The sequence below is a fragment of the Ipomoea triloba genome, chromosome 10 (genome assembly GCF_003576645.1).
Source record: "Ipomoea triloba cultivar NCNSP0323 chromosome 10, ASM357664v1".
In the NCBI taxonomy this organism is placed as follows: domain Eukaryota; kingdom Viridiplantae; phylum Streptophyta; class Magnoliopsida; order Solanales; family Convolvulaceae; genus Ipomoea; species Ipomoea triloba.
In genome coordinates this window covers 26,578,377-26,646,400 of record NC_044925.1, presented here as the reverse complement: position 1 = coordinate 26,646,400, position 68,024 = coordinate 26,578,377, and the positions used below count along the sequence as shown (strand labels likewise).

The following is a 68,024-nucleotide window of genomic DNA, read 5'->3' as shown; positions in this document are numbered from 1 at the left end:
GGAGAAAGTGGGATAGTAGTAGAGATATCATAGGATAATGGTCATAACTTAATATTTATAACACACATCCCCATTAGTGGTTCTTGGTGTGATTCTTGAGAAAACATGGCTGATGCGGAGGAGAGAGAGTGCAGCAACGCGCTTGGAGCAAACTGTGCACCCTAGTGGGCGCATGTTCCCCACGCGCCCGCTAAGGCGCTTCAGCTCGCCACCACTATGATATTTTACCGTTGCTTTCCCTTTAAAAAAAATTAATTGTCATATCTTTTTTTTTTTTCTTTTTCTCTTCCATTTTTCGCTCTCTCCTCTCTCTTCTCTCTTCTACTTGACATTTTCAAATATTGGACAAAAACAAAACTATTGGAGATGCTCTTAGTTATTATTCTAAAAAATTAATCGTTACCACGTCAATTTAACTTGCACTATATACAATAAAAATGTATGTTTAAATTTACCAAACTTTTATCTCATAATACCCAGTATAACACAATTTTATTTATTTATTATATGTAGGGTTAAAATTTTTGTTATTTGTTGTACTACTCGAGATAGCTCAACTACTGGATGCGTTTTGGGCTAGATCATTGTGGTCTACCGCAATGGTAAACGGCCATGTACGCACTAGAAGAAAATTTCAACGGTCTTTTATAGTTTAATTTTTGCCGGGAAATTTCTCCATCATTTCCGACCTAGTCAACCCAAAACTTCACAAACCAACTTTTTGATTCACGCCACGTTGAATAATGGCAGAAACAACACTAAAACAGCATTGTTAGTTGACTCGTAACTATTATTAGCCCATTTACTCGTAATTGACGTGCTGTAATATAATGGCGACTTCACACTCTTTTCAAAGCTCTCTGCTTTTCACAGATTAGTGGGTATTGTTAGTTGTACGACCAAGATTCCTGGGATTGGTTTGGTTTCCTCGTATGGGTGTTGAAGAACATAGAATGTTGGGGCTTATGCTGTGCGTTTCTGGGCTGATCGTTTCTTGGGTAGGCGTTGAATCCCAGTGTATCCCCGGGTGTGACGCATTAGCTTCGTACTACGTTTGGAACGGAGCAAATCTAACATTCATGTCGAAAGTTTTCTTGACCACCATAAAAAACATCCAGACCTACAATCCTCAGATAACCGACCCAAATTCCATACAGTTCCGCAGCAGAATCAATGTCCCCTTCTCCTGCGGCTGCGTCAATGGGGGATTCATGGGCCACCGGTTCGATTACCGGGTCAGGCCCGGCAACACTTACAATAGAATCGCTAAGCTTATTTACTCGAATCTCACTTCGGCTGATATGTTGGCGAGGGTTAATAGATACAGTCCCGGGAATATCTCTGTTGGGAGTGTAGTAAATGTGACTGTGAATTGTTCGTGTGGGGATGGTCGTGTGTCTGAGGATTATGGGTTGTTCATAACTTATCCTCTTCGCCCTGGTCAGAGTCTGCCCAGAATAGCATATGAGTTTGGCCTGCCTGCAAAGTTGTTGCAGGATTATAACCCTGGTGTGAACTTTAGCCAGGGAAGTGGTCTGGTTTTTATTCCTGGGAAAGGTAATTGTTTTGATAACTAGTTTACCTTTTGAGCATATAATATATAAATTATAAGGCAAAAATTTGTGTGAGACAGTCTTACGGATTTCAATCCGTGAGACAGGTTGGATCTTTGATTAATAATGTCAAAGATCCGACCAGCCACACGGATTGAGACCCGTGAACGGCCTCACACAAGTGTTATCCAAAATATAGATGGCATAGTCCATTTTTTTGTTTGGTTACTGTTGCGTTATGTCTCATATGTACTGAAGAGTGTTATTATTATTATTTTTTTTTTGAAAAACTGAAGAGCGTTATTTCATCTAACATCTATCATCTATCGTCTATCTGGGTTAGGCTTTTCCTCTTTTGTTGATGAACACGGAGTGGGTCGGGTGTGCGAGGCCGTAGTATGGTATATGGGTAATTTAGCACATGTACTTTGTTTAGGGTTGCATATAAATATGATGCTTGTAACCTATCGTAATTAATAAAAGACTTGTAACCTATCATAATCATAATTAGTAAAATAACAACTTCGCTCTTGTGGACCTAAGCACATGACTGAACCACTGTGATTTATCCGCCTTTGTGGGCAAACTATGATCAGGATTAGGAAACAAGAAATTTGATGTATGGACTGATATGATCAATGTTTGACAAGTGTTTTTTGGGAACTGTCTATGCAGATCAGAATGGAACTTATCCACCTTTAAGGAGAAGGTGAGATACTCTATATAATGACAAGCAATAGATTTGGTTTCAGTTTATCCAGCCTATAGTTAATGTTCTGATATGTTGCTTTCACATTGTTTCTTTTGCAGCTCAAGTGGTTAGCTCTACTTTGCCCTGATAATACTCATTCTGAGTGGTTTCTGCTGTTACCATAATCTTAGAATGTGGTGAAATCTTGAACAGGAGGGATATCGGCTGGAGCCATTGCTGGGATAACAATTGGGTCGGTTTTTGGGGTCGTTGCCCTTGCAGCTTGCTCGTATTTCATACTCTACCGAACCAAGAAAATCGAGGAAGAATCATTTCTCCAAACAACATCAGACGAGCATAACACTAATGAACATGTTCAAGGTAAATGTCACATCTTAGATTGTGGGTGTTCTCATTTTCTCATAAGCATTAGCCACATTTTACTCTCAGGTTTTGTGGATTGATCTTGAAAATTTGTCAGCCTTAATGTTATTATCCTTATGCACTTTTGTTCTGGTAACGACTATGATGTTCTGCTATCTATCCTGTGGCTCAGATCCCGCAAATTTGATTAGAAACACTGCGGTTTCTGGTCGTATTGATGCCACTTCACCAAGGCCGACGGGGATCACTGTGGACAAATCGGTGGAATTCTCGTATGAAGAGCTTGCCAAGGCTACAGATAATTTCAGCATGGCCACTAAGATTGGCCAAGGCGGTTTTGGATGTGTTTTCTATGGGGAGCTAAGAGGCGAGGTATAAAGGCAAAACGCAGACAGATTACCAGTATGCATTTTCAGCTTTTGCTCGCTCGTTTTGACATTATATTTCTCCACGAAATGCAGAACGCTGCGATTAAGAAGATGGATATGCAAGCATCGAAAGAATTCCTGGCCGAGTTGAAGGTCTTAACGCACGTTCATCACTTGAACTTGGTAATTCATGCTTCCTGCTACTTGAACTTGTAGTTTCTTTTATGAATGTAAATTTTCGAGAACCAATCAGGTGATCTGAACCTTAAAACGCCCCGTTTGAAACCACTATGAGTTTGTAATGTTTGGCATGATTGTATCGTTGCAGGTACGCTTAATAGGGTATTGTGTCGAGGGATCGTTGTTTTTAGTTTATGAATACATTGAAAATGGCAACCTAAGTCAGCATCTTCGCGGTTTAGGTGAGATCCATCTCTCTGCAGCATTCATAACATTATATATATATATATATATATACTTTCCTGAGTTCCTGTCCTAGTCAAAGTATCATATTTCATCAATTTTTTTTTTCATGAATGGTTGGTTCTATGGTCTGTTTTTCCAGGTAGAGATCCATTGGCATGGCCTACCAGGGTGCAGATCGCTCTCGATGCAGCTAGAGGGCTGGAGTACATCCACGAGCATACAGTTCCTGTTTACATCCATCGCGATATAAAGTCAGCAAATATCTTGATAGACAAGAATTTCCGAGCTAAGGTTGTCAAAAATTTGTGATGTTGGATTAATTGATGACAACATTAACGCGTTTTTAAGTAAGTGTTCAACTTCGCAGGTTGCAGATTTTGGGCTAACGAAGTTAACTGAAGTTGGAAGCACTTCTCTGCACACTCGCCTCGTGGGTACTTTTGGTTACATGTCTCCCGAGTAAGCATTGCCTAGAACACACAAAAACCGGCAAAGAAAGCTTTTGAAATCACTGAGGTTTTCCATAATGTTTTATCTGCAGATATGCACAGTATGGCGATGTTTCGCCTAAGATTGATGTGTATGCTTTTGGAGTTGTGCTGTATGAGCTAATATCGGCTAAAGAAGCCATCGTCAAAACGAACGAAGTGGTTTCTGAAGCGAGGGGGCTAGTCGCCTTGGTAGATCCCTCGCACCCCCTTCTTAGCCCGCCATTTTTAATCCTAAACTTGTGAAACATTAAAAGTTAATGACAAATTGACAATTCCAACATGTTATCAATCATGTGCAGTTTGAGGATGTTCTTGATCGCACAGACCCTGCAGAAGGGATACGAAAACTAGTCGATCCCAGGCTGGGCGACGACTGCCCCCTCGATTCGGTCTGTAAGGTAAAACAAAACATAGATGTCAGTGGATCAATATGGCAAGATTAGGTTCATTTTGGCTGTCTTTGTTTGCAGATGGCTCATCTTGCTAAGGCCTGCACACATGAGAATCCTCAGCTCAGGCCTAGTATGAGGTCAATTGTTGTTGCTCTTATGACACTGTCATCCTCCTCTGAGGATTGGGACATCGGCTCGTTTTACGAAAACCAAGGTTTAGTACATCTGTTGTCAGGAAGGTAGCTACCAAATCAAGGCCTCCAAAGAGATCAGAGAGGGCTTTGAAGCAAGCTAATTCACAAAGCCTTTCACCAGGTCACATATGCCATTTCCACTTGTATATACATCTACCTCTAGTCCTCTGCTAGGTCTAAAGGATATTTCTTTTCCTTTTTTGGCATCTTTACTTGTCAAATCGTTAATTTATTGAGAAAATTGTACTTCTGGTCCTAAATTACAGGGCAAGTGTAAGTTTAGTAGGTAAATTTGATCCTTAATTAGTCATAAAAGTGACTACTTTTGTCCTTCGGAGATTTATTAGGGACCAAAATTGTAACTTTTACAGGTGGCTATTTTGGTCGTCTGACTGACTAAAACGGCCGCTTTTGTTGCTAATTAAGGGTCAGATTTCTACTGACACTATAACTTATGGACTAGAAGTGCAATTTTCGGTTTTTATTTACTCTGGTTTTTAGATTGTATAGTTATGCTTGGCTAAGAAATTTGCAGCTCTATCTTCTATGATGATCTCTAAATCACTGACCTTCCTCTGTGCAGAAGTATTTGATGTCAAACCTGTTAAAAACCTTGATTTTTACTCCCAAAATATCTCAAAACCTTAAATCCATCTTTTCCCTAGAATCTGTTGTTTTGTGTTTGAGAATTTTTCAACCTTATCATCTTGCTTTCTCAAGTGACCCTACTGGTTTATTTGTTTCCCTCACAACAAACAGTGTGGTGAAAGGAATTTGAGCAAAAGCTACCAACTTGCTTAGGGGGGACCAGTCTATGTGTTTCTCCACTTATTATTATTATTTGTATATTTTCAATGAGAAGATAATAGAGGATTGGAATACATTCATACAGACTATGCCACATGCCCCCATATGTTGCCATTACACAAGTGATTTTTTTTTTATAATAACGAGGAAAACCCACAGTCGCTATTTAAAATTGTGTATTGGATAAATTTTGTGTACGTGTAATACTGTAATAGTTTACAAACTATACAGAAAAGGTAAACTGCACTAGAAAGATTATGTATACGTGTCGGACTCGATAAGGAGGTAAATCAAACTAAGAAGTCCCTATGCATAAGGCTCGATTAAGAGGGTGTTAAACAATAATTGAACTTGTAATTTTCTGATACAATAATCATGTTTCATTTATTCAATCACCTCTTTTGGAGTTTTTTGTTTGTTTGGATGGGTGGGGGGGTTAGGTAATAGAGAGAATTGAAAGCTTACCTTGGCATTTATGAAATAGGTCTAAACTAAATCCAAACTAGTGAAATATCCTATATCACACTGCATCTTGATTGATGGAACTTTAAAATGTTAATAAATACTAGTTGAAAATAAAATCAAGAACTCCAATAAGGATTTATGGTGGTTGGGTGATTTGTCACCAATACTGGTCATCAATAGTAGTATTATTTGATTTGACTGTTTTTGTAAATGTTTTACCTTCCCATTTATGAATACTAATGTACAAACAATTTAATAAGTAAATTATGAAATATTTAAAAGTTGTCTACTTTTTTTGTTTGCCGACGTAATTGGTGTTATACGTGCTAGATTGATGTAGTGTTGTTTTTCTTTTCCCTTTCATGGTATTAATAGAAAAATAATAATAATTGTCTACCTCTGTAGTGGAGTATAATTAGGTTATAATTTTTTTTCAAAAATATGGGAAGGATAAAGAGAGGAAGACAACCAAATTTTAGATATAGTCTTGCACAATATCAGCAAAAAAAAAAAGAAGAAGAAAAAGTCTAAGCCCTTTAGAGGTTTCAATTCTTAGAGGTTTGTAAACCTAGATCAAAATATATAATTATGATATATTACCGACTAATTTGCACAAAAACTAGCTTTTTCGTGTATGCCTTCGATAGAGTATGGGTAATCTAATCGCTATAGCATCAATCATTATTGCATGAACCATGGTCCACACAACTGTGTGGACCAAAAATAACCAAAAATAAAAAGTACATTATTTTTGTACTGAAGGTACATTATTTTAGGGTACATTATTTTTGTACTGTAAGTACATTATTTGATAGTACTATCAAATAATGTACCTACAGTACAAAAATAATGTATTTTCAGTACAAAAATAATGTACTTTTTATTTTTGGTCCACACAGCTGTGTGGACCATGGTCCATGCAATAATTTGCCCTATAGCATTAGCTCCTAACAAATATCTCAAACTTCATCCAATAAAGTGGTTGCAATAATTCCAAGCCCGAACACAATAGATTTTATTTGCAAAGGATGTTGTGGTCTAGTAATATGTCTAGACTCAAAAAATCTATATATAAAAAAATAAGTATATGATGTAATTTATGGTACAAAATAAACTTGATGAATATAAAATAACTTTGGGACAACATATGCTAATCATGTCATGATCAAATAAATAATTAATTAGATTCATCAATTGTTTACAATAAAACAATGGCTACTTACGTTGCCCCTAATGGGGCCTGGGTGCCTTTTCCATTCCCACCATGGCTCCAATTAAGTTCCTTTTGCAGTATGATTAGGCTGAAGGCATGCATGAATGATGATTGCATTGTGAGTCTCCATTTCTTCCTTTGGACAATGGGGACATTATTTTTTTTCTTGTTTTTGTCATTTTGCATTTTCATTTCACCATCACCATGGATATTCATGTCCCACATGGATTAAGTTAAATAATGTAACATGTATGGGCTGCACCCGTATTTTTTCATATATTTATAAACACTACATTTATTATATTTTAGTCAATACATGCATGCGTTTCGACATATCGTGGACCGTGACTTATATTGTAAGGTAGACTACAGGTAAATGTTCATTTTTATTAAATTGAAGTGTCATTTTTAGTATTTGTTGGCAGTGCACTAAAAATAAATGTTTATTAGACTAAAAAGAAACATGTGTCTAATAGTTTACATCTTGACTTGAGGGATGAATTTGAAGAATTATATTACAATTTTTCTGATCATAAATAATCTTACACGGCATAGCATGTTTTAATTTATTAGTCTATCAATACTCAATTAAACTATGCAACGTTAAACACAATATCTTAAGCGTTTTCCAAATTAATTTAATTAATTCAATCAAAACAATAATTTTAAAAAAAAATGTTATATTTACGCATGTGTTATTGGCATGCTTAAAAATGAGGAGAATTTAATGAGCATAAGGAATAATTATTTGATTGTTTCAAACTTCTGACCAAAGGCAGCTTGCATTATGGGAATAAGTGAGATTCAAGAAAGTATAATTGTAGCTTCAATGCATCCACATAAACTTTGTCAAAATAATACAATTAGATCATATTATTACATATTCAACATACTTAAAATCCACATTAAATATAGCTATAGCTAGGATGTCATGTGTTAATTAATGACTTCAATTTTAGAGTTTAATCAAGTGACAACCCATTTATCTGTTCATAACTACTTTCTCAATCTATTGAAGCACAAGTGTCAATATTACCTCCACTGAGGCTTGAACCCACCACCTTCCGTATAAAGGGAAGGGTTTGATGCCACTAGACCACAAGGTCCTTGGCAATGCTAATTTAATTATATATAAAAATTAAATTAATGACCTAACAACATCACGTTAACAATAGTCAAACTTCAAGCTGTTCATTTGCCGGCTGGCCATGGCGTCTGACAACATTGTCAAAACAGATCAACTGTATCCACACAATCGCAACAACTACAGCCTTGCTGCAATTAGTCTTATTTTACTTTTTTTTATTTTATTTTAAATTTAATTAGTAAAACTAATATTAACAATTTAAACCACGAAATAAACATAATTTCGACATTAGAACATTTTAACTAGATATTAAACTGTTTTAAAGACTCAAGCTAATTATCAGCACTCAAAATACATCCCCGTCAAGAAACACTCAACTTGTTTTTGTCCTCGGCCAAAAATCACAAGAGAAAAAATGAAAAGGTATCTTAAGGTCTCAAAATTTAATCATGACCCAATAGGTATTTGTCAGATAGTTCGTCACTTTATTATGTTTTTTAAAAATTAGATATGACCACGATTCAGTTTTAATGTACAATTCTAAATAATAATAAATCAGAATCGACAATTCTATTTTTTTAATGGTGATAAATTCTACTCCGTATTATATATTTTAAAGATACTCAAAATTAATCAATTAATTTTTTTAATATATTTTTTCCGGTTAAAAAATGGAACCTTTTAGATTTCAGTCCTGAATTATAAACTTGTCAGTTTTGATTATAAAGGGAAAATGACACATTTTTCCCCTATGTTATGTGCATATAGCACTTTTTTCCCCTGTGTTATTAAAGTGGCTATTTTTCTCCCTGAAATGTTAAATTGACATTTTTACCCTTAAAAATAATTCCCTGAAATGTTAAATTGACATTTTTACCCTTAAAAATAATTATTTGAAATGTTAAATTGACATTTTTACCCTTAAAAATAATTATTTCATTTGTTAAATTGACATTTTTACCCTTAAAAATAATTATTTCATTTATTTAATTGACATTTTTACCCTTAAAAATAATTATTTCATTTATTTTTCTTCTCCAACAAATTATTACTTATATGTATGGATGATCACGATTCGGTTCGAATCTAACCAAACACTGTAGCAATCATACTGAAATAGTATGGACGGTTCTGGTTACGATTCAGAACCGAAAAAAATAAAATTAAATAATTGTTGAACCGTGAACTAGAACTGAACCACAGTCATATATAGTGAAAATGATCAAACACTTATTTTGATAAATCGGTACGGTTCAATTCCAATTTCGATTTTGAACCGCCAATCAAAACTTATTTATTTATTTATTTATTTTTAATTTTATTTATTATTTAAAAATAGTCTAAATTCAACAAATTTTATTTTATTTTTTCGGTTCTGAATCGTAACCGTAACCGTCCATACTATTTAAGTTCAATTGCTACAGTGTTTGATTAGGTTCATATCGAACCATGATCTTCCATACATATTAGTAATACTTGGTTGGAGAATAAAAATAAATGAAATAATGATTTTAAGGGTAAAAATGTCAATTTAACATTACAGGGGAAAAGCTATCACTTTTAAAATAACTGAGGGAGGAAAACTGCCACTTTAATAACACAAAGGGGAAAAAGTGCTATATGCACATAACATAAGGGGAAAAAGTGCCATTTTCCCTATTATAAACGATAAACTTTTAGGTTATACTTATGAATGATAATTGAAATTAACGGTTCTTCTTTTAATATAATTGCTACAATGTCTGATTCAGTTTGAATTATGATATTCATCCCTATTAAAATTATATACTCTAAATAGAGCATGTATACTCTTATTAACCCCGTTAACAGTTCCAAATCTCATCCGACGGTCTGAGGTGTTTCCACGAGGAACAACCAAACCCAAACGTATTCAATGGGGTTGGGGTGAGAAAAGTAGCCGTTAAACCAAATCTAAGTCCACGTGGCTTTGCCGACACCGAAAATGAAGTGTTTGGAATATTAATTTCATAAGAAGATAAAAGAAAAACTAACCGCAAACATTGAATACTAATGTCAGTTCAACTCCTCCACTGAAAACGTTAGAACTTGACGATTCACGTTGTCCTGTCCCAAAATCCCATACTTCATTTCCAAGACTCGCTATCTTCTTCCTCACTGAAAAAGTTGCTTCCTTTTCCCAACAAAGAAAATCCCCATTTTTCCGATTGTTACGGAGTATGTAGCAGTGGATTAAAGCCTACAGCCTACGGGTAGTTATACTTTACGTTATATGTTAATACTGTACTAGATTTGGGCTTCGGAGATTGGTTTGGCTAAGGATTTGGTTTTTGTGTTCTGGGTTTGGGTAAAAGTGGGTGCGATGGGAAGGAAAGAGACAGATGTTCCTCTGGAATCTTCTTGACTTCCCTTCATCTCTGAAGCGATTCCAACAGTCACCCTCCGGAAATTGAGTGTATTCCTCTCTCTCTAGCTCTCTGCCAATCTTCTGGGCACCCAGAAGAAAAATAATTTACAAGTAAAAGAGAAAAAAAGGTATGATCTTTTGCTCCCTTTTTGTTTAATTTTGTGTTTCTACTTGTGTATATGTATGCAGTTGCTGTGGAAGGTGCAAATTGTGAAATTTGTGGGTTGAACTTCAATCTTTATGAATACTGTGACAAAGGTTGACAAAGATTCAGTTTTTCAGCAGAGAACTCCTTTTGTAGTATGTTTTTGTTAGTGAATTAATTGTCTTTTCTGTTTGGATTTAAGGCATTTGGCTCATGAAACAGATTAGTACTGTGTGAATGTGTATATTTGTTTCTGGGAATCCTTTACTTTTTATTTATTTATGATTATTTTTAAATTTTTCTGGGTGGTATGGTGCAAATTGGTTTAATTTCTTGTTAATATTAAAGCTGGTGAGGTTTTGGTTTAAGTTGGAGTACCTTTTATCTCAAATCTAGGCAAGTAATTGATTTAAACCATCAATTTGTTGATTGGATTGGTTTAGTATCAATTTGAAACAGGAAATTCCTATTAGTGCATTTTGAATTAAAGCCTACAAGGGCAGTGTTGAGCTAGTTGCAGCATTAATGTTAATATGATGGTGTATCTCAGAACATGGTTTGGTATATTATACTGTAAAATGATGCCATAACATGAAATTTCTATCTTTTATTATTCAGGTGCTAGATGGCGACGTTGGGTGATATAGGGCTTGCGGCAGCTATTAATATAATCAGTGCATTTGTCTTCCTAGTGGCGTTTGCAATTCTACGGCTTCAGCCATTCAATGACAGAGTGTATTTCCCGAAATGGTACCTTAAAGGGTTGAGAAGCAGCCCTTCACAATCTGGGGCATTTGTGAAGAGGATTGTTAATTTGGATTGGAGATCGTACGTGAGGTTTCTTAACTGGATGCCTGAAGCCCTGAAAATGCCGGAACCTGAGCTCATTGATCATGCTGGACTTGACTCCGCTGTGTATTTGAGGATCTACTTACTTGGGTATGCCTGTGTGACTTCTAATCGTATTTCTGAAATGTTCGAAGTTCTAATTGTGTTTTTCTGTGATGCTTCAAACTCGTTATTTATTGCCAATTTATGGGTTCTGATATGTGCAGGCTGAAAATCTTCGTTCCTATAACATTGCTATCATGGGCTGTTCTTGTTCCTGTTAACTGGACCAATAGCACCTTGAAAGACTCTAACTTAACCTATAGCGACATTGATAAGCTTTCCATTTCCAATATTCCACAAGGCTCTCCCAGGTTTGAATCTTTTCTTCAAACGTTCAAGAAGTGCTGTTGCTGCTTTGGGCATCATAGAAATTATCCAGCACTAAATACGTGTTTCCAGTTTCATTAACTTAATAGCTTCACAATCTGATTAGCACATACGTTTTTATGCAGGTTTTGGACTCATATTGTGATGGCTTATGCTTTTACATTTTGGACATGCTATGTTTTGCACAAAGAGTATGCAAAAGTTGCTGATATGCGTCTTCACTTTATGGCTTCAGAAAAGCGGCGACCTGATCAATTTACAGTAAGATGCAAATTCCTTGCCGAACTTTGATTTGGGAAGTTTTGACATGAAAGTATTGGAAAATCCCAAATATGTAGTAATAAGGATCTACAGCATTCTCCGAGAGCTCATACTTAGGATTCCCTTTTCCCCGAGTCCAGTTTTTGGGTTCTGGCATTGTTATTGTGACTTTCACATGCATTATGTGTACCCTTTGATATCCCGAACTCTTATATGCATAACTTGTTTACCTGTCGTTCTATTGTTTGCAGGTCCTCGTTAGGAATGTCCCTCCAGATCCTGATGAATCATACAGTGAAAGTGTGGAGCATTTTTTCCTCGTTAACCATCAAGATTATCTAACGAATCAGGTTTGATCCTGCTGCATTGCCTGCACCTCTTAATTTTCCTTTTGCCATTTTCAGTTAGCCTACCCTCTAATAACTATCGTAATGGACAAAGAACGAAAGCTCAAAGCCTTTTGATTGAAGTATCTTCCACAGTTTTCTTATATTACGAGACACGTGCAGGTTGTATGCAATGCAAACAAACTTGCGAAATTGTTGAAGCAGAAGGCGAGTAAGCAGAATTGGCTTGATTATTACCAGTTAAAGTATTCTAGGGGGGGCGATATGTCAAAACGCCCCATGATGAAGGTATATTTGGGTTACTTGACCTTATAAGTTTTATTGTCATTCTCCGATGCACTTCCGAATTGTTACTTTCAAATCTTGTTTGACTGACTCCATCCATTGGATTCCAAACTTGTAGACCGGTTGTCTCGGCCTCTGTGGAAATAGAGTGGATGCTATAGACCATCAAACAGCTGAGATTGAGAGATTATCGAAAGAAGTAAGTACTAATGCTTTTAGATCGATTTCCCAGATCTGTTTATATGCTTTCGCCCACGTTTGCATAATTCTAAAAAGTCTTTCTTTCCTCACTTGTAGATTGCTGAAGAGAAAGAAAGGGTAAAAAACGACCCCAAATCTCTCATGCCCGCAGCATTTGTCTCCTTCAAATCTCGATGGTCTGCCGCAGTTGCTGCACAAACACAACAGTCCAGAAACCCGACTTTGTGGTTGACAGAGTGGGCCCCAGAACCGCGTGATGTATACTGGGACAATCTGGCAATTCCATATGTTTCGTTGACGGTTAGGAGGCTCATAATGGCTGTTGCCTTCTTTTTTCTCACCTTCTTTTTCATGATTCCTGTTGCATCTGTCCAAGGTCTCGCTAACATTGAAGGTATCGAAAAAAGGGCAAAATTTTTGAAGCCTATTATCGAAATGTAAGTATGCCTCAAAGTGGCGACACTTCTAGATGAGATCATACTTCATTGTTAAATTTTTTCGCACTACTCAATAATTCGCATTACCACGCAGACCCTTCATCAAAGCGTTCATTCAAGGTTTCCTGCCTGGTCTTGCGTTGAAGATTTTTCTCATCGTGCTGCCTAGTATATTGATGCTGATGTCCAAATTTGAAGGCTTTCTGAGTCTATCGTCGTTGGAGCGAAGAGCTGCTTCCAGATATTATATTTTCAACTTCGTGAACGTCTTCTTTGCCAGCATAATTGCGGGAGCTGCCTTCGAACAGCTGAACACTTTCATCCATTCGTCAGCAGACAGGTATGTTATTCCGTTGTTAGGCCAGCTTTGTTCGGTCCAAGTATCGATTTTTCATTTCAAATATCAGCATCGTTATCGAGGAAAATTATTATAAATACTAACAATTTCTAGAGTGTGATAGAGGTGGAAGAACGATACTTTCAAATAATTGCTTAGCGTCTGTTATCCGTTTTGCAGTATCCCGAAAACTATTGGTTCTGCTATCCCGATGAAAGCCACTTTCTTCATAACCTATATAATGGTTGATGGATGGTCGGGAACTGCTGGGGAGATTTTGAGGCTGAAGCCACTGGTAATCTTCCATCTCAAGAACTTTTTCCTGGTGAAAACCGAGAAGGATAGGGAGGAGGCCATGGATGCTGGAAGCATCGGTTTCAACACTGGCGAGCCCCAAATCCAGTTGTACTTCTTGTTGGGCCTCGTCTATGCTGTGGTCACGCCAATTCTTATTCCTTTCATACTGGTGTTCTTTGGTCTGGCCTTCGTTGTATATCGACATCAGGTATTTCGTTTCCCGACATTATTGATAAAGCGTGCCAGCGTTTAATATGATGCGTTTACTTATACATGATATGGTTCCCAAGTTACTCGGTTTGTTGTTACAACCTTGGTGACAATTGAGACATAATGTTCAAAAAAGGAGTCATTTTTTTTAGATGACGAGAGAAACCTGCAATCACTACCCGAGGGTGTCTGTCTGTCTTTAAATGTTCTGTCCATTAACTGAACCATTTCCCGACTCGTCTGACAGATCATTAACGTGTACAACCAAGAGTATGAAAGCGCAGCAGCGTTCTGGCCAGCTGTCCACGGGCGCATAATATTTGCATTGGTCTTCTCTCAAATCTCGACATTGGGATTGCTGAGCACGAAGCATGCTGCTACATCAGCGCCATTCCTGATCGCGCTTCCTGTACTAACCATCTCGTTTCATTTGTTCTGCAAAGGCCGGTATGAACCAGCATTTACCAAATACCCACTACAGGTACTATTCTAAGCTCGGGTTAGCCTAGTAGCCTCTTATCTTGTTGTGCGGAAGCTTAGATAGTCAAGTCTAACATTCTTCCACCAGACTATTATGCAAGTATAAAGAAATAAAATTGGGCTGACAGATATCCTTTTCGGATTTCAGGAGGCAAAGATGAAAGATACTTTAGAAAGAGCAAGAGAGCCCACCTTGAACCTGAAAGCCTACTTACAAGATGCTTATGTGCACCCCGTTTTCAAAGAAGGCGACGATGATGAGGACGACGAGATGAGTGAAAAGATGGAGATGGACAGCATATTGGTCCCCACGAAACGCCAGTCGCGGAGGAACACACCAGCTCCCAGTAAAGTCAGCGGCGGCTCCTCACCAGACGTAATTTTGGAAAAAGAACCCTGATGATGAATTCTGTGTCGAGATCGCCGGTTCCATCAAATTGCTGTGCAAAAGTAAATCTACTGTAATGGCTTTCTAGTTCTTTAGGTGTTTGATGAAAATACAGTGTAAATTATCATCTGCCATGGCAGCTGAAAGTCAGCTTTGTATAGGACAGGACTCCAATACCACATTCCATGAAGTCCTCCCTGCATTGGGAATCTGTAGCCTAAGGCATTAAGGCAAAATCTTGAGTTTCAGTGTGTTAGATATGTGTGGTGTTTTTACTTTCCAGGAGGAAGATTCAATTTGAAGTTGTAGAAACTGGAGTCTGCAAATCCTTTCATCTCTTTCTTATTCTTTCAGTCTAAACATTTGGTTCCAAACATCCCATATGTAGATGTGTATACATTTACACTGCACCCATAACAATACCAATATACCACACCCCCAACATATTAAAATTTGATATTCTAAGATAGAAGTCAACCGCCAAAGGCCTTATGGTCGAACGATATGAAGTGACTCTATCACATGGGAGATTATGGGTTCAAACCTAGTTGATGGAAAAGATGTTGACAAGGATTGAATGTAACTTTTTAATTCAAGAATATTTTAGGTAAAAATTATTTTGCAACTTTAACTAATAAAGAATCACAATGAGGTAAATCAAGATAGACTATCCAAACCAAGAATATCACTGGATAATTCGCACAAAAAAAAACCTACTTTGTAATTTTAGTTGATAAAAGACTCTAAAGTAAACCAGCATTGCTCATAGCTAATCCACTCGATCTAAAAAGACCAAAATATTAACAATAGTTGAATTTGTTAGATTTGATTCGAGAGAATTATAGGCAAAGTGACTTCTAGTTGACAAAGAATTAAGAAATAAACCAACATCCGTTACACATAAATTAAAAAAACCAATACATAATTTTTACCATGAATCAAACTTAAAACTTCCTATTTATCAAACCAACTATTCATTTTTGTTGTACATGATATTGTTAGAACTTGTAGATAACTTATCCGCCCAAAGTTACCGCCAAGTCGCAGGCGTTATCTCCATCTTCATCATCGAACACTGTCCACCACCACTCAGCCACGCCTCACTTCACCCTTCCAAACCACAATGAACACCCAATTTGAGATTCATTCGCGCCTCCGCTTGCTTTCTCAGGCTCCAGGACCTCCGTTTTGCCGCCGTGACTTGCTTATCTCCACCCACTTCAGGCCTCTTCTCCGCCGTCGCTCATTCTCCTTCCTCCGCCTCAGACTCTCCAATTGTGTCAGCAAAACCAATGGTACTATAAGCTGCGTTAAAGTGGAGGATGATGAGCAGAAGGAAAATGAAGAGCAACAAGTGAGGCGAGCTTACCCCTTTCACGAAATCGAGCCCAAGTGGCAGAAATTTTGGGAGGAGAACAAGACATTCCGGACCCCCGATGAAATTGACACTTCCAAACCCAAGTATTATGTTCTCGACATGTTCCCATATCCAAGGTTCTTATTTTCTCTCACTATATGCCATTGTCAGTGAAATAATCAATTACTCTACTGTTCTCAGGAAGGGGATGCTGTGGGAGCAGAAAAGATAATGGCTTTACTATAACTCTTGATTTTTTATTTTTTATTTTTGGGTAAAGTTGCAATTTTGGTCCAGTTAGTTATTTCTACTTAGTCATGACTTATATGCATGATCATTTTGACCTCTAAGTTATGCCTAAAGTGGGCATTTTAGTATGGACCAAATCAGCCATTTTATTAAAATGATATATTGGTGGCAAAAATATAAACAAAGATTAAATTTGTACCACGAGTATAATATTGACTGCCAAAGACCTCGTAGTCGAGTGGTAACTGTTGCTCTCCTAAATAGGAGGTTACAGATTAAATCCAACGTGAGGGCATTAACTTTTTGTGCTTTAGTAGGTTGAGAAAGTATGTATGAACAAATACTACATTCTAACAGAATTGACCAAAAATTTGGGGGTGGTGGAGAGGGAAGCTGGTGCCTGGTGGCTACTGGCTACACAGAAATTGAAAAGGTGAAGCCTTTAAGGATTCACAACTAGCATTTGCCTCTAAATGCCATAGATGGTGATAAGCTGTTCATATGATTTTTGCTAGGTCCCTGAAAACACACAGCGTTTACATGGTTTGTTGTTTCTTGCATTATTTTAATGATTTAGCCTTTATCAGTTTCAAATTTAGGACTTTTCTCATGATGGTGGGTTGATCTCCCATATGTTTGTTTCTTGCAGTGGAGCAGGTTTGCATGTTGGCCACCCTCTTGGATACACTGCTACAGATATCCTTGCTAGATTTAAGCGTATGCAAGGTTACAATGTTTTGCACCCAATGGGATGGGATGCCTTTGGCTTACCTGCAGAGCAATATGCAATAGAGGTTGTTTTCATTCTTTTTTCATGGTTAAATTTGATGCCTGTGTTTTGTAATATATCTTTATATATATTTTTTTCTTGCCTTTGTTTGATAGACAGGCACACACCCAAGAATCACAACAATTAGAAATATAAACCGCTTCCGGTTACAGGTACCTGCCTCAGTGTCTCATATTGCCTGATATTTGACTTATTTGCTACAATGATATTGCTGAGACTAATGAGGTCTATTTCATGTTTCTTGCCTCTAATTTAACTTGGTGAGTTGAAAAAAAATAGAGAACTAATTGACTGACATCTAAAATGACCTTTCAGCTCAAATCATTAGGCTTCTCATATGATTGGGACCGTGAAATTAGTACAACTGAACCTGAATACTATAGATGGACGCAGTGGATATTTATTCAATTATTGAAACGCGGGCTAGCATATCAGGTATGGAGTACTCTTAGAATGGTAGTAATTTCTCCTAGAACTGGACTTAAGAGTCTTTTTTTTGTTGCTATATTTAGGCTGAAGTTCCTGTAAATTGGTGTCCTGCCCTCGGTACTGTCTTGGCAAATGAAGAGGTAATTGATGGAGTAAGTGAACGTGGAGGGCATCCTGTCATTAGAAAGGTATGCTTTTGTTGTACACAATTAAGTTGTTTAACCCTCTGAGTAGCTTTTGCTTTTTTATTCTCCCTTCATTTCCTTAATTTTTGTTTCTTGAATGCTTTCATGATTTTACAGTACATTGTTTATTGCAGAGCAGCCTATGCGGCAATGGATGTTGAAAATTACTGCATATGCCGATCGCCTTCTTGAAGATTTAGATGACCTTGATTGGCCTGAAAGTATTAAGGAAATGCAGAGAAACTGGATAGGGAGGTCTGAGGGAGCGGAGATGGAATTTTGTGTTTTAGATGGTGATGGTCAAGATAGAGATTTGAAAATTACTGTTTACACAACACGGCCTGATACTATTTTTGGGGCAAAGTACGCATTTTTGCTTTCTTTTTGACTACTTCATGCCTCCCTTAGTTCCTTTTTTTTTGGCAGCTTCACTAGTGGTAAGTGCTTTTTTTTTTTTGTTTTGTTTTTCCTCATGCAGCTATTTAGTCCTTGCACCTGAGCATACTCTAATGTCGTCAATTGTATCAGAATCCGAAAAACAAAATGTATGTTTGTCTGGCCTCTGAAGTTGTTAATCTCGCAGTTCTCGGGACTTGGGGTTTCTAAGCTGCTACCTATTTTAAGCACAGGTGGAGGCGTACACGGAGCTTGCCTCAAGAAAGAGTGACCTTGAGAGGACTGAGCTTCAAAAGGAAAAAACAGGAGTATTTACTGGTTGCTATGCAAGAAATCCAGCTAATGGGAAAGCTATTCCAATTTGGGTTGCTGACTACGTCTTGGGAAGGTTTGTTTGTCCTTGTTGAGCATATAACATATAAACATAAATGTGTAGTTCAATTATCAGCTTAAACTTTTAGTTGGAACAGAACACATTATTCAATTTGGTATCAGAGCCAATCCCATGCACATGGTCATGGGTTCAAATCTCCGTGTCACCCGATAAAAAGAGATTCTAGTCCAAAGTAATCGGCCTGTGCGTGTTGTTGAGCATAAAATATATAAACATGTGTAGTCCAACTATTCACTTAGGCTTTTAGTTGAAATGGAACACATTTTCAATTGTCCTTTCCTCGTTTCAAGGTTCTCCAATTTTTAAACTTTGGGAGAATATACTGTCTTATTGCTCTTTCTTATTGCTTATTGCTCTTTCTTAAACACTATTTGCAAGCATAAATTTTCCCGAATCTGACTGTTATAACCTGTATTGCAGCTATGGAACTGGAGCAATAATGGCTGTGCCTGCTCATGATACACGCGACCATGAGTTTGCACAGAAGTATAATATTCCAATTTCATTGGTTATCATGCCCGTTGATGATACTCTCAGAAATCTTGAGAAAGCTTATATAGGTGAAGGAACACTGATCAATTCATCGAGTTCATTGACAGGGCTTGACATTAATGGCTTGCCTAGCAAAACAGCAGCTTCTAGAGTCATTGAGTGGCTTGAAAAAAGTAGGTGTGGAAAGAAACAGGTGCTTCCTAGCTCTTACTTTTTACACGATATAAATCTCATACTTTTGGGGACTCTATTGGGTTTTAGTGTTTTACCATCAAAAGGAATTTTTACAATTTCTCTCATTTCAGGTAAATTACAAGCTCAGAGACTGGCTTTTTGCCCGACAACGTTATTGGGGAGAGCCTATTCCTGTTATGTTTTTGGATGAAACTGGAGAATGTGTTCCAGTTCCCGACACTGAACTTCCCCTTATCCTTCCTGAGCTGGATGATTTTACTCCCACAGGGACAGGAGAACCTCCGCTTTCTAAAGCGGCATCGTGGGTATGTTTAAACTTCTTGTCAGCTTCTTAATCCAGTTGATATGTACTGTTGTTGCTGATGATTGTTTTCCCAAATTATTGGTGAGGACGATGGATTTGAAAGCCATTGAGTCACGTAATTAAAAGCCTTTTGTTGAGCTATTTAAAGTTTTTCGCCTCATTTCATAGATCGGGGAAGTTCTGAGTTGGATAGAAATTTTGAGTTACACAATCTTATACCTCTTATTTATGTGTGTTAGTGTGTAGCAAAACGATTGTGCTTTGTGGAATGCGTGCATAGAATTGTGAGCTACTGAGCTTGGATGTCATGAAATTAAATTAAGCCGATTAATTTTTCAGGTTGAAACTAAAGATCATCTGTCTGGAAAGCCCGCCCTACGTGAAACAAACACTATGCCACAATGGGCTGGCTCTTGCTGGTAATGGGTTTTCTAGAAGCTATAAGCTACATTTACGCGATTTGCTGTATAGTATCTACGTGATATAGTTACCATCTGTATATTTCAAGGCTATATATTTTCTATTGATTTCAGGTACTATTTAAGATTTATAGACCCAAGAAATTCCAGTGCATTGGTTGACAAGGAGAAAGAAAGGTTAGTCAGCCTTTTTCTCTAGGCACGCTGCTTAGGTTCTTTTTTATTTACGCTTAATTTTGTTTTATTATTGCGATTTCTACATTATTCTTCAAATCTTCACAAGCTTCAACGTATTCTTTTGTGCAGGTATTGGAGCCCTGTTGACGTGTATGTTGGTGGTGCAGAACATGCTGTTCTTCATTTACTTTATGCCCGGTTCTGGCACAAGGTACGAGCTATGAAGCATCGAATATTCCTTTTGTGCATCTCGAGGCATTAGCTGGCGGGCAATATTGGTATTTAAATGTGTCGATCGTTGCAGGTTCTCTATGATATCGGTGTAGTGTCGACAAAAGAGCCGTTTAAATGTGTGATAAATCAGGGAATCATCCTTGGAGAAGTAAGTATAGCTTTCCTGTGGGAAGGGTTTCATTACGTTTCATTTTCAATCACTAATATGGAGGTGTTTATCTCAAAATGAAACATAATTATGCCACAGGTTCAATATATTGCATACAAAGATCAGAATGGCAACTTGATATCGGCAGACTTGATTGATGAATTGACGGAGTGTAATCAAGAAAGAATACCAGAAGAGAAGGTATGTTCACTTCCCGCTCTAAATTTGTTTAGCTTCGGTTTTTGTTAATCTCAACAAATTTCTTTAAGGCCCCTTATTGGCCTCCGCCCAACAATTCCCCCACCCAGCACCAACTAGTCTTAAATGTTATTGCTGGGACTCGAGAACCTGTGACCTGGCTCTGATACCACTTGTTAGATCTAGCGCTTACCACTACGCCAAAAACTATAGCTAGTAGCGGAGGTGCCATCACATTTTCGAGACGCTGGGTGCTGGACTTGGCCTTTTAAGCTCTTTATCGGCCTCCGCCCAATATTTTTACAGAGACCATTTTGAACAAAGTTGATTTCTGAGAAAACATGTAATTTTGGATGATACAGGTCATAAAATCTGGGAATTCATTTGTATTAAAAGATGATCCAAGTATACGTCTGATTGCCCGAGCTTACAAGATGAGTAAGAGTCGGGGAAATGTCATAAATCCAGATGATGTTGTTTTTGAGTACGGTGCAGATTCCCTTCGCTTATATGAAATGTTTATGGGTCCATTGAGGTATCTCTCACTTTCTTTGTGCCATCCTTATCTCCTTTTTGTTGCGAAAACTTATCGCATAGCTTTCATCGTTTGCAACAGAGACTCGAAACAATGGAGTACCAGTGGCATTGAAGGTGTTCATCGTTTTCTGGCAAGAGTTTGGAGATTGATAACCGGTCCACCTTTACCCAACGGTACGTTTCAGGATGGGACTGTAACTGTCAACGAGAAACCGTCAATAGAACAGCATCGTTGTCTCCATCGCACCATTGAAAAGGTAAATACATATTCTTCTTAGATAACTAAATTATAATCTCAATCTTTGTTGTGATCTTTCAATGCAATTATACAAGGAAAAGTTAGGACCTTTGGAATATTATTGGCCTTGCAATAACAAGCTGTCATGTCTTGTTCCAATCTAATCATTCCGAAATCTGTAAATTGCGTTTTTAATTATCCTCTAAAGAAGGTGGTAGGGCAAATAGCATCTGGCATGCACTTTACACCCGAGATCAGTGAAGTTGAAAATAATTTGGTATTATGATCTGTACACGAGATATCAGGTACAGATCACTCGAGGCTTTTACCTTAGGATAACTTTATGATGCGTATCTGGTAATAGTTGATCCGGTTTTTGTTCGTTCTGTGAATTGCAAGCATTGCATATTTGCATTCCCTATTGGCATTACATTGAGAACCTCGAGGATGACACAAAATCTCTTCCTAGGATGGTTCTGTGTCTCGGTGTAAAATAGGATGTTTTACCATATTGTTTCGTCTGGTGAATTGGTTTTTGCAGGTAACCGAAGAAATTGAAGGAACACGATTCAACACAGGCATTTCTGCAATGATGGAGTTCATTAACGCTGCATATAAGGTCTCGTTTCCCTCTTCCTATTTCACCATTAACGCCTTCTCCCGAGTTTTTTATAAAGTTTTTACTTCGCACTTTCAGTGGGACAAACTTCCAACCTCAATAATAGAACAGTTTGTTTTGCTGCTTTCACCATATGCACCTCACATGTCTGAGGAGCTCTGGTCTCGCTTGGGACATGCAAAATCGCTTGCATATCAGCCTTTTCCTAAGGTACGAGTTTATGTGTTCTGTCTCAACTAAAAGTTTAAGCTGATAGTAAGACTACTGGTTTATCTTTTATCCTCCCGGGCTTCCTTCTTTCTCAGGCTGATCCCGCTTACTTAAAAGACACCACCGTCGTTCTCCCCGTCCAAATCAACGGGAAGACGAGGGGAACCATAGAGGTGGAAGAAGGATGCACAGAAGAGGATGCTTTTAGGTTAGCTTCAGTTGATGCAAAACTGTCCAAGTTTCTTGAGGGGATTACTGTGAGTAAAAGAATATATGTCCCTGGGAAAATCTTGAACGTTGTTGTGGAAGCCCCCAAGAAGGTCAAGGTGGCTCAACAATAGTTGATTTTAAAAAAGATACATTTAAATCTCCAGGCCACTCAATAGATGTATGTGCCTACAATCCACCGAGGGAATTAGTCACTGTGTTCGACGGTAGAAATCCCGGATTAGATCCAAAAAAAAAAAACATTATCCTCTAATCCCCCACTTGTCACTGTCTAAATTGTAAAATGTACCTTAAACGATTTAAGTTTACCTTCCATTTTGACTAATCTTAATGCAACCCCTGAGATAATTAATGTTAATGTGCGTGTTTTGTTTGGTGGACAACATGTACCAGATTACCAGATCTGACAGAGACAATCGCGGCGCGACGTCGCCGTCCATTGTTGATCTGTCAGATGCGTGTTCCCATTCCTTTACAACTCGGCTTTGGTCCTGCCACGTGGGGGTTCCCGTCGCTTGTGCCGGCCGCCGGCGTACACCTCCCGCCAAACAATCTTAATATTATAAAACCCAAACACAAATAACTACACCTAACAATCCTAAAATTAGACGGCCATAAACTATCCTAAAATTAGAAAACCAAAACATAGAGATCTAGATAAGTTTTTTCAACAAAAAAATCGGTAAAATTCACCTTTATAACTTTAAAATGTAAAGAATTATAATAAGTAAAATAAGAGATTACAGAAAAAGTAAATCAATACAGATTTTGATTAATGAAATAATAATCTTTATAACCGACTAACTCAACTAGGTTGTCATTAGAGAAATAATACAATGAATTTTATTCAAAGTATACATTTAAATAGTAATTACATGCTTTATTATTAGGGATCTTAATCCAAAATACACATTCAAATAGTGATAACAAGTTAAAGGTTAAATTTTTCTAATAAATAAAGTTACAATCTTTATGGCGTAACCAAGGGGGAATATAGCACAAAATCACTTAGAAAACGACGTCGTATTGACCTCCCCACCGCTTCGCAATCGAAGGAAACAGAAAGAATGCACGGGTGTGAACAGGGGAGAGGGAGGGAGAGACTTACCTGAATGCTGCTGTGCTGTCTTACCTCATTCCCTTCCACCGCCGCCGCCTTAATGTATCTATCCTCTCTCTCTCTCTCTAAAACTATACATATACATGTATGTATCAGCTCATATACACGCGCTGATACGCATATGAATCGTACATAATTCACACACAAATTTGAATTCCAGGGAGGAGGAGAAGAAGCTTCGCGAAGTATGGCGAAGAAGCTAACGGCGGCGGCGGCGAGCCACACCTTGTGGTTAGGGTGGAAGCTGGTGATCGCTGCGTCTTTCGTTCTCTGTATCTTAGCTTTCCTTAGGCTCCAGCGCTACTCTCTCTCCGATTCCGAAACCATACTTTCAGTTTCCCGTAACTATAAACCTTCCAACGACAACTTTTCCGGGAATCCCAAGGTGGCTTTCCTGTTCCTAGCTCGGAGAAATTTGCCTCTGGATTTTCTTTGGAGAAGCTTCTTCCAGGTCAGCCGAATTAAGTTTTCTTAATGTTATAATGAAAGTTGGAAACTTTAGGAGTTTTATTTTTTTGGATTACGAGGAAACTCGCAGTCACTACTCAAGGTTGAGAAAATTGGTGTTTTTGATGTTTGCAGAGTGCTGATTCTGCCAATTTCTCTATATATATACACTCGGAGCCAGGGTTTGCATTTGATAAGTCTACTACAAGTTCCCCTTTCTTTTACAACCGGCAGCTGAAAAATAGCATTAAGGTAATTTCTTGAGCTTATTGGTTGTTAATTGTTAAAAGATGCCAATGATGGTGTAGTGCCACGAAGTGGCTAGATTGAGAAAGTAGTTATGAAGAGAACTACATTGTAACTGAGTCATAGTACTCAAAAAAATTGTTAAAAGATTCAATTTTGATGAGTTTGAACTTGGGAATCTGTGTTAAAGAATTTTAGCAGACTCAATATTAAGAATTTTGCCTCCACTATCCCGTCTGGCTGGGGCTAATGGCATTAATGGTGCAAATTGTGGTTTTATGTTTGGACTAATGTTGAGGGAATGTATAGGTAGCATGGGGACAGTCAAGCATGATCGAAGCAGAGAGGTTATTACTTAATGCAGCTCTTGAAGATCCAGCAAATCAAAGATTTGTTCTGTTATCGGAAAGGTTGGTGCTTTTGCTTTTGAGAAACGTTGAATAGAAAATACTTGACAAAATGAAAACATAATAGAAAAAATGTGCTTGCTATTTTTGAATTTCTATATATTTCTTTCAACTGATGAACGAGAAAATGAACCTCCGCACTTGTGCTTTGGGAGGGTGTATTCTTGGCTCCCTTCGACACGATGTGCACAAGGTTTCAGTGAATATATAGATACAGGTGGTGAACGGAGAGGACAATATGAACATGTCAAATGCCCTATGCAATATACTGTAGAAAAGATTTGCAACCTCGTTCATAAGAATAATGACCCAATCTGGATTTTTATAGGTATAAGTACTATATATATTTTTCCATCCCTCATAAGTTGAAAAGGTTGTTATTTTTCTAGAAGGCACAAATTAATTACTTTGAATCTATTATCTTTCTTTTTTAGTTTTACCTGTGATTATTTATATATATTATTATTGTTTCTTTTTTGTGGTTTTGTTGCCCGGTTTACTATCTGTGAATTCTTTGAAGGAAGACAATCTCCTGAAGGTATAATGCTTTATTTTTGCAGCTGTGTCCCTTTATACAACTTCAGCTATGTATACGCATATTTGATGGCTTCTCCAAGGAGTTTCGTGGACAGGTAAAATGGATAAAATTCACGGTTTGACCCGTGGAAGATTTATGTATTCTTGATTAAGGATTTTATTCAAGCCTTGTGTTTCTGTTTTAGTTTTTTGGATGAAAGTGAAAAAGAAAAAGAAAACCGCTACAACCCGAGGATGATGCCGTATATACCAAAGAGCAAATGGCGGAAAGGATCACAAGTAAAGTTTCTAGATCTTCTTTGAGTTATGCGCTTCAATGAGTGTATGATAATTTACTATTAACATCCTGATACCGAACCAATTTAATTTGCTCACTTTTATTCCAGTGGATCACTTTAATTCGAAAACATGCGGTCGTTGTTGCAGATGATGACGTTGTATTACCAGTTTTCAAGAAGTTTTGCAAGGTCCATGATGCATTAATCTGTTTTTGTGTCTCGGAAGTGATAATTTCTGGTTTCTATGGCAATTAATGCGCAATAATATTGTTCTATTACTGACATTTTAACTTTTTCATCTTTTAGAGGCGTCCACCGATCGAGGCCAGTCTGAGGAATCCGAATCTTGTAAGTTATTGTCCGTTTCCAGCTGATAGTGTATTATTCTAAGTTAGTTTCATCTGCTCCTTCCAAGTGTGGATTTTACGGGTCATATACTTTCCATTGCGTTTTTTTTATCTATAATGTTGTTTTCATCAAACAAACATGCATCACGGCTTCCTTTGAATTATTTCCTAACGGAGAGTAAGATTTTGCAGAACCTTCAAAAGCAGCATAACTGTATCCCCGATGAACACTATGTGCAGACATTACTTGAAGTAAGTAGTATGTCGATTCAATATCTCTTTAGACAGTTTTACGTTATAGAGACATTGCAATACTTACTTCATGAAGCTTACGTATTGTGTGGCAAATATTCTGATGCAAACCTTTGTTTTTATTTATTTTAATTGTATGCTTCCCGAGGAATATATTGAGTCTGTCATCGTGTCGTGTTTTTGTGTTCACGCAGAATTCGTTTGTTCTGATTCTTATATCATGTGTATAGATGCATGGACTCGGAGGTGAACTGGAACGCCGAACAGTAACTTACACCGTATGGAACCAATCTAAAACAAATATGGAAAAAGGCGGCTGGCACCCTATGAGATTTACTTATGCGGATGCAGGACCCGAAAAAATTAAAAGAATAAAGGTACATGTCTATAAACACACATAATGTCTTGCCATCCCCTCGTGATTTAAGCACAAAGAATAAATTTTTGCGTTAGAACCACATTCACCCGCTCCCAAATTTTTGAACAGGCTATCCGCAATGTATACTACAAAACCGAGGACAGAACGGAGTGGTGCAGTAATAACTCCACACTCGTCTCCTGCTTTCTCTTTGCGAGGAAGTTCTCCCGAGCAGCAGCGATGCGCCTTCTGAGTGAAGTAGGGGGAGCTCGGTTTGATGTCTCTGCTCTCATGGATCCACCAACGTGATTTTGTCCGTGCTCAACGTATCATCAACCAACTGTGCATTCTCATCTCCCAAAGCCCAACGAGGTGATTCCCATGACACATTCAATCCTGACATAGATAAAGCGATGACATTTTAGCTCGACTGATGCTAGGCTCACATTCGTACACTATGAACTGCATCTTCTCTTGTGGAATCAACTTGAGGCTGTTATTATAGCTATATAGATTATAGAATCTACTTTGAAATGTATCAACAGAGAGAATTTTAAGGAAAAAAAAAGAAGAAAACATCTAGAAATCATTGACAGACAAGGTTGTGTCTCCTCCACCAAGAGCAGTTTGGACACTTTCAATGCTGGCAGCTATGAGGTTGTCTTTCCAGCCTTTCTGTCGAGCCCGAAGCTCCCACATGGCGGTAACCCGTCTCTGCGCCTCCAGCGCCGCCTCGGCTTTCTCCCGGGCCTCCTCGCAGGTTTCCATCCCGGAAGTGCACTTGTCTGCCTCTTTCTGATACTGGGAAGTCAGCTTCTTTGCCTCCAAAAGCGCCTGATCTGCTTTCTGCTGTATTTCATGAACTTCAGTTTCCCTTAGCTCTAGCTCCTCCACCAAAACAGTTGTCACATTCCTCTCTGATCCATCTCTCAGCTCCGGATCATGCTCCATGCAATCTACCAAAAAATTGATAAAACAAGTTTGCGTTTATTTCAATTCTCTGTTTTCATTTTCTCAGTTAATAATAGACTCACTCTCAACTGTTAATAATAGACTCGACTCTCAACTCGCAAAAAAAAAAAAAGGCTTTTTATTTATACTTACCAATGAAAGGAGTGACATTTAGACCTGCAGTACCACATGGAAACTAAGTCAATAATCGTAGGTAAATATACAACTCAACCGATATGTATGCATGGTATTACAGTGTAATCAGATTAAGACTAACTAGGTTTTTTAGAGTAAACGAGCTAATTCATTAGATCACAAAATGAAACGATAGTCAAAAAGAATAAAACAAAATGAATTGATAGTCAAAAAGCATAAAAAGCACATCTTTTCGACTTTGTACAAACGAGTGATCGTAACCAAAGATTCAATGTAATGGTCCTTAAAATCAGACATAGAGATAACTTTTCTAGCTATGGTACTATAAACTTGATTTGCAGACTGTTTTACAAATTGGAAGCTGCACTCTTTGAAGAACTTAAAGCTTCTTTAAAACAATCAGTGGTTTGATCAATCGTAAGCAAATGCTGAACTCAAGGAACTTATAGTTTCTTTCAAACAATCATGGTCTGATTATACGTAGGCAAGATTAACTCTGATTGAACAATCTTACTACGACATTCATCACCTCTACATACAATTTGAACATTCATTTAAACGAATAGGTTGAGAGCTAATAGGGTGGAATGAAAAGAGAATTGAAGTACCGTTAGGGTGGGAAAGGAGGGGTTGAAGAGAGCAATCGCAGTGACAAGGAGGGCAAGAGGAAGAAGAAGAAGAAGAAGAGATGGCGGCGGCGATGAAGGTGTCGGAGAGGAACCAATAGAGCGGCGGTCCGATGACGTAACCGGCAATGCAGACGCCGATCATCACCATAACCACTCTGATCGTCTTGGGGCTACATGTTCCATTGCTCCTTCCAATTCCATGTTTGTGCTGTGAATTCATCTCTGATATGATCTGATCACCCAAAAATATGACACTTTAATTTCTCTCTTTGCTTATGAGGGAGGGTTTTCAGGATGCACTGAAAACTGTCACTCTAACCTCTTGCTGCTAATTCGGTATTCTCTTTACTTTTTCCTTTTTCTTTTTTAATCATTTAAAATATAAAAACCTCCCTTTTATTTGGACTTTTTTTGTATATAAATATTTTATTGTATATATGTGTAAAATCAATGATTAGCATGTTCAATTCCCATCAACCACCCTTAAATTATTAAATACATTAATAGGAAAAAACAAGTAAGGTAAGTGATGATACCATATTGAGGATAGAAATTATTAAAATACCTTACAGTAATAATTTCTTAATTACAAATTTGGCGGGAAAATGTGCTACATTTCTTCAGTATTTTTAATTTATTTGGTTCGATTCTTATTATACTTTTTGTTCTTTATTATGTCCTCAATAGAAATTCAGATATTCAAATTAGTCAAAATTTTTAGGAATAGAATAAGGTGGTCGACTCTGGCCAAGCAAGTTGTGTTGCATGGTCGGGGTTCGAAGCTTATTATGTCTCATCCGACCTGGTTGCCGGCAGGCAAATAGCTGTATAGATCACGGCTCAAAACGACGTTTTGACATTTAAGAAAAAATCGTTGGTCAATAATGGCGTCTGCTGCAGCCTTAATATTGTTCGATTCAATTCTCATTAGATGATGCTTGGATTCACACTGTTACATTCTTATATTATTTTGCTAGAATGATCTGAAAACAATCTCCATGGAGGGGTGCTAGGAGTTGGTTAAACCACATTAGCCACACCAACCAAAATGAAAAATGAAAACAATTCTCAACTGTTTTGATTACTTGAAATCTATAAATGCATTGTCAAAAATCTTGTAGTCTAGTGACAGGGATTTGAGATTCTTTGTATCCAGCTCGGTCATAGCGCCGATCGCTTCCGGTACTATGTTGGACAGTAGCTAGTTTGATTGCTTCTTATGGTATTCCCTTGGTCCAAATATAGTTGATCCAATTCTAACATTTGTACTGCCCATTTCAATCTGCAGCAACCAGCTAACCCCAGTTATTACGGTTCGGTTTCTTGTGCAAGAAGTAATTGGAATGTGTATATATCCACATCATAATCAGCTCACAATCTATATATACAATGGTAAATTAAATGAAGTAGCTATGGCTCATGGAAAGTTTTTTACTCTCTGCACTTCAAAGTCACCAGACATGCCCATTGACAGCTCACATTGTTCTTCTGATATTCCAAGAGCCTTGCACACCTAGCTTCTGCATTTCGCTAATGTCTGAAAGCAACAGACTAAGAGTTTTGGCTATTTATGTGGATAAGTGGAGGAGAAGTTAACGGCAATGGCGTGACAAAGAGCATGTTAAACCGCTACCTTAAAATTCTCGGGGGTGGAAGTGTAGTCAGGCATTCCGATTGTCATCAGGCCATGGAATTCGAGGTTGGGGCAGCTCGAGGTTACATGTTTGACGAGGTTCACACACCCAGCTGGTTCGACGCCAGATTTAGCTGCAGCAGGTGGAGAAGTGTTATTATTGAGATCCATTCTTGTATACGTAAACGTTTACATAAACGAAGGAAGAGAATGAAATGACCCTACAAAATCAAGGACATTCGCCATTTTTACCCACTTTCTTCTCCACTTGTATTCACTTGAACCAAAACCTTCAAAGGTTTTCTTCCAATGTTTCCAACCACACGGTCGAGCTGATTTGCTATCTGTCAAATACAGAGGCGCAAACTGAGTTTAAGCAAATGAACATTACAAAATGTTGGCAACAACAGGTGAACTTCTATAAATCCCGCTAGAGATAATTCATAGTGGCATCGTTTATTTACCTTCTCATCGTCAATGCTCTCCACCATGGAAAGATTTGGAACAGCAGCTGAAAAGATAAAACAAAATGGATAGTTGCAGAAGTCACACCGTATCAAAGACTTACCCCCTCCCCGTATTCCACAATCCAGTCGGTGGAACTTTCCGTTACATGCAGTCTTCCAACGACTTCTCACGCACTCTCTCACAGCACCAAGCACACACAAAACGAATGAAACGTAATCCAAAACCAATATATGCTATTCAGGAGTTTATGGATTGTTAATATGCAAGCAAGCTAGCAGCATACCCTTTGTACAGTCAAACTACCTTAGTGCTTTTTTGATATTATAATTCTCTTATCCCAAATAAAGAAATCAAATGCTGTTAGTGTTCCAATGATCAAAGTCTTAACTACAAAGCCAGAACCTTTGAATCTCTCCAGTGCTCATTACATATAAACCTGTCTAAATATTGATATGACCATGAACTAAAAAGCACACATCTTAACTTAAAAGTGAAAAAAAAAAAAAAAAAGTATTTTTACAGTTAGACTGTTGACTTGGTAACTATAAGGTTACAAGTTCGTTTACTTTCAGATCACAAGGCGGGTTTACCCGGTACACAACTCTAGGTAATGGCTTCTGGTTTCTCTTCTCACTCAACCAAAAAATAATAATAAGAAGCATTTTTACAGTCAGTATCTCAGCATACACCTTCTACAACTCATCCCCAATTAATATAGCTAAATAACTAAGAAAAGAAGTAAACATAGCACCTGAAAAGCAAAAGTAAATTTTATTTTTCTTGGAAAGAAAGAGTGTGGAGAGTTAAGGGATACAAAACATACTCAGGAGAGGCTTAACTTTATTTCTCTGTAAATTCCCAATGAAATGCCACTCTATATCATCTGGAAGCTGCAATATGCCCAAAATTTGAAATTCAAACAAACATACAAATGCAGTTCTATGGAATGCAACACTGAGGCAATTCAATTCTGATAATCTGGTAAAAAGACATAAGAATTTGGCGAAAATGATTATTTTCTCATTTAATCTGCGGCAGCAAACAAGAAATCTGCACATTTTATTTTCCGGAATTACTAATTTCTCATAGACCAACACTTCAATAAATTCAGAGAGAAGGAAACCTGAGGAGCTTTCTCGACGAGTTCCTGCACGTAATTTTCGCCGAAGCAGCGGTGGCCGGCGTCGTAAACTTGGCGGATAATAGGCACTGGCTTCGTCTTGCTCACGGCGACGATTCGAACCCGGTCTGACCGGCGGCCGCAGCGCTCGGCTGCCAGCTGCACACGCTGCAGCACCGATCTAAGCGCCGCCGCTGCCACGCCGTCCATCGCTGAAGCAGCCATCCCTGATTCCAACAGCAGAATCAAACTTCTCCGATTGCAAGAAAATCTTCGCTCCACCTGCTACTGCGAGTGCTCTTGTTCATCGTGATTTTAATTTTAATTTTAATTTTGTTAAAAAAATCATTCTTTTGCAAGATCTAATGGCACAAGTTACACACCAACATGGGAGGAGGTTGTTGGTTCGAGCTTGAGTGTGCTTTATTAATTTGTGTAAATTATACAATGAAATTATATAACTATTTAATGAAAATTATATTCCTTGCTATTTCTGCCTTAACAACGGATGGATGAGGTAAACCGTGGAAAAATTATTTATCAACATTAATTATATTATTTGTTGAAGAATCATTTATTGTGTTTGAATGAATTTAAAATTTAAGCCAACAGCTAAAAAGTTCCAAAACAAGGGCAGTAAAGGCCAAAACTCCCACAATAACACCATAACACCATTTCCATCTGCTGCCATGGCTGATCTGATCGTCTATTCCTTGGAATATATTTGCTATTATGAGAATGATGAGTGCATACCCCAAAACATTATGATATATCACCCAATATTTTCTGTTTCCATTTTCTTCATCTGGTTGCAACCACACACCCAACACCTACACTCATAACATATATGAATCTCATTAATTATACATTCATTTTCTCATATATGAATCTCATTAATTATACATTCATTTTGTAAGAAAGTAATTATGAACAGATACTGCATTGTAACAGAGTTAATAATTAAAAAAAAAATCATTTTTTGAAGGTCCGATCCCCTTGTCACCCAAAATAAAATTGTCACAAGGGCCAAACATGTCATTTATAGAAGAAGGAAAGTGTATATACACATTACTTGTAATGTGGAGAATGAGAGTACTATGGTGCCAAGAATTCCATGGGTGGTCATAGGGTGCTGTTTGGCTGTTGCAGCATTCCTCAAAGAGATCCCAAGCCCCCACCCTACAGTGCCCACAATGAACCCTGACACTTGAGATACTGTGTGCAGAGAGTAACATTCCTCACATCTCAACCGCAGTTTCTTGTAATACCTTGCGCTTATAGTCCCCGCCGGAACTAGAATTCCCCATCCGATGATGTTCACGACACCATGAACCTGCATGCAATAACTTATAGACTCAAGAAATGAAATAACAATAATGGAAATGGAGACTTGTAATACGGGCCGGGGGAGCGGCCTCTGAGGCCTGCTCTTTGGCGGGCCCCGCCTGCAAGTCCGCAGGCCAGCTCGTTCAAACCCGCTTAGGTCTGCCCTGTTGCCCCCGCACTTTGATGGATTTTTAAAATCAAAACTCACCCTTACTTATATAAGGGCGGGACACGCTAACTCAATAGGCAAAATTCATTTTGATGACTCCAAATGGAATGGTGTTGCCGGGGTTTTATGCTATACTTCATTCGTCTTGTTATATTTGTATGGTTCGATTAATAATACTTGACTGAAGTTTAATTTAATTTTTCATAATATTAAGTTTAATATTATTACATAAAATTTATATACTTAGATATTACATTACAAGTACTAGTAATTCGTCCCATTTTGTGTTTGGTTTGGTTAACGAGGCTTGACTGAAGTTATTTTTAGTTTAATTTTTTATAATATTAAGCTTAGAATACAAAATTTATATATTTAGAAACTACACTAAAAGTGCTATTAAATATAAAAAATTAAATTTAAAAATAAGTAAAAAAATATAAAGAGTTGGTTTGATCAATGTGATAGAGGGAGTATTAAATACAAAACAAATCAAATTTAAAATAATTAAAAATTACCTTAGAATATAAACAAAAGAAAAAAATAATTTGATAAGACGGGTAAAATAAGACAGAAAGGATACTACTCTTACAAATTTGAGATGAAGATGTGGATGCCGGGAATGTTTGGATTTGGTCCGAGCTTCATAGTGTGCAGGGTAGTACTGTTGAAGGTGATGATGAGGCTGGTTTCTGAGATGGTTGGAGGTAGAAGAAGAGTGGGCATTTGCAGAGAGGAGCAAACAGAACAAACCGACGATTATAGGATAAATTCCAGTCATAGAATGATGATGTCTGGTCGGATAGATATGATCGAAGCTAGCTTAGGAACTAACATAGTTGCAGATCAGATCGAAATGGAGTTATAGATTTTGAGTGTCAGATGGAATATGTGCTTTGCTTGTTGGGGAAATATGCCCACTGGTATGTCTTCTAATGGTTTTTATTATTATGGTACCAATTCATCATTAAGATTTTATTCCAAACTTCATCATCTTGCATCAGTTGCATGATTCATGGCTTGGCAGGCAAGCCATGTGGATTTAATATTCTCCTGTGCTTATAAACATTCTCTTTTTTAATGGAAGCCTTCATTCATTATTCGAATATGTACTCTAGATAAAACACATTTTGTAATCCTAATTAATAAATTACCACAAAGAGATAAACTATTTTAAGTTGTTGGTAAGGCCTTATTTGTGAACTTGCTACCTATTGAGGACAATCTAGTTCATTTCACATATAATTCAAGGACAAAAGTGTTATTTTTACCTTTAATTTTTTTAAACAAACATTTTTTTTATTTTAATTATTGTCACATATTCCTTTCCAAGCGAAGACATAAACATCTATATTTTTTTTTGGTGAAAATATTTTTTTATTAGTTTTTGTAAATTATATAACTATAATAATAATAATAATAAAATTATTGATCACCATAAACAAATTAAAAGGATGATGAAACTTTTAAAATAGTAAAATAAAATTATTATTATATTTATAAGAATATCACCATACCACCTTCTCATATGTAATAGTATATAAATCACACGAGATAAATTACACTAAGAAGACTGTATGCGACACGCATGATCAAGAAGATTATGATGACAAGAATTACATTCATATGAATTTAATTAATTTTAAAAGAGAAGGCTGATCATGAAAGCAATCAAGCAAGAATAATATTCCAAAAATGTGCTGTGATGAAGTGCAACTGTAACTGAAAAAAACCGGCCTTTTCTTGACACGCAACTACCTTTGAAATTAAACTCAGTCCCCAATATTCAATATATACTTTGCTTTACTTATATTCAAAAAGTCAAAACAATACTATCAATCAAAAATAAAAATCTAAACTATGATGATATATATATATATATATATATTTGAAAATATCTTCTCAAAATCACGTGGTCATTGGTCAAGTGACATTAATCTTATTTTTTCAGTTTGAAAGTAATACTCCACGTTCTTGATCTTTTAATAATTACTCTATATCACAAGATGCATGTATAAATTACTTTTAGAATGTTCTTTTTATTTTGTGATTATTTATATGTGTCGAATATAATAATGTGTTTAGACTTATATAACGAACCATGTATTGATGTACTTTAATGATATATAATAAATAGCACATTCAATTTATGAATTCAATGGATGAGGAAGTTTACTTGTGCAAAACAAATATATCAAGTACAGGAGGTTTTAAGAGGTAATTAATTAAATCTATGAGCAAAATATTTTGGTGACTAAGCATAATTATAAATCATACCTAACAAAATGTGTTCCTGTGCTTAACGATAAATGTGCAAAATAGGGTCATCAATGTGTAGCTCTATGAGTTGGTCTCCTGATGCCTTGGCCACAGTTCAATTGATTAACAAATTTAAAATAGATTGAGAGATTTTGCTTTAATAGAGCTCACACGGTATGAATTTAACTTTGTTGTGTAGATTAGTGTATAAGACACATCCCATGAGTTATCTTATCTACTAGTCTCTAAGGCATGAGCGAAAAAGAGAGGACTACGAGAGGTATATATATTTGGCATGGTTATGTGTATTAGTGTACAAGATACATCTTGCATTGCGATTTGTCTAGGATTTGACATTGTTATGAACACTAGTGTACAACATATATCTCAAGATCAGATTTACCTTTTCCACTAATTTTTAAGACAAGAATAATAACATGTGATCAAATAACAATCATACCGACTAGAAAACCCGCTTTTGAGAAAACAACTAACAATGAAGTTTCCAGGAAGTGAAACAAGATAATAAGTCCTATTTGAATGGAATGCATATGGACATTAATTGGCACAAATAATTCCACAATTTGTCAAAAATTCTAAATTCATATCCTCTTGCCTAATTATACTTGAGAATTTCAGTCCTGCAAAATTGTTCATTAATCCTCCACAAACTACCATTATTTCTTAAACTTAAGGTCACGCAACTATAGGGACAAAGACAACCACCAATGACTACATTTCTTCCTCCTAAGAAACTCCCCATATTTTTTCACTATAAATACCTCTCCTCCTTCCCACCATTCCATAAACTCTACTTATCATACCTGGCTCCTAGATAAATCAGTCTAGTTGTCAATAACTATTCTGTTTAAACCAACAAGACCAATAAATAGTTATTACGAAAAGTCTACTTTAGAACATTTTTATTCCCAAAGTAACTATTCGACCAATTTAGCAGGTTGTCCCTACTACCATATCTGATCTTTCCCATGGACTCTCCAAAGTTGATTGAAATTTCAACTTTCTTATTCGCTTTAACCATTCTACTACTCCTAGCTTCACCGTCGAATCAAGAATCATTACCGGACGCCTATAACCCTCCCCGGCGGGGGGCATACACGTGCGACAAGTACCCTAGGGTCTGCCGTGGCGGCCACCCTGACTGCTGCAAAAAACAGTGCGTAAACGTGATGAGCGACAGAGTGAACTGTGGGAAATGTGGCAAGAAATGCAAGTTCTCTGAAATATGCTGCCATGGGGATTGTGTGAACCCTAATGTTGATAGGAGGCATTGTGGCAACTGCAACAATAGGTGCAAAAAAGGAGACTCGTGCGTCTATGGGATTTGCAGCTATGCTTAATTAATTATAATATATATAAAATCTCCTACTAATTATCAAATATGTTTGTGTAATTAGTTTCATTTATATGTGCATGCATGCATGGGATTGAGTCGTACGTTTAATTTGTTGTTGTGTATGTAATCATGCATCTTTGAACTACAATATAATAAAAATGTTGGGTAAATTAATTAGTTTTAAGCTCTCTAATTATCTCACCATAACTACTTTTACTACATGTTCCAATTAAACACATGTACGTTGACGACCATGCCCTGCAACTTGCATGTACTGTTGTCAACGTTGAAGATAAATACAATATTGTAATGCAAGTCAAAGCATAGACAATAGATTTATATATCTACAAAAGTGCTTGTGTAACTGCTTTTTTGGTACAAAAAGTTCAACCATGACTAGCCTGCCCTGGCTTTGAATTCTCTGTTTCCCACTTGCGTCAAGACTAGATTTCCAATCTAGGATATTTTCATGAACTATCACCTGCTCCAAGACTGGTAGAGAAAATAAATCGTGAAATGTATCTCAAGTTGGTAACTCATTTGAACACAAGTAACTTTCTCACTGCTGGTGAAACTCGATCTCTGGTCTTTCTTCCTAAAGTTCACCCATACGATCAATTGAGCTGTTCATGCAGGCAATAAAAAAGTTTACATAACTCGTTGGATGGATAACAAATTATTGTTAATTTATTTGTTTGATTTAAGTTTGACATACTAAATTAAGTGCCTAATTTTAGGTTAATTATCTGAATTTTTTATCTAGATAGACCACTAATTATGACCACTCCACTAGCAACAACCAATATTCCTCCATGCAACCAACATTTCCCCTATAAATACCCATTATCCATTCCCCTCCCACCCATCATTCACCAAATCAAACCAAAATCTTCATTTCTGCATTTCCTGAAACAAAACACAATGAAGATCCTTAAAGCCCTTTTGTTCTTAGCCATTGTAATTTCTGTTTCCTCAGCTCAACCACCATCAACTAAAACCTCAGCCGCCGCCGGCGAACCGTTGTTCTCATTTGACGACGGCCGGAAAGCGGCGGAAACGCCGACGACATCGCTCCGGGGGGTCGGCCATTTTCTGGCGCAGAAAGGGAAGGAGACGAAGGCGGAGAAAACGCGAAATCAGACGTGCAACAAGAACCCTAGAATCTGCCGAGCGAAGGGCAGCCCGGGGCCGGATTGCTGCAAGAAGAAGTGCGTTAACGTGATGATTGACCGACAGAACTGCGGGGTTTGCGGGAAGAAATGCAGGTACGATGAAACCTGTTGCCGAGGAAAGTGTGTCAGCGTTTTGTTCGACAAGAACAACTGCGGCGGCTGCCGGAAAAAGTGCAAGAAAGGGACGACTTGCGTCTATGGAATGTGCAGTTATGCGTGATGAATTGAAGCAATTGCATATATGCCTCCAGAGATTTAATTAAGTTAGTTAATCTTGTTTATTATTTATAGATATTTGTTAATTAAAACAATTTTTTTTCAAAGAATAATTAGGCGGTGCATGCATAAATATAATGCATAATTAATTAGCCAGCAGTTGTTTGTACGGTTGTGTATTCTTTCCGTTCTTTATACATGTAATTTTGTTATATATTTGTATGAAATGGAAAATACTAGCTATTTAATTTGTTCATCAATCTATCAATTTGTATATTTATTGATGAATCAGAAGTTGGGCATAGCGTGCAACTTTTTTCATATATTTTTGTGTGATTAATTCCACTTGTATATCCATGCATGCATGAGAATCATTTAATTTTGTTGGGCACGGCCGGTGAAATGGTTATCTCTAGTACCCAGTGGCTGGAAGATTGTTGGACATAGGTTGGTAAAATCCCTAAAAGTCAAGTCCAGCACCCAGCTTGTCTGGAACAATGTAGTATGTGATGACAGTCTATTAGTAAGAAAACAAATTGCGTCTTCGTTACTAGTTATAGTTTTTGGCATGAGTGATAAGCGTTTGATCTTAACAAGTAATATCAGAGTCACGTGATAACAATTAAAATTGTTGGGCATGGTCGATAAAAGGGTCATGTCTACAATTAAAATTGTTGGTCAAGGTTGTTGCGCCTTTGCCCCTATAGCTTTTGGCGTGCATTGCGTGATAAGCGCTTAATCCTAACAAATTTATTGTGAGTTATGGCGTACATTTAAGGCAACTATAGCTAGCTGAAAAATATATAGGCAAATAAAAATATTGTCGAGTAAATTAATCAATTTTGTTTTTTTTTTATTTCTTAATTTCACTTTTTCTTCTTCTTTAGATGGGTGCATTTTGAGCCGTGATTGGAGAGACCCTCCACTTCAATTGCTTTCTAAAGGACATACATTTGAATGAGCGGGTAGTCCATCATTCTTATTGAAGAATTTTGGGAAAATGTCCAAATACATCATTGAACTATTTGGGGATAGAAATTAAGCCATTGAACTCGAATAAACTCCAAATTCATACTTGAATTTGAAAAAAAAAAACAATTAATATTTTTAGCAGGTTAACAACAAGTTTGTACTAATTAGAATATCAACATTTTTCATATATGGTCTTAACTTTTTTAATTTATAGACTATATACAGTAATAAAATTTATCCAATGCATATCTACGGATATAATAGTTGATGTGATTTGCCTGATAAGTTAGCTACTCCAAAATACAATGGGAAAGCCACTGTTTAATATAATCAATTGGCTAGTGAGGTCCGACCTCACTATAATTTTGGGCACGTAACTGTATGTGTATTATATACTTGATTTCTTTAGCCGCAAGGAAAATTAAAATTACTAAAATACCTCCATTAATAAAATATTTATATTTATTACAGTCAAAATGAGAAATCATATAAAAACTTTATTTAAAATTACATCTTTCATAAAAGAGACAATTGACTAGATTCCTCAATTCCTCAACAACAACCTTGAATCACCCATTCACTCATTGGCCCTAATTGACGGAATGAATTTTTATTATTTTTTGGGTAAATCCAATCTTAGTCGGATAATTAATTTGGTAATTATAAAATTCTAAAATCGACACTTTGTGGGAGTTACTTAGTGGTTTTCTTGATTTGAGCCGATTAGCTAACTAGTTTAATATAACCTATGTCTGATTAATTATTTCATTGTGGCCCTTTGCTAACTCCTTATAAAGTAAGTTTTATTCAAAGTGTATTTTCGAATAGCAACTATGAGTTTTTACATAAATCACATGCTTGATTTTTTAACATTATATTCATGTCATCTTGCATTTTTACACCTATCTAGCCAAATTTTTATTGAGTACGTAACATTAAAATTTAGGAGCACACAATAACTCTCGGATCCTATGGTGGGATTGATATTCTTCTTGTACACCATGAAAGTCGTAGTTATAACCGGTATTACTCTAAATTAAATTTTTATTTTTAAAATTCTACCGTTGCCCTTAACTAATAATAAAATAATATATAGCTAATCTATATTTAATTTTGAGAAAGAAAAAATGAAATCAAAGAGAAAACTGTTGACGACCAATCATCCATACATAGCATGTACTGTTGTCAACGTTGAAGATAGATACAATATTGTAATGCAAGAAGTCAAATCATAGACAATAGATTTATGCACAAAAGTGCTTCTCTAACTGATTTTTTGGTACAAAAAGTTCAAACATAACTGGCTTTGAATTCTCTACTTTCCCACGTAAGGAAAAAAAATCACAGCATTGCCACTCAAGGATAATTTCTATCTTATATATTATTTTTTCTAACTAGATCAATCACAAACCCTTGTTTTACACAATAAAGTGCCTAATTTTAGGTTAAATATCTGAATTTTATACCTTGGGCCGTTAATTATGACCACTCCACTATCAACTATCAATATTACTCCATGCAAATTAAAATTTCCCCTATAAATTCCCATTATCCATTCCCCTCCCATCCATCATTCATCAAATTAACCCAAAATCCTCATTTCTCCAAGGAAACCAAAACATTTAATTTCCTCACAGAAATTAAACAATGAAGATCCTTAAAGCTCTTTTGCTCTTAGCCATTCTAATGTCCATAGCCATTACTACTCTTTCCTCAACCCAACACAAAGACGAGGAAGAAGAAGAAGCTGCCGGCGACGGCGGCCTTCTAAATGCTGCAGAACCGCCGCAGTTCCTCCGGGGAACGGGCCGCTTTCTTGCGCAGAAAGGCAGCAAGGAGAAGAAGGTGGAGAAAGCCCGAAACCTGACGTGCAACAAGAACCCTAGAATTTGCCGTGCGAAGGGCAGCCCGGGCCCGGATTGCTGCAAGAAGAAGTGCGTTGACGTGATGAACGACCGACAGAACTGCGGGCTTTGCGGGAAGAAATGCAGGTACAATGAGATGTGTTGCAGAGGAAAGTGCGTCAGCACTTTGTTCGACAAGAACAACTGCGGCGGCTGCCGGAAAAAGTGCAAGAAAGGGACAACCTGCGTCTATGGAATGTGCAGTTATGCTTGATGGCTGATATGACGAGCAGCTCAGTTGGTTTTTGGATGGTAAATTGTGAAAAGAACACAAGATCGAGCGGGACAACAATTGCATGCCTGAAGAGAATTTAATTAAGATAACTAATCATGTTTATTTATAGATATTTGTTAATTAAAAAAATATTTTCTTCTAATTTCTTTCAAAAAATAAGGCTACTGTGCATGCATGAATGCATAATTAGCCAGCTTGTATGGTTCTGTATTCTTTTCGTTCTGTATATGCATTGTTATATATTTGTATTAAGTTATTTGTTCAAATTGAGAATTATAGATCAAATTTATAATAGCGTAATCTAAAGTTATAAATTAATATCACTTGACTATATAAGATCTTAAGAATTATAAATTGTTCATTGTAGTTTATAAATTATTAGTTCAAAGTTGTTTCCTTGGTTCAATTTGCATCATCTTATATAATTTGAAGTTAACTAAGGAGTTAATTCCATTTTTTGTTCTAGATTTATTTGTGGCAGTTCACTTTTACTCCTTTTTTAGATCATGTTTTTTTTTCGTCATAGTATTATTGTGTCACGACCATTTTTGGTATCTATCAACAAAATTAATGAAATATCATTAAATACATGGACATTTCGATCTTTTTTATACAAAGTGGATTGACTCGCTATATTTTTATTTTTATTTTTTTGAAAAAAAAAATCATAATTAAAGACCTAAATGTCCTTATATTTTACAGAATTTAAACGGTTTTGTTGATGGATGACAAAAAATGGCATGCCACAATACTATTAGGACAAAAAAAATGTTATAAAAAAATGAGTAAAAGTGAATTGTAAACCACCTACAAATCTAGGATAAAAATAGAATTCTCAATTGGTCACATGGGTGAAGTTTGGAAGAAGAGACCAAGGATCAAGTTACCCTCAGCAGGACTTCTTGTGCGCAAGTATAAAAAGTTTTCCCTAAATCAAAGTTTATATAAGCTCTATCTCACTCATACTCCACAATGCATACTCCACAATGCAAAGTATCTATCTACCTAGTTTGGAGTAGCTCGTGCAAACACGTTCATATGAATCCCCCCAAAATATTCCCAATCAACATGTCCACCACTTTCTTGCAAACTTATTTAAATTTCTGCAACATTTGCATCCCTCATCCTAACCTTTAGCCAGCCATGGCACCTTCAATTCCATCTCTATTGCTACTCTCATGGTTCCTAGCACTATATTCACCCCCAATAACATCACTAGCACACCAAACAAACCACAATGCAACCAAAACCTTAAACCCTTATCCTCCAAACAATCTCATGAACATCATCGATTCGTGTTGGAGATCCAACCCAAACTGGGCCCACAATCGCCACGCCTTGGCAGATTGCGCTATTGGCTTTGGGAGTGGAGCAGTTGGTGGGAAAAACGGCAAGATATATGTTGTCACGGACCCTTCTGACGACCCTATAAACCCCAAACCAGGGACGATACGTTATGGGGCAATCCAAACCGAGGCACTTTGGATCGTTTTCGAGAAGGACATGGTGATCACGCTAGAGAATGAGCTGATGGTGAATAGCTACAAGACCATAGATGGGAGAGGTGCTAAGGTTGAGATTGCAAATGGCCCGTGCGTGACAATTGAGGATGTTACGAATGTTATTATTCATGGGATTAGCATTCATGATTGTATGCCCGGGAAACGTGGGATGGTCCGAAGAAGTCCCGACCACGTTGGAGAACGAATTGGGTCGGATGGCGATGCGATTAGTGTTCTTGCATCCTCCCATGTTTGGGTTGACCATTGCTTTCTTGCTCGTTGCGCCGATGGCCTCGTTGATGTCATTCACGCCTCCACTGCAGTTACCATCTCCAACAATTATTTCACTCAACACGACAAAGTGAGTGTTTAATTCTCATTACAAATGTGTTAATCTATAGGTTACAAAATTTTGCATATAAAGTTTCGGCTTCTAATCTTTCTTAATAAATATTTTCTGATTGTGATTCATTACCAAAGCAATTGAAAGTCTAGCTAGGGTTTTATGTTGGAAATTGGGTTCCCCACCAATTTTATAGCACATTGGAGATTTGGAAAAGTACATGTTACTATTTCCAACCTGTTTAAAATAGTTGATAATACCGTCCACCAATGAAAAAACTTGGTTGATTATGTAGTTGGACGTTTTCCTTAATTTTTTAGCACTTGTAATAGTCATGGTTACCATAAGAAAAAAAAAACCTTTCCTACAAATGTTGGATGTTTATTGGTCTAGAAAGACGAGTAATAACCGGTCAGTTAAATTGGTTTTGCTTAGTAATCAATAAGAACTGCTCGTATGAGCTACTTATTGACCTTTAATTATTTGAGCTGGTGCATAGTGTAGGCTGTTTTCTTTTGGTGAAGATGAACTTTACCTAGAACGCCTATGTGCACCTTTGGTAGCGGCTACCAATTAGTTGAAATTGATTATTTTTTAACCCTAGGGTAATTAACGGTATCCAAAAAAAACAACTATATGTATGTTTATTTGGCGTGGTGCATTATTATTTCAGGTTATGTTGCTTGGACACAGAGACAGCTACACGGCAGACCGAGTTATGAAAGTCACTGTGGTGTTTAACCATTTCGGCCGAGATCTTGTTCAGAGAATGCCTAGGTATATATACTTTAATAATGTCTCCCATAACCTAGGAATCTTAACTGAAATTAACCATATATATATATATGGATTTCTGGGTTTTCACGATAGGGTTCGACACGGTTATGCTCACGTAGCCAACAACTACTACGACCAATGGCTACAGTACGCCATTGGAGGGAGCGCAGGTCCGACGATTCTAAGTGAGGGCAACTATTTCGTAGCTTCAGATGATGTTGCACCCCAAAACAAAGAGGTGACGAAGAGGGAGATTAATAATGGGGGTTGGAAGGCATGGAAATGGAGGTCTACTAAGGATGTTTTCTTGAATGGGGCTTATTTTGTCCCATCTGGATATGGGATTTGTTCTCCCTCGTACGCCACATCGCAGCTGTTTGTTGCTGCTCAGGGGTCTTTGGTTCCTTCCTTGACCTATCATGCTGGCCCCTTGCAATGTGTTGTTGGTGAAAAATGTTGATGTTTTTGGTTTTGATTAAGGTTTGTTGTTGTTGAAAATTTTCATATTGTGATGAAACATATCATTTAGATTGAAATCTTGCAACTCATAAAATCCTTCAATTTTGGAATCCCAATACTAAGCCCAATCCACCAACGACTAGTTTTAAAAAAGTTTTAGCCCAAATATAATACCATGCTCTTTGGGCCCACCAATACTTTATTACTATTATTATTTACGTACAACATTAATAATCATATCTCCCGAGATACTACTAATTTAATTTACACCCATTTAAGAGCAATTCTCCGTTGGGGCAAATTATGCTGTGGACCCAGGTCCACCTTGCAAGGCGGACATGGGTCCAAAATTATGTCGTTTTTTATTTTTTTATTTTTATTTTTTAGTAAATATATTGTTGAATATAGAGTTGTCCAAAAATGTGTGAATGTAGAGTATAGAAATCGTGAATGTACATTTATGATTGTGTGAATGTAGAGTTACCCAGAAATGTGTGAATGTGGAGGTTTCAAATTGTGAATATGGAGTATAGAAATCGTGAATGTAGAGTTATGCATGTGTGAATCTGTAATAGAGTTAAGAAGTTCTAGCAACTTGTAGCCCTGTAATGTGTGAATGTGGAGTTTTCAAGTTGTGAATGTGGAGTATAGGATCTGTGAATATAAAGTTTTGAATGTGTGAATGTGGAGTTTACAAATTGTGAATGTAGAGTATAGTTACTAAACATATAATCCTGAAATGTGTGAATGTAGAATTTACAAATTGTGAATGTAGAGTATAGTGTATGTGAATGTAGACCCAAGTCCACCTTGCAAGGTGGACCTGGGTCCACGGCACAACAACCCCTCCATTGGGCGTTATTGAAACCCTCAAGTCCTCAACGGCTCAACCCCATACTTAAGTAACTGAAAATTACTATGTAGACTTCTAAGTTCTATTCCTAAATTTTATTCTTACTTTTAAATTTTTGAGGTAAATATTTTTCTTGAGACTCACATGATGACATTGGCATAAGATTATCAAACTAATTATCAGACCAACTCCGCAATATTTCGCGTTACACTTGTTATTATATGTGGTGTCATGATACAAACGCACTTGTTATTATGTGGTATCATGATACAAGAAGTACTATAAGTGATTATGATGTCGGATGCCCTTTTTATTAATTTAAATTTCTTACACGATAAATTAGAGGTGATTGGTCTGCCATCGTAGTCGTCATTAATTGCTTGCATTGCCTCAATTTATTATTTAACAGTCCAGTTTTGTCTATTTTCTTGGTCCAGAAAGGATGCTTTTGACTTTTGAATCACTCCACAAAGAAATTGGTTTGAAAGGAAACCCAAATAAATGAAATCAATTAAAATAAAATTAATTGCAGCATTTATCAATTAGGTGAAAAGCCAAAATTCAAAAGCTAGGCGCTCCCAATTTAAAGGAATAAAATTGTCAACATAATTTGCCAAACGGGGTTAGACCGAGATCGATCTCGATCTAATATGTAATTCGTGTCAAACTCATCGCATATATCTTCCTAGTGTGATTCACTTCTTTTGTGTAGTCTGTTGGCTAATACACATGAACAGAGTTTATTCATTGTAATCCTTGGATAGTGGTTATGGAATTCTTTCTCAAAAAAAAAAAAAACAATTGATTTAATTGAGTAGCTAAATAGCGAAATTGAATAATGTTTGATTATACCTCATTTAGAATTTATTTTGTTAATTGAAAATAAATTTAAAATACAATTCAACACGGGAGTGAAAGTTAAGGTGTGGAAAAAAGAAAAAAGGAAAGATTCTTTAGTAGTCGCAGCCGAATATGAAGTTTGTATACTAACTTATGGAAAAGGGAAGGCAAAACATATTTTAAATAATACTTATATTGATTTTTAAAAAATTAAAAATAAATCTACATTTACACAAAATCATTATATAACTTAGGTATATAAATATATATTCACTAATCACTATTGTAGGCCTATAAATTTACTACTGTAAATACATGCATAAACTCAATAGTGTAAGTACATAAATTAATACATAAACTCACTAGGTACATAAATTCACTACTATAAATACATAAATCTACTAATTGTATATATGTACATAAATTCACCATTGTAAAATGTAAATACATAAATCCACTAATGTAGGTATATAAATTTACTACTACTATAAATACATAAACCAGGCCAACTAGTATAACTACATAAATTCACTTTTGTAAGTATATATGAATCCACTAATGTAGCCATGTAGGTACATAAATTCACCATTGTGAATACATAAATCCACTCATGTAGGCACATAAATGTACTAATGTAATTACATGCATAAATCCAGGGCCGGTCCAAACATTTTGGAGGCCGATGGGCGAAATTAAAAAAAAAATGGGCCCTATATAAAAAATAAAAATTAAAATTTAATAATACTAAAAAATAATAATCTCAAATAACATGAAATACATTTATTTTCTTTAGATTGTTTCAATTTTTCATTACATTATTCTGTTTTTTTTTTTTTGAAAAATTTATTTATATCTCCTCTTTGTGATTCTATTAGCAGCGTTAAAGAAAAAAAAACACCTGCAAATTGTGGTTGCCAGCCTAAGAGAAATTGTCATTTGTGGGAATTGAACCCACATTCTCCCAAAGTTTTTTTTCTCACAAAGAAAATTCACTTACCACTACCCCATTAGGTTGTTTTTTAATATAATTATAAAACTATAATATATATGTATACATATACATATATATGGATGGGCCCCTCCTAGCATGGGGCCCTGGGAGGTCGCCCAGCCCGCTCGTGCTCAGGACCGGCCCTGCATAAATCAACTAGTATAAGTACATAAATTTACCACTTTAAGTATATAAATCCACTAATAATTTAGGCACACAAATTCACTACCTAGTATATAAATTCACTATTATAAATACATGAACTCACTGTAGGTTATGTCATTTTTATATACATACTATTATTTTTATGTATTTAATTTTTTAGAAACAAGTGTCAAATAAGTCACTGAACTTATCGTTTTTGTGCAATTGGATCATTGAACTAAAAAGTATGCAACCTAACAATCAAACAAGTAAAATATGTGCAAATGAGATATTTTTATGATTTATTTTAATACAACTTAAGTTGTAAACATTTCAATCTTTTTTCCCAACTAATATGGCAAAAGAAATGACGATCCCTAATAGATACCATGAAAGTAGTGTGATCGAATTATATCAGAAAAATTAAAAAAAAATGACACAATTATACATATTTTACTGATTTAATTGCACATATTTTAAGATCAAATTACACAGAAATAATATGTTTAATAACTTATTTGACATTTTTTTTTCTTTTTCTCTAATATACTTAGAGTATTATTGTTATGTATTTGTATCCCTCATATAAGATAGAGCTGGTGCACGCTATCAACACGGGACGAGCACAAATTATAAGTCGGTTCAAATTAAAGTCCAAAGTCCAAAGGCACGAGAGGTGGTGCGGCCAAGTTTCAACTTTACAGCTTTCAAATCAAGACGCAACCAACGCTGCATGGACGCACGCACACGAGACCTACAGGGGAAAAGGCAGCTACTAGCGACGTACCATACTATACTTCCTTTCACAAAAAATATATATATACATATGGGTTTAACATATTAAGCTAATTAAGTATGTGAAAGCCTAACCTAACACGAAATCATGCGTCGCATGGACCAACTTTTTTTCTGGTATTAGGGGCGCACTATTAAAGCTATTCCAACCACAAAAGCTTTAGACATGTCACACCTGTCCTGCTTGGAAAGATAGATTAGGCAATGTGGTCCTTCCGATATCAGAATAATTCTAATCAAATTGTTCAGACGATTGACTTGATAATCACAAAATATTACATTTAACTTTTCATGAAAGTTGTCAGCGGACCTTCTTAACTAAGACAACTTATAGTGATTTACTTCGTTGTAGTTTTGTACAGGCTAGGGTTGCAATACGAGTTTCATCCAGAAGGTTTGAACAGAGGATAAGAACTTTCTCGTAAATTAAAGGACATGTGATTTTTTACTTAGCTTGTTTATTCAGTTATAAATGTGGTCTCTTGTACTGACTCCACTAAGGTTCGATCTCATGACCTCCCATCTAAAAAAGTCACTACATGTCATTTTAGTACAAAGTGCTTGACACACTCCATTTTAATACTACATAGTTCATAATAATAATAATTGAACTCGTAATATTTATGGTATATTTTCTCCTTTTTTTTCCATACTACATTAGCTCATAATTTGTTCAAAAAAAAAACATTAGCTCATAATAACAATAATTAAATGCATGGAGTGATCTATGGTCCAATCAAACCTAACCGCTTCACAAAATTTCTACGTCATGGGCAGTCACCCACGTGGGGATGGGCATTCATATGGGTCTTAGTCAACTGTTCTTTTGCCTTCAAACCTCGATTTTCATATGTCTCGATTCCGTTTATTGTTTTAGTATTACGTATTAGGTTTGTTGACAAACCACAATTCGCCACTCTATTGACATTTTTGTCCTTGTTGTTTCTTCCACGGTTCAAGCACATCTGCAGTCCGATAGATAGATGTTACGTTGTTATCAACAAAAACCTTTCACCTTAATCCCCTTGACCCAGAATATAATTACATTATACATACATTAGAGTGTTAAAATTAATTTTATTTTTTTAATATTATTTTTTGCCCTGAAAAGGACAGCTTATTGGGTAGAGTATGATTCTCGTATTAATAGTTTAATACGTTACAAATTCTATTTTTGTCAATACCATATCAGTTAAGCATGTCACATAGGTCTTCCTAGTACAGTTTATTTCTTCTATGTAATTTGAGGGTATAGCTATTAGATATGAGCATGGTAGTTTACTTCTCTTGTGTGATTTGTGATCTATTACACAATAATAAAATTTATCGAATACACGCTCTCAAGTAGTAGATGTGGGTATCTGTCATTATAAAAAAAAAAATTTCTTTAAAGAAAGCATTGAAATGGTAAAGAGGAAGGGCATAAAAGTAAATAATGCGGTGACATGTAGAGTTGCAAAGGAAGACCAATTGGGGTCCTTCCTTTGAGATGTGGGGTTGGGGGAGAGAAAGATTGTCACTTGTTTTTTGACAAAAGAACAACTAATATTAAATAATTGTCACAAGTAGGCTGTGATATTGACTGCATCCATTGTATTATTTACCCTACCTTGGAAAATGTTGACATGCATATTAATGATGAATTGAAATTTTAATACTAGCTCACACGATAAATAATGTGTACACACGTAGAGAACAGATCATGTGAGAACGACTATTAATATATGTAAAATAGACCAATAACAATTATCGTTTAAATCCCGTGATTTAACTGTTCAGATTTATAACGTGAAAATTTAATAATTTTTACTACAAAAGTGGTTAGCATAATTGAATAAAATAAAGTACACATTTCACATTTTATGTGTTTGCACCGGACCTTACTCATATTTGCATGTATTCATAGAACTTAATGGCTTAGATTAGGCATGGGCATCCCATGATTTGGTTTGATTGTTTGAAAATCAAACCAAAACTAATTAAGTTGAATACTTTCAATCGACATTTTATCAATTGAAATTGAACCAAATATATGTTTGGATATTTAATTAGCTTTATATTACATATAAAGATTAAATGTTAGCTTAATCAAATTTAAACATCGGTTATACTTTTTTAATGTTAGATTTACATAAAACCGTTTCAGTTCCAATTCGAGTTGTAATTTCCTATTGTATACAATAAAAATTTTTCAGGACGGACTAGTTAAGCACAAAGAGTTGGCCAGATTGATCTTTTCAGGTCTTTTCATAAAAGAGGAGGTTCGAACTCTTGACCTCTCTTAAAAAATGAGAGTGCACGATGATTCACGTCAATGAAGCTTGTTAATAAATTTTTCTTTTAACACGATTAAATTACACACGCAGCCGACAATAATTACTGGACCAAGAATCTAATGCCATTTTAAGAGGAAAAAGGAATTGAAATAATGAAAAGGTGAATTCAAGAATGTGGACCATTTTAGGGCATGGAATAATAATGGAACAATTTGGAATATTGGGTAGCGAAGCGGTAATTAGTAGGCGATGCGATTAGTTTAGGCAAAGCAAAAGGCGCAGCAGTCTTTAGAATCAAACCCTTTTTGAAGATCCCTAGAAAGACAGGCATGCAGCAGCCGACGTGAGAAAAGTTGAAGAAATTAAAGTATGCATGCATGTGTACATATACATTATCTCCTCATGTAATAACGTTGAATTCTAGTCCCAATAATTTTCCTACTATTCTGTCCATAAAGTTGAATTTTTTACTGGTTTGTCCTGAAAATTTTGTTGACAAGATAAAATATTATATTGGTTTCCATAAATTTTATAATAGCTTATTTTAAAACTTTATCCTATAATATTGTAATAGAATCAGTAGTATTACAAAATAAAAATGTAGCATTTCAAAATAAGCTAGCTAGTAGCTATTAATTTTTAGAGTCGATCTGTTTAGTAAAATAGTTAGCTTACCAGTTAATTTTAACTATTTGACCATTATCAGATGTCTGACTTGGTTGAATAATTAATATAAGTATTTGATTAATTAGTTTTTTTAATTTTAAAATACTGAAATTTAAAAAGCTGTTCAAAGTGACTGAGATGTCATATAAGGTACTCTAGGAAAGGGGTTGTTGCTAATTTCTATCCAGACAAATCAGATGAGGGCTACTTTTCTATATTTGTAATATATGAATAGAATCTGGAGCTTACAAGTTATATATTACAACCTTTTGTCTGGCTGCTTTGTTGGACTTCAAACAAGGCGGTGCCACACATAAAACAAGATCGAATAAGTTCGACTCCGTTTACCTAGTACTATACAAATCAAGCAAATTCTTAATTACTTGCTAAAATAACAAACTGTTTGTTTCACCATATTTTTATTTAGTTTGAGTTGTCGATTTGTGTGTATACACTTATTATATTTCATGATCATCGTCAACAAATTCATTGTTCACATACGTGGCTACTCAAATGATCATTAGTTATATTTGTTATTAATGTTTTTGTTTCTGCACATGGTTTGATGCTCTCACCGTTGAGAAACTAATTTGGATTAAGTCTGAATTATTTTTATCGTTTATTTGGGTAGCAATTATTTAAAACTGATGGGTTTAATTAAATTTTTTAGTACAAAGAAAAGAAAACAAGAAAACTTATTAAATCAATATGAGGTAAGCAACTCTCACGATATACGCATAAATAGCAAAGGCTTAATACTTTGGGATGGGAGGGTCTTCGATCCAAAATTTGGAGATCGAATATGATTGTGAAAGTTTGTCAGCCAGTTAGTATATGTGTTGCCCTCACAATGGATATGGTTAATCAAATAATATCTTTATTTTGAGATATATATTAAATGTGTATTTTTTTTTATAGGTCAATAAATATTATTTTTCAAGACACAAATAATACTTTTTAATAAAATATGTAATGCATGTTAATAGGTAAAAAAGTATTACGCATTTCAACCTTTGAGAATGTCACAAATTTTTTGATACATTCGGTTTCTCAACTAAGCCTAAGCCTTTTTGAACCCCTACCCAAGAGCGCTGTACAAGGTAAATTGCAAGTCGCCCAATCAGTTCTCAGTCTCCACGCACCCCTGTTTGTACACTATGCTCACAAGGAGTTTACGTCACCCAATTTTTTTTTTGGTATTGAGGGTGTTTGGTAAATAGTTGTTGGTTACGTTGTTTGGGTTAGTGAGTTTGACTAGTTGATAATTGTAGAAAAGTGTTTAGTAAATTAACTGTTAGCTGGTAGTTGATTGCATGCTAAATGACTTTTTCAAAACGATGACCGAAAAAATTGCTTTGAACAACTTTTTGAATTTTAGGATTTTAGAACAATAGGCTGTACAAAAAGCTAATTAATCAAACACTCATATTAAATATTTAAACAAATAAAATAGTTAATAGTGATCAAATAAACCAAAATTGATGATAATATATATATGGGTTTTATAAAACACATAAAGATATAGAAATAATAATATAGTCAAGATCTAAAAGGAGGGTCAATTTGAGAGTGCTCAAAGTCCGCATTCATGGCGATGGAGCAACGTAAGATGGATGTGGGGAAAGGGAAAGAAGAGCGAAGTTTCTCCATGCAGCTGACACGAAGCTGCTGCTGATGGTATCCGCTGTTTGCTTCTCATCCTCAAACCTTTTCAACTTTCTCATACTCCCACTTTCCAAATTCCAAGAGGATTGGGATTGCTCTCACCTTTTTTTAATTTTTTTTTTCTCTTTAGTCTTCTTTTTGTTAATTGCGATTAAATGAAGTTAATTAAACGTCAGTAGATGATGGGAGACGTAATTAGTACAAGTGAAATAACCTGTTACTAGCTAGGGAGGCCACCGGGGTCCAATTGTTTCATCAAACTTCTTCACTAGTATTAGGCCATTTTCATTTCTTTTATTTCTTTAATTTAATCAGCCTACCTTATCATTGACTTTACATTCAATAATTCTAAACTAATGACGGTGTCAGAAAGATTACAAATATTTAGACCAATTAGCAACCTCTATAGTCATCGCACAAAAAAAAAAAAAACACTAAAATAGTTATGAATATAATTTATTTAGAAAATAAATACATACAGTATAATACCATGATTAAATAATTTGTCAAACTTCTTGTATTTCACAAATTTTATTGAAACCCTATTGCTCATATATGGTGATTTACAATTTTGTATAAATAAGTATGCGATACACAACATTTAGTCGTTTAATGTTCTTGAATCTAGAATTTTGATTTTTATTTTTCCCGGTGTTTTCTTGATACTCACAACAAATTTAATTTTCCCCAACAATATTTGACTAATGTACAAAAACAATAAATAAACTTCATAATCAATTGTTTTTTTTTTTTCCTCAATCACCTCGATTAATTCTGATAAAACCAATTAAAAGGTCATCCACCATGGAAAATTAGTTGCTACATTTTCAAATAAATATCACGTACACGGAACTTCAAAAGCATATTAATTTTCTAAATTGTGTGTATCTCTATAAATACAGACATAGCAAACTAGGAAGAATTACACACATCTAATCAAATATCTAGAACTTGTGAATTGTCTTCTACTAGTCTTCAAAGCAAGAGATTTTTCTACTTCAACTTCCAAAAGTATAATTTACTTGAGATTAATGGAAGTTAATAATACAATAAAGATAACGTTATATTTATACAAAAATTATAAATATTTATTATAATTTTATTCACTTAATTTATCAACTGTACCAACTTTTTTTTTTTTTACTATTCTCTATTATTAAAGTATTTTTAATAATAAATAAACAGCACGCGCGAAACAATAGAAATTAGAAGTTAGATGAAGACTAACATTGCTTTCACACGCACGCCATAGGCTCTCATTTTATCATCATCAGCTACCACAAGTAATCAGGCGTGATAAGGTTGCTCCATAATTAAGTAATCAAAACTTGATCGAGGTCACATCATCCAACACAGCTCCTTAAATAAGTAATTAAGAACTCTATAGTTAACTTGTCATACTACTACATATATAGTATTGGCAAAAATTAAAGTTTTATTTTTTTAATTATTCATAATTAGTTGTTTTGATTTCTTGTTTTTTAAAAGAAAATTTTGTAGTTTAAATCTCTAAGTTATAAAATAAGTGTAATTTTCGTCTATAGTTAACATAGAATTGCAATAGTACATCTTAATTAGGTACTAAGATGACATATTTAGTCTCTGGTTTATATATAATGAGTTATTTTGGACAAAAACATAATCATTACTAATCAGAAATGACAAATTTATATTTTTAGTTTGATTTTATTGCGGGGAATGAGTCTAAACATACAAAATTTTAACAAGTTTCTACTACACATTAGAGATGACCTTTTCGATAGAGAAGAGAATGTTTATTAAGATTTAGGGGTTTCTAATGTAAGAATCGTATTACTAATAGTTGAAAGAAATATATGCAATTATTCAACTTAGTTAGCACGAATAGTCATGTGCTCTCATCTCTTAAAAGATGCTGGAGTTTAAAACCTCCACTTTGCAAGATTGTGACGATTTTGGCCTTTTCTAAGCTACATGGCATTAAACAATTTAGCATTTTGAGTAAAATAATTAAATCTAAGAAAATATTGCTTATGTTTTCATTTCTAATAACTAAAATTTTTACAAATCTTACAAAGATAAACGAATATTTTTGTAACTTTTTTAAATCAAAACAACTAATCACAAATATTTGAAAGATAAAACAATTTTTTCTCCTATTATATATAGGGATTCCCTTGCTACATGGGTAGTTAGGTTACACTTCATTATTCATTAATATTATGAAAAGACATACACCAAATGGTTTATATACGGTTTTCCCAAATTTTTCCATCATATATTATTAAGAACTATTTAGAATATTTTTGCATCATATATTATTGAGAACTATTTAGAATATTGATTTTAACTAAATGATTTTGTACAACCCAATCGTGTATGTAAGAAATCAAATTTATTAACAGTAAAATATATATATCTATTAGAATTGAACATGTGACCTCTCACTTGGGAGAGCCACAACTATGCCACTTAACCACAAAGTCTTTAGCAATGATAAAATATATAAGTATTCAGTTTTCTTGATGCAGAATTCTATGGATCGTCAACAAAATTTTAAATTTAGGATTTCCTATGTAAATGTAAAGAATTACAACAAAAGAGAAATTAATAGTACTAAAAAAAAAAGGGCCAAAAAAATGCCAAAAACAACAATTAGCTTTTAATGTGGTTTCCGTATGTGCAGTTCACTTGGTCAGATGAGTGAAGTTTTGAAAAAAAGACTAATGATTAAATTTCTATCCCTACTGAAGCACAACGAGCCCCCACTCAACTTTCAGGTGAGTGAACTCAACTTTTAAAATGGAAGAAATTAAATGATACTATCAAACTACAATGTACTTGACTATTAATACATACCTTAAATTGTGGTTGTGAATTTTTCACGTAATCTAAAAAAATAACAATTACCTAAATTATGAACAAAAATTATAGCAATCCTTAAATGAAATTAGTAATTACGGTGATGCTAACCTAACAATTACGTTACAAAGATATAAAGCCAAAAGAGTCAACCGGCGGTCTACTTGCGGATGAGTGACGTGTCGAAACGCTCCTTTTTCAAGAAAAATCGCAGTCGTATACGAATTTACTGATTAAAACCAAAATATTTACATATACGGCCCAGTCTGCAGTCGCCGGGAAAAAGCTTCTCCGTCAAAAACGTTGACTTATCCGCCCATACATTCATTCATTTTCCAATTTCCGTCACGTGGGACGCGCCGCACCGTTCGGGCCGGTGGATTTCTTTCCCTTCTCCCTGGGAACCAGTCAAACACAGTCTTGACTCTCCTCCCGCCACCGGGGCCCACCGCCACCTGTCACCAATCCTGACGCACCGCCTGACGTCATTTCCTTTTCCCCCCTCGCCTTCTTATACCTCCCCTCCCTTGTCCTGTAAAACGCTTCTTAGCCTCTTCAAACTATTTTTCACCATCCTAGAGAGAGAAAGGAACTAAAAATAAAATTTAGGATTTTTTCTGTGATATTTTCTTGAATTCTTTGATTTATGGACAAAGGTTGGGGTTTGACCCTCGAAAATCCTGATCAGCGCTCTGCTGGGTTCTTCACGAACAAGCCGGTTTTCGGGTTTAATCTTAGCCCGCGCTTGAATCCGATCAACGCCGGCGGTAGTGGCGGTATGATTCCGATCAACCCCGCCGCCGAGAAACGTGGGCCGCCCAACGAAGTTGACTTCTTCTCCGACAAGAAACTGCCGCCGCCGCCGCCGCAGGCTGCGGCGGCGGATATCGTCGTCAAGAAAGAGATAACCTTGCACGGCGAACCCGTCACCAAATCCGATTTGAACGTAAATGTAATCATTTCATTCCATTCTCGTTTCAATTTCATTTCTGGGTAGTTGAAAAACCGGTAAAAATCGAAGCTTTTTCTGAATTCTAACATTTCCGGTAACTTATTCCCAGACTGGACTGCAACTTGTGATTGCTAACGCCGGGAGTGATCAATCCACGGTGGACGACAGTGTTTCATCGGATATGGAGGAGCGACGAGCCAAGAACGATGTAAGAAATTAAAACAATCGTAAAACCTTTGAACAGTTCGTCCTAGGATACTTTATTGAATCGTATGTTTCTGCAGCTGTCAGTGTTGCAAGTGGAGCTGGAAAAGATGAACGCCGAGAATCAGAGATTGCGAGGGATGCTGTCGCAGGTTTCCACCAACTACAGCGCTTTAAAGCAGCATCTCGAGAATCTAATGCAATCGCAGAATCAGCAAAGTTCCAGAATAGGAAGCACACAAGATCGTGAGGTACGTAATATAATCAGTTGGTTATTAGGATTGATTCTAGACAAGGACACATAATCCAGTCCTGACAGATAAAAATTTTATTTTTTGTGGGTATTTTTTACAGTAATTGATCTGATTTACCCTTTCATTATTTTGTCCGAATTTTGACACAAAAAGTTTTGTTTAGTTTACATCGAGATTGATGCTTATTAATGATATATCTTGGTACGATGATCTAGATTGTTGACAGAAAATCCGAGGAAAAGAAGCCTGAGAAAGAAGAAACCACTATTCCGAGACAGTTCCTGGAGTTGGTTCCCGCCGCCGGCGGTGCGGCGGCGGATGAGCCGTCACAGTCTCATACTTCGTCGGAGGAGAGAACACTGTCTGCGGGTTCTCCGAGGAACAACACCGAATTGTCGAGGCATAAAGGGATTGCCAGGGAAGACAGTCCAGATTCAGAAAGCTGGGCTCCTAATAAACTCCCAAAGCTGAATTCTTCCAAGCCTGTTGATCAAGCTGCCGAGGCTACCATGAGGAAAGCCCGTGTCTCCGTTCGGGCCCGATCCGAAGCTCCCATGGTCAGTATAGCGTTATAGTTGGATTGCACATTTATATTTATATATTATATATGTTTAACACTGATGATGGATAAATTTTTAATTTTTACAGATTAGTGATGGATGTCAATGGCGGAAATATGGACAGAAAATGGCAAAAGGAAACCCGTGCCCACGGGCTTATTATCGGTGCACCATGGCGGTTGGGTGTCCGGTTCGAAAACAAGTATGTTTTATTGTTTGCCATGTAAATGTACTGTCTAATAGTTAGTTTATATTTTTAGTTGAGATAAAACACGTGCTGATATAATATTGTTGGGATTATTATAGGTGCAAAGGTGTGCGGAGGATAGGACGATTTTGATCACGACTTACGAAGGGACGCACAACCACCCGCTGCCGCCGGCCGCCATGGCGATGGCGTCGACGACCTCGGCGGCGGCGAACATGCTACTTTCCGGCGCCATGCCGAGCGCCGACGGGATGATGAATACTAACTTTCTTGCAAGGGCAATTCTGCCTTGTTCTTCTAGCATGGCAACTATTTCAGCTTCGGCGCCTTTTCCAACCGTTACCCTTGACCTCACTCAAACCCCCAATTCTTTGCCTAATTACCAAAGACCCCCAACTCAATTCCAACCCCCTTTCGCGGGAGCCCCTCAAATTCCCCAAAATTACCCTCAGCTCCCCCAAGTTTTCGGTCAAGGTTTGTATAATCAGTCAAAGTTCTCCGGCCTGCATGTTTCCCATCAGGACATCGGCGCAGCCGCGGCTCAGGCGGCGCAGTTGGCTCAACAGCCGCGCGTGCAGCCACCGCCGCCGCAACACCCCTTGTTCGCCGACACGCTCAGCGCCGCCACGGCCGCCATCACCTCCGACCCCAACTTCACCGCCGCCCTCGCCGCCGCCATCTCCTCCATCATGGGCGGTGGCTCCCAGCCGAATAACGCCACTAATGCCGCCGCCGCCGCCGCCGCCACTAGCAACACCAACAAGACTAGCAGTTTCCCGGGGAACTAAAATTCATTGTTTCATTTGTTCTAAAAAGTCTTTCTTGGGGGTATAGATCAATTATCAACATTTTCTTTACATTACTCTTTTTTTTTTTTTTTTTTTTTTTTTCAAATTTTCTGTCACTTGGGGGAATTAGGACTACATGCACTAAGATATTTTCATTCTTTTGTACACTGTTTTTTGTTAGAATAATTACCTGTTCTTTAGTTTTGGGTAACTATACATACACAAAAGTAAAAACATTTCATGTAATTATTCTATACCGTCTCCCTGTTGTGCAAAAAACACCAAAATATTCTCCTTCTCGTCAATTCAACCATACTTTATCAACACGTCGAGTTTCTGCATTTTGTTTAATGTACTAAAAAAAGATAAGTTCGTTTTCTATAAATACATGTAATACTATGAAATTAAAAATGCTAGAGGCATAATTTGGAGAAAAATCTATTAATCTTGAGACCTTTAAGTCCCTCAAATATACTAAAAATAATTAAAAATAAATAATGTAAATTGATTAAAAAATAAAGAACTGGCCAGTTATAAATAATGCAAGTTAATTTATTTATGGTAAAATTACAGCATAAATTTTATTTAAATTTAAAATATACTTTCAAATAGTGATTATTATGGGATTTTTGTTAAATCAAAGAAACACAAGGAAACAAAGAAGCAAAATCCAAGAAGGTGACGAAAGGAATAATCAAAGGATATGAAAATGTGGATTGAAGCAGTCAAAAAATCCGGCCATCTTCTTTGACACGTAAAGACCAATGACTATAATTTTGGATATATTTCAAAACTTGGACCGTCATGCCACTTCCTTGCAGTTTCCTTTGATTCCTCAACCATTTATTGTCATCTGCAACGTCATATAGCCGTTTGTAGAAAATAATAATAATAATAATTGAATTGGAGGAATTAATATTTTCTTTTAAAGAGAGAGAGAGAAAAGAGAAAAGAAATGAAGAGGAAATGCGTAGTAAAGAGATGGAATGATAAAATAATGTGAAGGTTTGACTTTGGGGGGTCGCACCGTACCTCATCCTTTGTACGATACGTTTTACACGTTCTTCCATGTGATTTGGTGCAAGTGTGCAACATTTTTCCATGTGTTTTCATCTTAAAAAGGAATATTTTATTATTTTTGATCGAATTCATCATACAAAAATTTTATAATATAACTTTTTATGAATTATGTATATATTTTGTAGTAAAAAATCTTGTGGTCTAATGACACCCAGTATACACTCTCACATGAAAGGAAATGGGTTCAAATCTCGGTGGAGGCGTGCAGAGTCAGCTAATCTTCCTAGTGAGACTGTACCCATGCATTTTCCCTAGCTTGGCAAAGCAGAGTAAGCTACTTATATAAGCTAATCTTCCTAATAAGCCCACTAAATAGGGTGGCTTGTGATACTAGGTCAAGGTCAATCTCGATGGCCAGCCCTTGTTCCTTGTTGAGTTTTGTTGCCAGGTCTATCGTGCCTTGCTTGATCAATTGTTACACCCCGGCCTTACTTGTTTTCTGGTTCGGGTCTTACTTGTTTTCTGGTTCGTTGTGACTCGATATATCCATCAGGTGTTGTGAATACTAACTAATAGGGGCCTTTTTTTTGTAGCTACTTCGAGTGGGCTTCTCAATTTTTAAAGATCCATTTTCAGAAGATGCCTTGATTTGTAAAGAGGAGCTCTCGGTTAAAAAGTCTTTTTAGAAACAAAAAAATTTATCTTTGAGACCGATTGTTTGAATCTTGATGATGATCTAAACAAAGACTAGAGTTAATTTCAAGATACTTAACTCACAATCAAATAAAAAAAATTAAGATTCGATGATTTTCGTTGTCATAGCTTAAACCACAATTTTTTTTTTGTAACACATTCTACTAAAACGATAACAACTAGTAGGGTTAAAGATGGGATAATGGTCCATTTTAATACCACATATAAAATCTAATAAAACATAAGAGGTAAATCACACTAAGAAAATTTTACGTGGCAAGTAACTTGCAATTTTCTGATATAAGAATTATATTTTATTCACTCATCAATCATCTTTTTGCGGCAATAAAAACTATTTTAAAGTGATAGCCTTTGATTTTGAGTTCCCTCTTATAAATATCAACACAAATGAGGATGGGAGAGACCGAGAGAGTGAGAGAATATATTTTGTTCCTAATGATTTATTAGTATAGGGATGGAAAGTGCAACATTTGATAACTTAAGACGAAAAGTGGGTATGACAAACACAACAACACTTATGGACGAATTTTACAATTACCTATAACTTAAGAACAAAAATTGTAATTTTCCATAAAAACTACTACTTTTTAATATGAAAAAGAGATGATAAGTTATTTTTATCTTATAAATTAAAAAAAAATGTTGATTTTAAGTGAAAAAATAAATAGTTTTTTTTAGAATAAAAATAAATAGTATTCTCTATCTTAAAATTAGATTAACATGATTTTACTTCATTGTAGTTTTTAAATTAAAAAAAAAAAACAAAAAAAACAGCATATTTGGAACATCATGCAAAGAGGCAGAAGTGGAGGAGGCAGCACGTGTCCCTGCTAAGCCGGAATACGGACACGTGTACTATTTCCCATGCAGCTGCCACCTCTCATCCCCCATTTCCTTGACCTCAATCCACCGATATAATTTATTCCCTTGACCCCGCCCCTCCTTTCGCTTATCTTTTCACCGTCGATCAAACACCAACGGCTGAGATTCACTATCATATCTCTTATCGAATGTTCCTCCAGTGGGGCCACACCCGAATCTCTAATGATTAAGACTCCTATCCGCCATCAACGGCCCACATCGAAAGCTCCCATCAGATCCAACGGCTAAAAGTGTCCTATGTACAGTTAGCTCAAAGTTCGTTCCCCTTTTACCTCCTCTATAGACCACGTTTACAGGCTCACACTCTTCTCCATATTTTCTCATAATCCTCGGTATCTTCTCCTCCAATTAGGTGAGTAATTATTTTGATTTCAATTAATTTGATTGATTCTTCACCGTATTCTGATCAGATTCCGTCGGAAAAACCAGAGGTTTTGGTTAGATTTTGATATGTCTCGGATATAACTTTGCTTTTGGGTTGGTTTAGCTGAGTTTTTGGGAATATTTTGAAATTTTGAAGGTTCTGAATGGGTGATTAAGTGAACAGAGATTATGCTTATGATTTATTGCCTTTCTGCATCTTCGTTTGTGTTGTTGCATGATGTAAATCGCCGCATGTGCGGTAGAACCGTTTGGAATGGGTTTATTATATGTGTGTGTGTGTGTGTGTATATATATATATATATATATGCCAATATTCCCATGAGTCTAACATTTCCTGTGAGTTCGTTTGGACAAATATAATTGAGATCAATGGCTTAATTTGACCAACTATACAACTTTGCAACTGTGCACTCCAGTTCGTGTTTCACAGTTGCTGAAATCTAAGTCATTCATCTCAAGCATTCAATGTCACAGATTTGTTCATACGGACTCATATGCTTATTTATGTCACAAATCTGTTCAGACGGACTCATATACTAATTATTTGATCACTAGTCTATGTATGTATGTATGTGTGTGTGTGTGTGTATGTGCATTGGGGGGAGGGTTGCAGATCACATACAAAATAATTCATAGTAACATTTTCTTGAGCCTTTGAATCTGTATGTGTGCTGGAGAATCTAATAATGTGTGGAAAAGAAATGTTGTTTTTACTGTTAATGTTGCATTTGTATGTGCTTTACTGGTTGCTTATGCATAATGTATGGACTGGTACAGGTCAAGATGGGAGTGAAAGCTTTACTTGTCACCCTTTTCCTTTGGACTCTTCTATTTCCTCTATCCTTCTGCGCATCAAATGGTGGACTGGTTAGGATTTCACTCAAAAAGATGAAACTTGATCAGGAGAACCTTCTTGCTTCCAAGAGGGGAGAGTCAATGAGAGCATCATCTATTAGAAAGTATAACTTCCATGGTGGAATTGGGGGTTCTGGGGGTGATGATATTGTAGCACTAAAGAACTATCTCAATGCTCAGTACTTTGGGGAGATTGGGATTGGATCTCCTCCTCAAAAAATTTCTGTGATCTTTGACACCGGAAGTTCCAACTTATGGGTGCCATCATCTAAGTGCTTGTTCTCGGTAAATCTCTCAACATCATTGCAATATGCCAATATGACTGTAGTGGGACCAACCCATTGGTCATACTGTTGACTTGGTAACGGTTACTAGTTAGAAAACTAAGTTCTGGTTGACTTGGTAACGGTTACCAGTTAGAAAACCAAGTTCTGGTTGACTTGGTAACGGTTACCAGTTAGAAAACCAAGTTCCACTTTTAGCCGGAGTGGCCTATTGGCCTTCTTGTTGGTTTGAGCTGATCAATTCACCCCGGGTTTACCCACCATCAGGTAGGGGCCCTGAAAAATTTTCATGAAGTGGTTGGGAGCTTTAATTTTTCAATGCTTTGTGCTTGTTTGCAGCTTGCCTGTTACTTCCATTCCAGATATAAGTCAAGTCGTTCAAATACTTACAAGAGAAATGGTTTGTTTTTTGTCCTTTGCCATTAGAAATCTTGCTTAGTCTGTGAAATAAGAATAATGTTCTGCAACTTTTCATGGAACTTTGTGCCATATGCTTATCAGGAACGGCTGCTGCAATTCAATATGGGTCTGGAGCAATATCTGGCTTCTTCAGTAATGATAATGTTCAAGTTGGTGATCTCATCGTAAAACATCAGGTGAATTTGGGTCTTTGCTTTGGTTTCTACAATGTTATGGGTTGGCATTTGAAATCTAATGGTATTTGTGTATGGCAGGACTTTATTGAGGCAACCAGAGAGCCAAGTCTGACATTTTTGGTTGCCAAGTTTGATGGTATATTGGGTCTTGGCTTCCAGGAGATTTCAGTTGGAAATGCTGTTCCAGTTTGGTATGAAAGTTTTCCTTTAAAATTCAACTACATTCACCTTATCCTAGAAAAATACATTCTGGGATTTATATATTGTTATAGGTTTGAATTTTAGTATCTTTTTTCATTTAATTACTTGTTCTGACACTTCCCATATACCAGGTACAACATGGTTGATCAAGGTCTAGTTAATGAGCCTGTCTTCTCATTTTGGCTCAACCGGAATGCAGAAGAGGAAGACGGGGGAGAAATCGTATTTGGCGGGGTTGATCCCAACCACTACAAAGGGAAACACACCTATGTTCCAGTAACACAGAAAGGTTATTGGCAGGTGGAGGCATCTCATATCTGTTTGGTATTTCACCGCGTTTATGTTCTGCAAATGTTGTCTAAATTTTGATTATGTTGTTGGCAGTTTGATATGGGTGATGTTCTCATCGATGGTAAACCCACAGGTATGCTACTTCCACTCTACTAGCTAGTTGACGCAATAAACTGTTATTGAATAGGCTTCTTATCTGATAAAGATATATTTGCTTTGCAATTATGTCCTTTCTTGTGTAGGGTACTGTGGCCATGGATGTGCTGCGATAGCAGATTCTGGAACTTCTCTCTTAGCTGGCCCAACGGTATGTGTTGTGGCGTCAGTTCTAGCATTTTGGAGATACTGGTGCAAATGTGCTTGTTATAGTCGCATTTCAATATGATCTGCTTATAATTTCTTTGATCCTCGTTTGTCTTTCCATTTTCATCTGTGCATGAAGTTCAGGCCGTGATTACCATGATCAATCATGCCATTGGAGCCTCTGGCGTAGTTAGCCAAGAATGCAAAGCTTTTGTTGAAAATTACGGGCAGAGAATTGTTGATTTGCTCTTAACAGAGGTATGCCTTAATGGTACTTCAACAACATATTTCACACTTTGTCTAGTGATCATGGCCTATGGTGCATTCTAGTTTGAAACACTATTTGCCTCACCATATAGTCCAAGTATTTTCTATTTTTGCAGGAAAGTCCAAAGAAAATATGCTCAAAAATTGGGTTATGCACTTTCGATGGAAGTCATGGTGTAAGGTTAGATATAAGAACCCTCACTCCTTTCTTACATGGGGGTTTGCAGTGATGCAGAAACTGGAGAGCCTCTCTCCTCTTGATGCTTTCTGTTTTGGTGAATATAAACGTGAATTCATTACATTAATAACTTCATCATTTCTTTATAGTATGGGCATCGAGAGTGTAATAGATGAAAAAGAAGGCAGATCAGCTGGGATACGTGATTCCGAGTGTGAGACTTGTGAAATGGCTGTCTTTTGGATGCAACACCTTCTTAGTCAGAATCATACTCAAGACCGCATACTGTCTTATGCCAACGAGGTAAATATTTTCTGCAGTAGGCTAGTTGTGATCATCGGCTCCCTTCTGATGTTCATATAAAACTGCAGTTTTGTGACCGGCTGCCAAGCCCATTGGGTGAATCAGCTGTCGATTGTGGAAGCCTTTCTTCAATGCCTAGCGTTTCCTTCACAATTGGCAATAAACTCTTCGAACTCTCCCCTGATGAGGTATGGTCCCGACAATACATCCATTATATAATCATTGTAGTGTGCATATTAGACAATAGACATGGTGCTATACCTAGTAACCTAGAACAAGAACTAGGAGCAGTTCCTAAACATCATTATGCAATGATACAACAATGGATCACAACTATAGCCGAGAAAGAACTAGCGGGTTTCCTCTACTTGCATACTAAACTTTGGTCATTGCTTGTTTCATGACCAGTACATACTCAAGGTGGGCGTTGGGCGTGCTGCACAATGCATAAGTGGGTTTACAGCCTTGGATATCCCTCCTCCTCGCGGACCTCTCTGGTAATGCTATTATCGTATCTGTGAAATTGAATCCTCTTGAATTGTGGTTGGCAACTGCTGAAACGAAACTCCTTTGATGCAGGATCTTGGGAGATGTTTTCATGGGGCGGTATCACACGGTGTTTGATTATGGCAACCTGCAGGTCGGATTCGCTGAAGCTGCCTAATTGCCCACATCACCTTTCAATTTCAGTGTCTAAGTATGACTTTGTCCAAGTAGATCATCCCTGTAAACCTCTAACTTTAAACCATCACTGTGAAAATGTTTCTTTTAATGGTGTGACTATTACTGAGTACTTAGAATTATAATAACTCAAGGTTAATCTCTTTCCTACTCTTATAACTTCTAATAAGGGGACACAACGGACCAAATCTCCAGAAAATTATTTAATTATTTAATAAAACAAGAAAATGGGAATCTCTTTCCTGTCTTGTCTTTCTCCTGCTGAGCTCAGTTATGTTTCTTTTTTCAATTTAAGAATATTCTGATTTCTTTTAAATTATTGGTTCATGTTGAAATTTAGAAACCATTGTCCCCATTCAGAGCTCTCTTGTCGACTCTAATTTTGATGACACCATTTTTTATTACTAGTGTTAACCTTATTTTCCCACAAAGGCAAAATTCGACAGAATTGTTAGCCTTTTTTTAACCATAGATAAGTGTATTTTAGAGGTTTTCTTTCTATTACCATTTTCTGAATCCGAACTTTTAGAATCTGTATAAACGAGCAGTAAAAAGGAATGTGCAAATGACATAAACATTAGAACAGCGACTTTGTCACAAACCTCATCTCTGAGGGGTAAAAACTGGACACCACAACAGGCATTGTATTGGTCACTTAATCCTTAGGAAACCTTCTTGCTATCTGAATGTGACAACTTTCTATCCAGTGACTGTAACTGACTTCTCAGGTGTTGATTTTCTTCCAGTAACCGGTCATATTCGAGGAGAAATCCTTCCGATTGCTTTTTCAGGGCAATCGCGTTGGCTTCAGAGCTGCTCACTTCCTTGCTCTTCTCCTCCACATCCGACTCCAGCTGCTTAATCCTCTCTCGCAGTGAACTTGCCTGTCCCTCGAGGGATTTGATCTCCTCCGAGATCCCAGCCTTCCCTTCCTCAATGGCCCGGTTTTGCTTTTTCACTGCTTCCATCGTCTTCCTTCTCATGCGAAGCTCTCTGATATAATGGTGAAGCCTATCAATCATTAGTCCAAGGAAGAGCGAGAATCCTGCAGATCAATTCATCAACATGATTCAGACACAAATGGGAATAGCAGCCAATAATATGAAAGAGCAGAGCCTGGAATCTAGTTAGACAAGTAAACCAATATGAATGAATCATACTTAAGTGGAGACCTACACCCTGACAAGGAGTAAATGATACTATGGAAATGCAGAACAGCAAGTGGGCACTATCAGATAAATGCACAGACTTAACAGGAATCAAATCCCACAATCGTGTAATTCACCTCTACTGACCTTAAATATTCATAACTAAGGACTTGTATAGCTGTATATATCCATCAATGCTGATTAAACAAATGATTTGCAGAACAATGAAAAGCCTATTCTGTCAAGTCACTCGTTTCCTTAGTGCAAACAGTGATCATGATAGAGCTAAGGCTTTTTTATGTGATTCTGTGGTTTAATACAAGTTACAACTGTTATGTTAATTGATCCAACATACTAAATTCATACAAATGGTCAATTTTCAAACTGATAAAAGGTAATAAATTAGAACTAGAGAAATCATCTGATTACAGAAATGCACATATTTGAACTCAGCAATGAAAATAGGAAGACTTGAGTTAGTTCCTTAAATGGAAACTTGGCTCGCACTAACACATTTTCCTTTAGAGCTCCAAGCAAATCAGAGCTCAGATATAGTGTGAATCAACTCAAGTTGATCTGAATCATTTATGTTTAGGTTTAGCTAGATTCAGTTGCAGCTATCACTAGCTCGATTTTCATGTCACTTAATTCAAAGCTTAACACAATCATAAATTTTCAGGCACTATAATGTACTGTAACATTCAAGCAAGTATACTGACTTAGTTTCTGCAGTAAAAAACTTACGAACTTCAATTCCTAATCAACCTATGATTCTATAAATCCACTCAAATTTCAATGATCCTAAATAAAATTGAAGCAATCATTCATGATCCAGCATCTCATTACAGCTAAGGAGGGATAAGTATAAACCGAAAGCGAAAAGGACGAATTTACCCATGAGAGAAGCTTCGAGAAGATGTTGAGCCAATAGAATCTGATCGGTGGGGGTTATATCGCCGCCCTCGTCCTCGATCCACCGGTTGCGAATCGAAATCACATTGTAGATGGTGGAGAGCATGACGACGAAGACGGTTCCGGCGACGGTCTTAAGGACGATAGGGCCGCGGCCGCGTTTGACTCTGTCAAGGCCCAATATCACCAGCTTGCGAAGCGGAGTTTTGAAGACGAAGATGACGATCAGAGCCATCTCGCCGAATATTAGAGGGAAGAGCAGCTGAATCATGCTTCGCAACTGCAATTATTGAACGGCTGAGATTTGAGGATAGCAGGGGAGTGATTGAAGAAGTGGAGAAGTGTTGAGAGCTCAGTTTGGAAATTAGGAAGGAGAAGAGAAGAAGACGAGGGAAGTAGTTGTAGAGATGTACATCTTTGGAATTTCTCGTATTTGCTCTTAAGTCCCTGTTGTTTGCCAAAATTGCAG

At 36.5% G+C, this 68,024-nt stretch overlaps 12 protein-coding genes and 1 pseudogene across 16 annotated transcripts; 9 read left to right on the top strand and 4 right to left on the bottom strand.

The window, feature by feature from the left end:
• The first annotated feature begins 932 nt into the window (after positions 1-932).
• LOC116033617 (lysM domain receptor-like kinase 3) lies at positions 933-5,060 on the top strand. Its single transcript, XM_031276374.1, has 12 exons — positions 933-1,557; positions 2,229-2,262; positions 2,364-2,371; positions 2,458-2,625; positions 2,801-3,000; positions 3,090-3,179; positions 3,325-3,418; positions 3,562-3,713; positions 3,790-3,881; positions 3,964-4,102; positions 4,213-4,311; positions 4,384-5,060. The coding sequence occupies exons 1-12, from the start codon at positions 933-935 to the stop codon at positions 4,546-4,548; spliced, it is 1,866 nt and encodes a 621-aa protein (XP_031132234.1). The 3' UTR covers positions 4,549-5,060.
• Positions 5,061-10,102: 5,042 nt separating this feature from the next.
• Positions 10,103-15,423, top strand: LOC116032100 (calcium permeable stress-gated cation channel 1-like). The gene is made up of 12 exons (XM_031274502.1): positions 10,103-10,585; positions 11,221-11,541; positions 11,658-11,804; positions 11,946-12,081; positions 12,333-12,431; positions 12,591-12,716; positions 12,832-12,912; positions 13,011-13,351; positions 13,446-13,691; positions 13,869-14,193; positions 14,443-14,676; positions 14,824-15,423. Exons 2-12 carry the CDS (start codon positions 11,228-11,230, stop codon positions 15,073-15,075), a joined length of 2,301 nt encoding a protein of 766 aa, XP_031130362.1. The 5' UTR covers positions 10,103-10,585; positions 11,221-11,227; the 3' UTR covers positions 15,076-15,423.
• A 652-nt stretch (positions 15,424-16,075) lies between these two features.
• On the top strand, positions 16,076-23,226 carry LOC116032695 (leucine--tRNA ligase, chloroplastic/mitochondrial). Of its 3 annotated transcripts, none has more exons than XM_031275391.1 (20): positions 16,077-16,557; positions 17,319-17,463; positions 17,555-17,611; positions 17,775-17,894; positions 17,972-18,076; positions 18,213-18,436; positions 18,552-18,618; positions 18,703-18,857; positions 19,284-19,548; positions 19,661-19,855; positions 20,194-20,273; positions 20,388-20,450; positions 20,580-20,661; positions 20,755-20,832; positions 20,932-21,033; positions 21,393-21,565; positions 21,647-21,824; positions 22,347-22,424; positions 22,503-22,634; positions 22,730-23,226. In XM_031275391.1, the coding sequence occupies exons 1-20, from the start codon at positions 16,187-16,189 to the stop codon at positions 22,973-22,975; spliced, it is 2,916 nt and encodes a 971-aa protein (XP_031131251.1). In that variant the 5' UTR covers positions 16,077-16,186; the 3' UTR covers positions 22,976-23,226. The 3 variants fall into 3 exon arrangements, with proteins under 3 accessions (XP_031131250.1, XP_031131251.1, XP_031131252.1); XM_031275392.1 differs by having other exon boundaries at positions 16,418-16,557; positions 17,559-17,611; XM_031275390.1 differs by having other exon boundaries at positions 16,076-16,557; positions 22,347-22,634.
• Positions 23,227-23,904: 678 nt separating this feature from the next.
• On the top strand, positions 23,905-27,871 carry LOC116031990 (glycosyltransferase BC10-like). 2 transcript variants are annotated; one of them, XM_031274372.1, is made up of 11 exons: positions 23,905-24,024; positions 24,143-24,433; positions 24,565-24,681; positions 24,985-25,085; positions 25,643-25,714; positions 25,805-25,898; positions 26,006-26,086; positions 26,204-26,245; positions 26,437-26,496; positions 26,727-26,873; positions 26,984-27,871. In XM_031274372.1, exons 2-11 carry the CDS (start codon positions 24,170-24,172, stop codon positions 27,161-27,163), a joined length of 1,158 nt encoding a protein of 385 aa, XP_031130232.1. In that variant the 5' UTR covers positions 23,905-24,024; positions 24,143-24,169; the 3' UTR covers positions 27,164-27,871. The 2 variants fall into 2 exon arrangements, with proteins under 2 accessions (XP_031130232.1, XP_031130231.1); XM_031274371.1 differs by having other exon boundaries at positions 23,951-24,433.
• On the bottom strand, positions 27,332-27,844 carry LOC116031994. Its single transcript, XM_031274374.1, has one exon. The coding sequence runs from the start codon at positions 27,803-27,805 to the stop codon at positions 27,434-27,436; it is 372 nt and encodes a 123-aa protein (XP_031130234.1). The 5' UTR covers positions 27,806-27,844; the 3' UTR covers positions 27,332-27,433.
• Positions 27,872-29,464: 1,593 nt separating the features above from the next.
• On the bottom strand, positions 29,465-32,197 carry LOC116031991 (annotated as a pseudogene).
• Positions 32,198-32,286: 89 nt separating this feature from the next.
• LOC116031992 (cytochrome b561 and DOMON domain-containing protein At5g47530-like) lies at positions 32,287-34,119 on the bottom strand. The gene is made up of 3 exons (XM_031274373.1): positions 33,896-34,119; positions 32,884-33,144; positions 32,287-32,641 (listed from the first exon to the last, which is right to left on the bottom strand). The coding sequence occupies exons 1-3, from the start codon at positions 34,082-34,084 to the stop codon at positions 32,405-32,407; spliced, it is 687 nt and encodes a 228-aa protein (XP_031130233.1). The 5' UTR covers positions 34,085-34,119; the 3' UTR covers positions 32,287-32,404.
• A 3,682-nt stretch (positions 34,120-37,801) lies between these two features.
• On the top strand, positions 37,802-38,563 carry LOC116033573 (stigma-specific STIG1-like protein 1). The gene has a single exon (XM_031276323.1). It carries the CDS (start codon positions 37,841-37,843, stop codon positions 38,309-38,311), a length of 471 nt encoding a protein of 156 aa, XP_031132183.1. The 5' UTR covers positions 37,802-37,840; the 3' UTR covers positions 38,312-38,563.
• Positions 38,564-40,865: 2,302 nt separating this feature from the next.
• On the top strand, positions 40,866-41,697 carry LOC116033476 (stigma-specific STIG1-like protein 1). The gene has a single exon (XM_031276217.1). The coding sequence runs from the start codon at positions 40,927-40,929 to the stop codon at positions 41,395-41,397; it is 471 nt and encodes a 156-aa protein (XP_031132077.1). The 5' UTR covers positions 40,866-40,926; the 3' UTR covers positions 41,398-41,697.
• A 999-nt stretch (positions 41,698-42,696) lies between these two features.
• On the top strand, positions 42,697-44,500 carry LOC116033661 (putative pectate lyase 2). Its single transcript, XM_031276419.1, has 3 exons — positions 42,697-43,281; positions 43,937-44,040; positions 44,134-44,500. The coding sequence occupies exons 1-3, from the start codon at positions 42,697-42,699 to the stop codon at positions 44,498-44,500; spliced, it is 1,056 nt and encodes a 351-aa protein (XP_031132279.1).
• An 11,620-nt stretch (positions 44,501-56,120) lies between these two features.
• On the top strand, positions 56,121-58,860 carry LOC116032572 (probable WRKY transcription factor 31). The gene is made up of 6 exons (XM_031275205.1): positions 56,121-56,522; positions 56,632-56,730; positions 56,807-56,977; positions 57,196-57,537; positions 57,629-57,742; positions 57,847-58,860. Exons 1-6 carry the CDS (start codon positions 56,217-56,219, stop codon positions 58,534-58,536), a joined length of 1,722 nt encoding a protein of 573 aa, XP_031131065.1. The 5' UTR covers positions 56,121-56,216; the 3' UTR covers positions 58,537-58,860.
• Positions 58,861-61,095: 2,235 nt separating this feature from the next.
• Positions 61,096-65,649, top strand: LOC116031712 (aspartic proteinase-like). 2 transcript variants are annotated; one of them, XM_031273987.1, is made up of 14 exons: positions 61,096-61,504; positions 62,314-62,676; positions 63,015-63,075; positions 63,177-63,271; positions 63,350-63,462; positions 63,604-63,772; positions 63,857-63,896; positions 64,006-64,070; positions 64,211-64,324; positions 64,450-64,514; positions 64,661-64,814; positions 64,883-65,002; positions 65,223-65,311; positions 65,394-65,649. In XM_031273987.1, the coding sequence occupies exons 2-14, from the start codon at positions 62,320-62,322 to the stop codon at positions 65,476-65,478; spliced, it is 1,527 nt and encodes a 508-aa protein (XP_031129847.1). In that variant the 5' UTR covers positions 61,096-61,504; positions 62,314-62,319; the 3' UTR covers positions 65,479-65,649. The 2 variants fall into 2 exon arrangements, with proteins under 2 accessions (XP_031129847.1, XP_031129849.1); XM_031273989.1 differs by lacking the exon at positions 61,096-61,504 and adding an exon at positions 61,569-61,583.
• A 358-nt stretch (positions 65,650-66,007) lies between these two features.
• LOC116031455 (B-cell receptor-associated protein 31-like) lies at positions 66,008-67,934 on the bottom strand. Its single transcript, XM_031273672.1, has 2 exons — positions 67,538-67,934; positions 66,008-66,540 (listed from the first exon to the last, which is right to left on the bottom strand). Exons 1-2 carry the CDS (start codon positions 67,824-67,826, stop codon positions 66,158-66,160), a joined length of 672 nt encoding a protein of 223 aa, XP_031129532.1. The 5' UTR covers positions 67,827-67,934; the 3' UTR covers positions 66,008-66,157.
• Positions 67,935-68,024: the final 90 nt, after the last annotated feature.

Bases quoted from the DNA above. Each gene is read 5' to 3' on its own strand.
- LOC116031994 (XM_031274374.1), bottom strand. From the start codon at position 27,805: ATGGAGCATGATCCGGAGCTGAGAGATGGATCAGAGAGGAATGTGACA.
- LOC116031992 (XM_031274373.1), bottom strand. From the start codon at position 34,084: ATGACTGGAATTTATCCTATAATCGTCGGTTTGTTCTGTTTGCTCCTC. The intron at 33,145-33,895 runs GTAAGAGTAGTA...TATTGCATGCAG, and splicing joins CACATCTTCATCTCAAATTT to GTTCATGGTGTCGTGAACAT. The intron at 32,642-32,883 runs GTAATGTGTATA...TTATGAGTGTAG, and splicing joins TCTCATTCTCCACATTACAA to GTGTTGGGTGTGTGGTTGCA.
- LOC116032695 (XM_031275390.1), top strand. From the start codon at position 16,187: ATGAACACCCAATTTGAGATTCATTCGCGCCTCCGCTTGCTTTCTCAG. The intron at 18,437-18,551 runs GTACGCATTTTT...TTCCTCATGCAG, and splicing joins GATACTATTTTTGGGGCAAA to CTATTTAGTCCTTGCACCTG. The intron at 19,549-19,660 runs GTGCTTCCTAGC...CTCTCATTTCAG, and splicing joins GTAGGTGTGGAAAGAAACAG to GTAAATTACAAGCTCAGAGA.
- LOC116032100 (XM_031274502.1), top strand. From the start codon at position 11,228: ATGGCGACGTTGGGTGATATAGGGCTTGCGGCAGCTATTAATATAATC. The intron at 11,805-11,945 runs GTTTGAATCTTT...GTTTTTATGCAG, and splicing joins ATTCCACAAGGCTCTCCCAG to GTTTTGGACTCATATTGTGA. The intron at 12,913-13,010 runs GTAAGTACTAAT...CCTCACTTGTAG, and splicing joins TTGAGAGATTATCGAAAGAA to ATTGCTGAAGAGAAAGAAAG.
- LOC116033617 (XM_031276374.1), top strand. From the start codon at position 933: ATGGGTGTTGAAGAACATAGAATGTTGGGGCTTATGCTGTGCGTTTCT. The intron at 2,626-2,800 runs GTAAATGTCACA...CCTGTGGCTCAG, and splicing joins CACTAATGAACATGTTCAAG to ATCCCGCAAATTTGATTAGA. The intron at 3,882-3,963 runs GTAAGCATTGCC...TTTTATCTGCAG, and splicing joins TTTGGTTACATGTCTCCCGA to ATATGCACAGTATGGCGATG.
- LOC116033476 (XM_031276217.1), top strand. From the start codon at position 40,927: ATGAAGATCCTTAAAGCTCTTTTGCTCTTAGCCATTCTAATGTCCATA.
- LOC116032572 (XM_031275205.1), top strand. From the start codon at position 56,217: ATGGACAAAGGTTGGGGTTTGACCCTCGAAAATCCTGATCAGCGCTCT. The intron at 56,731-56,806 runs GTAAGAAATTAA...ATGTTTCTGCAG, and splicing joins AGCGACGAGCCAAGAACGAT to CTGTCAGTGTTGCAAGTGGA. The intron at 57,743-57,846 runs GTATGTTTTATT...GGATTATTATAG, and splicing joins GGTGTCCGGTTCGAAAACAA to GTGCAAAGGTGTGCGGAGGA.
- LOC116031990 (XM_031274372.1), top strand. From the start codon at position 24,170: ATGGCGAAGAAGCTAACGGCGGCGGCGGCGAGCCACACCTTGTGGTTA. The intron at 24,682-24,984 runs GTAATTTCTTGA...GGGAATGTATAG, and splicing joins AGCTGAAAAATAGCATTAAG to GTAGCATGGGGACAGTCAAG. The intron at 25,899-26,005 runs GTAAAGTTTCTA...CTTTTATTCCAG, and splicing joins AATGGCGGAAAGGATCACAA to TGGATCACTTTAATTCGAAA.
- LOC116033661 (XM_031276419.1), top strand. From the start codon at position 42,697: ATGAACATCATCGATTCGTGTTGGAGATCCAACCCAAACTGGGCCCAC. The intron at 43,282-43,936 runs GTGAGTGTTTAA...TTATTATTTCAG, and splicing joins ATTTCACTCAACACGACAAA to GTTATGTTGCTTGGACACAG. The intron at 44,041-44,133 runs GTATATATACTT...TTTTCACGATAG, and splicing joins CTTGTTCAGAGAATGCCTAG to GGTTCGACACGGTTATGCTC.
- LOC116031712 (XM_031273987.1), top strand. From the start codon at position 62,320: ATGGGAGTGAAAGCTTTACTTGTCACCCTTTTCCTTTGGACTCTTCTA. The intron at 63,463-63,603 runs GTATGAAAGTTT...CCCATATACCAG, and splicing joins GGAAATGCTGTTCCAGTTTG to GTACAACATGGTTGATCAAG. The intron at 64,071-64,210 runs GTATGTGTTGTG...CATGAAGTTCAG, and splicing joins CTCTCTTAGCTGGCCCAACG to GCCGTGATTACCATGATCAA.
- LOC116033573 (XM_031276323.1), top strand. From the start codon at position 37,841: ATGAAGATCCTTAAAGCCCTTTTGTTCTTAGCCATTGTAATTTCTGTT.
- LOC116031455 (XM_031273672.1), bottom strand. From the start codon at position 67,826: ATGATTCAGCTGCTCTTCCCTCTAATATTCGGCGAGATGGCTCTGATC. The intron at 66,541-67,537 runs GTAAATTCGTCC...ATTGATCTGCAG, and splicing joins TCTCGAAGCTTCTCTCATGG to GATTCTCGCTCTTCCTTGGA.